Here is a 72089-nt window from a genome sequence, read left to right as displayed (position 1 = left end):
ATACCTTCATAACAAAGCTGCTTTATTAGACACGGGGGGCGAGTGTTAACTTACTCCCTTTTTATTTATATAAACAACTAGGTCTAACAAAACTTGACCAACCAAAATGACTTTTGCAGGTTAGCCGTCGTTCTATTAAGTATCCCGAGGGTGTAGTTGAAAATATTCTCGTTAAAGTTAAGGTTTTTACTATCCGGCCGACTTTGTTATTCTTGACGCGAAGTTGCTCATGATTCCATTCCATCATCTTAGGGATCCTTTCTTGGCAACCCCGATGCCCAAATCAATTGTCGGGATGGCTCGATGACTCTTTCTTTTGGAAATCTTTACGTAGAAGTTAACATGTTTAGACAAAAAGCGGGGACAACTAGGTTTGCCTGTAGAAGGGAAGTGAAGTCCATTGAGGTTTTGTACCTCACATTAGTCGCGGTGACACTTTAGTCCCCACACTAGTAGATACCCCTCTTATGGAATAAAGACAAGGGATCCACGATTTCTACTCCACAGGCGTAGATAACATCAAGGAGGATTTCAGCCGACTCTTTTGTAATCCCTTCTTCGAAGCCTCGCGGGGTTCTCTCCTATTGACATCCATTCATCTCTTGACACCATGGCGGAAGAAGAATTTTTTCGCCCTCTATCGGTGATTCTTCTTACCTATTGAGGAATGTCTTGCATATCTCAAGGCCTCGATGATATAGACCTAAGAACACTAGTTGAACACCATTCACCCACCTCCACATCCTCTCATGTCACTCATTTCACCTTCCTTCATGAATGTTCCTCACCTTCTACCTTTTCAAAGAACCATTGAGTTTGTACTTGACCTTGGCGTTTCTCACATGCTTCATAACTATCTAAAACCAAACTGGTGAAGAAGTAACACCAAGGGACAAACCACGACACTTTTTTTCATTTTTTTCCATTTTTCCTTCTCAAAATTATCCACATCCTCATGTATCTTCCACAACCATCAATTTTCTCCGTTCATTTTACTTGGCATCCCCGCCGTAGGAGGGAAAAAGAAAATCTTTCGATTAGGTTTTAGATCTATAAGGCTTTGCTCTTATTCCACTAAGCTACATCATAGGAAATTTTGGTGCTTAATTTTGTTTGATGGTGTATTCTATGTTAATTATTTGTGGAAAGACCCTGACTTTTTAGATTATTGATATATGGGAAACATCATGTAAATACATATATATCACTTTAAGTACAGGAAATCGACTTTAAAAACCGTTTTAAAACAAATTTTTACAAACTGTTTTTCAAAAAATTTGTTTTGGGGTCAAAGTGTTTAGTTTTCCATGCTTGATCACTAAACTTCCTATTCTTATCCACTTCGCTCCCTTTAAGAGTAGCTAGATTTCTCCTTGTTTTTGTTTTGATGTTGTTTTGTATTATTTTTAGTAGATAGGATGTTCACGTTGTTAAATTCCGTAGTTAACTTTGAATTTGGTAGTTAAATGTTGTTTGAATTTCAATTTTAATATAATGTTGTTCTTTTCAAATTGTGCATGGATTTTATTGTTACTCCACCTTCGAATTGTTTTGGGGGTGGTATTATTTATTCTATCATGATTTGTAGAAGATCCTCCATTTTAAGTTTGTTTTGGAGTGAAGGTTGAGAATATTGTTGTAATTGGCATACCTATGATTAGATGTTGTGGTAGGATGAAATCTAAGAGAGTTTAGAAGTTACTATTCTAAATCCATTATAAAAGATACATTTGGGGTTGTTATAAAATAAAAATATGGTTTGTTTCGTTTTCGGTTTTGGAAATTTTTTATTTCAGGAAATTCACTTTAAAAACAATTTGGAAACTTGCCGATTTTGTTTGGGGCTTCGAGAACCTATTTAAACTTCCTTCATGGAAAAATCACAACCCACACTACATGATAGCATTTTAAATGTATAGTTTTCTGAAATGAGCGATGAATTCAATCGTGAAGTAAACTAAAACTGGACTTTCACGAAGTCACCGATTATCAAAGTTTCTACTCTCGTCACGAATTGCACTAAGTGGAGGTGGGAAGTTAGATTCCACTCCTAGTTCCCTAGCATGGATTGTTTTCTAAGTCTAAGAAATGAGTCTTAAGTCGATGAGAGCTTTCACGAGAGGGAATTATACTCTGATGCAATATGAAATTGATTATTTGAATTTAAACTCACGAATGCTATGGAAATATGATTGTTTGAATCTAGATAAAAAATTAGAGGGGTTGATCCGCCGACTCCAACTTAATAACCTAGTAGAATGTTATATCTAAAGATTCTCATGTTCTTCTTTGCGAGAATTTCAAGTTCTAATCCCTAGTGTTCATGGCATCCCTACGGATACTAACTAGCATGTGAAATTAGATTCCCACCCCGTTCTCGTGGCGAAACCCGACCTTCTAGAGTGGAATAGATTCTATAACCAATTCTATACTAAACAACTAAGTCTTCATCAAGGCCGTCAACCCCTCTGGTAATGGAGGTTTTAGCATGAGTCATCAAAACATCATTTCCATATTATTATAACTAAACATACTATCAAGATTGAAATTTGCCAATTTAAACAATAATAAAATCTAATTTAATGACTAAAATAAAATAAGGGCGAGGAATTGAAATTAGATCTAAATTGAAATGACAAAATCGAAATTGATAAAGAATACTACTTTATTTATCTAATCAAATTGAAGAGCAAGATTCAAAGGTTTAATCTAATACAATAATTTAAATGGAACTAAACTTAATTAAAACAATTAAATCTAGATCTAGAAGCTATTCTAATGGCTACTTTCTATATAAGCTATCTACCTAATTCTCTACTAAATAATCCTACCCATTAACAATGAGCTTCCTAACCTAACTGCCATTAACAATGAGTCAAGCTTTTGTTTTATACATCCAGATCCAAAATCGTGCATGGGCTTAGAGCCATGTTTTGGACAAAGAGAATGGGGGACCCAAAACCGGTTCTTTCGGTCAAAAGGCCTCTTGACTAGATTCGGCTTCAACAGACTTTTCGTCCACTTCTGCTCCTCTGATTGGGTCAAGGCTTGGGACCATTGCAAAGCTCTTTTTGAGCGGTCGTTTTGGCATAAGGTAGGCCCAATTCCGAGTCCAAATATATGGCATTCGGAAGTTACTGCTGAATTTTGCTCCTTTATCTCTAGCTAAAGTGGCACATTTCTGCACATAATGCTTTGAAGCACGGAAATGTATAAAACCGTAATCAGTATTAACTCTTACTTATTATTCACATGAATTGGTCTAACAGTATGATTATTAAGGGGTTAAAACTACAGTTTTGGGCTCTTATCAACCCACCCCCAAGCGGCATTTTCTTTGTCGCCAGCAAAGATGAGAATTAGAATAAGTGACCAAAATGGAGTTCTTCTCTCGTTTGAGTCACGATTGCATTGACCATATGCAACAAGGCCTTAAACCACTAGGAATTCCCTAGTGGACGAGTTATAACCTCGTGAGAGTTTTCAGTGAAGGTACTCACAAACTTCATCTATCTTACTGGCGACTAAGAAAAAAAACTATTGTTTCACTTATTCATACTTTCGACTATCTATACATCTCTAGCAATTGAATAAGAATAACCGAGTCGAAACCTAAGTTAATATATGCATAATAATCTATCATCCCAATAAACATATATACCTGATAGGTAGTCTTATAAAATGTTTAGCGAGGTTTGTTTACGAGAACTTCGGAATAAGCGTCCTTAGTAGGTTCTGCACAATAATAGTCAAGAAACAACACTCTGATTTTTTTCCACTCAAGTTTAGCTACTCCGGTGTCTGATGGGCACACTTTACCTTACAATCTCATGACAAATCTTCTTTGTTATCTAAAGATGAAGAGACATCTTTAATAAAGGGTGATTAGGGAACATCGGGTGCGATTGGTTGGTCCTTAGTCGACATTAAGGGCATCGACCCTATATGCGCACTCATAAATATCCATTTGGAGGATAACGCGAAGACTTCTCGCTGAACCTCGGTACGTCAAAGCAGGAACCCGCCATGAAAGAGGTGGTTAGGGAAGAAGTCTTATCGCTGGATCGCGGGTATTATATACCTAATCTCCGATGGCGAATGGGTAAAGTCCCATTCATGTAGTTCCTAAGAAATTCGGGAATTACCATGGTGCGTAGCGGGAAGGGTGACTATGTTGTCACTCGAGGTCCTATGAAATGGAGAATCTGTATTGATTACGGCGTTTAAATGCTATGACACGAAAGGATCACTTTCCCTTACCATTTATAGATCGGATGCTAGAGCGTCTGGCTGGTCATGCCTTTTATTGTTTCTGGATGGCTACTCGGCTATTTTCAGATTATTATTGATATTGATGACCAAGAAAAGACAACTTTCACATGTCCCGGAACATATGCCTATAAGCGAATGCCTTTTGGCCTTTGTAATGCTCTGGAACCTTCAGTGATTGTATGCTTCATATATTTAGTGACATGGTAGAAGCTTTATGGGATTTTCATGGATGATTTTTCTATCTATGGAGACTCCTTCCTGTTGTTTTGTCCTAACCTTTGTCTAAGGTTTTGACGCGGTGTGAAAGAAAAGAGCCTCGTTTTAAATTGGGAAAAGTGTCATTTCATGGTCAAAAAGGGCATAGTCCTAGGTCATATTGTATCTAGTGATGGCATCAAGTAGATAAAGCCAAACTAGATAAGATAGCGACCCTACCTAAACCACGGATTTGTCAGGTGAGATTAGAACCTTTCTAGGCCATGCGAGGGGTTTTATAGGCGTTTCATCAAAGATTTTTCGAAAATAGCTAGGCCTTTAACTAACCTCCTTTTTGAAAGATGCAATCTTTGATTTTAATTTTAACTGTAAACAGGCTTTTTGAAACCTTAAAGCTAACCCCTTACCTATTATACTGACCTCTGATTGGTCTAAACCATTCGAACTCATGTGTGATGCTAGTGACTATCGCAGTTAGTCTTTAACATCTAGGACAGAAACTAGATAATAAGTCAAAACATTATTTATTATGCTAGTAAAACTTTAAAAGCGATGCTCAACGGAATTATACAACTACTGAAAAAAATTCTTAGAACGTCATTTATGCTTTTAGATAAATTTCGTCCTTATTTGGTTGGTTCTAAAACTTTTAGTTTACACGGACCATATAGACCATAGGTACCTTCTTGCAAAGAAGGATGCTAGAGATTAATCGATGGATTCTTCTCCGCAAGAGTTCACATTAGAAATAAAAGGACAAAGAGGGTCAGCGTAGTTGCCGACCCTTATCTAGACTTACAAATGGCGATAGTAGTGATTACGAGTCCATACGACTCTTTCACGATGAGCATCGTATGCTATTTTTTTCATCACCATGGTATGCGGACATCGTAAATTATTTAGCGGCTGATGTTATGCCTCATAATTGGTCAAGAAATGAGCGTAAGAAGTTCTTGGCGAGTCAAGTTATACTATTGGGATGAGCCCTACCTTTTTAAGTATTATGCGGATCAGATTATTAGGTCGTTGCATTCCCGGTGGGAATATAATGAAGTCTATCGTTCTGCCATGACAAAGAGTGTGGTGGCCACTTTAAGCGGAATGAAAACAGCCGCTAAAAAGTTCTTCAATAATGGATTTTATTGGCCTACCCTTTTTAAGGATGCCCAAGTGCATTGCAAGGCGTGTATTAGTTGCCAACAACTTGGGCGAATCAAGCGTAATATGATGCCTTTAAATCCAATCTTGATAGTAGAAATTTTTAGATGTTTGGGGTATTGATTTCATGGGCCCCTTCCCTATTTCCCGGTTATATTTATATCCTAGTTGCTTGGTGGACTCGTGTCTAAATGGATAGAGGCCTAAGCTTGTGCGTAGCAATGACCATAAGACCGTTGTATTTTTTATTAAAGAATATATTTTCAGTCGGTTTGGCATTCCTAAAGCCGTCATTAGTGATGGTGGAACACATTTTTTTACCTTGAGTTGTGGCATCCCTAGTTAAAAAGTATGGAGTTACACATAAAATAGCAACTCCTTATCATCCACAAACTAAGCGGACAAGTAGAAGTTTCTAATAGGAAATCAAAAGATTTTAGAAACAACGATAAACCACGATAGGAAACCGTCGAGCGTCTATCGGATGCCTTATGGGCATATAGAACTGCTTTCAAAACTCCTATAGGTATGTCTCCTTTAGACTTGTATTTGGGAAACCATGTCATTTTGCGTCGAATTAGAGCACCGTGCTCGTGGGCTATAAAAGCCTTAATTTTAATATTGATGAGGCGGTGTCAATATGAAGTTACAATTAAATGAGCTTGAAGAAATCCGTGGCGATTCTTACGATCTGCGAAGGATTATAAAACTAACATGAAGCGATGTTCATGATAAGCATATCCTGCGTAAAGAGTTTGTGGTCGGACAAAGGTTTTGCTTTACAACTCCCGTCTACATATTTTCCCGGGAAACTAAAACCCGTTAGTGCGGTCCTTTTCAGTTCTTGAAGTCACCCACTACGGGGCAATTACCTTGGTAAATCAATGACAACAGTACCTTTCAAGTTAATGGTCAGCGGTTAAAACATTTTCCACCGAACTTTTGTCCCACGATGTGGAGGAAGTCCTTTTACGGGACCACATCTCTATGAGGACTGACCTTGTCATTTGGTGTACTTACTTTCATTTCCATTATCTTGATAAGTACACCATTAGGGTAAAAGCCCTCCTTATGGAGTGTGTGGTTTGTAAGTACCCGGATCCTAAGTCCGCGGTTCACATAATTCCGTTTTCCACTTTTGCATGTTTTTTCGATTTTTGAGTCATGTTCCTCTATGGAGTGAATTATGTATTTATTGTTTTTCGTGTTTCTTATAGTAAACAAATAAAAATAAATTAAAATTCATAAAATCATAGACATAGCAATCCAACAAGTCTTGGGAATCGACTTTCGCGATACGTTTGTAAACCCGTTGTAAACAAATTTTGTGGTTAAAAATTTGTTTGGGGGTGGAAATCGATCTTTCCATCCGGTTGCTCGAACTTTCTAGTTGTGTTGTGATGGTCCATTAGTATAGTTCATTTTGGGTTGGCGTTATCAAATTTAGTGTTCATTCGTTAGCATAACTTCGTCATGCACGCACTTCACTGAGGCGTTTTCCACTATCTTATTCGTCACCCCGGTTGGAATCGAGTGTTTTATGGATCATTGGATTGGAAATTCTCTCCTGATCATTTCCATATCTCATTTGCAAGAATCGGACCGGACGAAGCGGAAATCTAGTTTGAAATTCGCATTTAAAATCGACAAAAGTCGAAAAATACGAATTGGGCTTGGGGCTTCTCGCTATACTGGCGCCAGCGCCCAATCATAAGCGACGACCGCTCAAACTCTGTAAGTCAAAATCCAAAGAGCGACTTCGCGCTCTATCAGCAGCGCCAGCGCCCTTTCAAAACCGGTCGCGATCTTCTTCTTCTCCGGCCGGCTTGACACAAAGTATAAATCAAACCCTAGCAACCTAAAAATAAAAAAAAAAATAATAATAATAATAAATAATAGAATATATCAAATAGAAACACCACCCCGCCCATAATAGAAACTTCAACACCAATCTTCCACAATCTCCAACCGATCCCACCATCGAAACCACCAACCAATTCGAGTTTGAACCTGCCGCGAACCTACCATAACCACCACCTGTTGGTTTGGTTAGTTTTCATCAAACTTCGCATCCACCCCATCTACAAACCCCAAATCAGTAAATAACTTCAATGAAGCGGCGGCGTAGAATTACTGCCGGAAAAGCAGCGTTTGTTTAAAGCCAGTTTAGCGCCATTTTATGGCGCTGGAGATGTTAAAGAGACATTGGAGCGGTTGTGGTATTAAATGAGGATTTCTATCACTATGAATTGGTAGAACAGTTTTATAAGAAGCGAAGTGGAGGGAAATAGGATTTTCATCGGGATAGCGAGGAGCGGAGGAGATTCACGAGGCCGGTTGTTGGCTGAGCTATTAGGAATCACCCACAGTAACCAACCTAGATCGACCATTCGGGAATCCAAGAATACTGCAGTTCTGTTTTGATGAAAGATACGGTCATAGAGGGTGAATACAATCACGATATCTCATTGCGTTAAGCGGGCGACGACGAGAACCAATCGGGCTGTCGCTTTCGATGGATTGGTAAGAACGATCCTCGGGGAAAGACAAAGTCGGCGACATCGGACCGATTAATGTACGACGTTCTCTGGAATTTGCAAGCGAAGGATTATAATTTCTGCATCCTTGATTTAATTTTGAATGTGATTAGAGGAGTGGGAAAGAGCCTGGCGCCTCTTCCGTATTGATCACTAAGATTATGCTCTCATTTAGAGCCGTCGTAAGCTAGTCTGCTCCTATTAAGATCAAATTGCCTTCTAATGCAAGTATTTATAAAGAATGCATTCAAAAGACTTGGCGTTGTCTGCGAGAGAAGGAAGTTGAGTCGGATAATGAAGGGGAAGATATGACATGGTTGGTTGAGGATAATTTTGATAGTCATACTTCTAATTTAGAAGCGAATGATAATGCTGCAAAGCTGGTTTCGCGATGCAGTTATAATATCTGTGAAGATATGAGACATAGACAAATTGCGCCATAATAAGCAAAGCGGACCTTCGGGCGGCCGGTTGAAATGCTCGTAAAGGGTTGACAAGATATAATGTTTAACTTGGAGGTTATCCACAAGAATCACCAAGCCCGATTATCACGATGCCAAAAGGCTGAGATGGAAGCCGCGGCTTGTTCGGGATAGAGATGCTACGACTGGCAGCATGCCACTCATTGATGAGTCTGTCTCCGTTAGTCGAGAGGCATGGCGTCGTCGCCCATGAACCAGATGGCTCAAAGCCATTCGACACCCTGAGCCGATCTCCATCGGGGACCATCTTCTTCACCGCGCCTAGGTGTGCACCATCGATTGTGTCCTTTTATTTCATTGTTTTATTGTTTTGTTAGTGGAATTTTATTTCAGTAGTTAGATTTGAATATTAAGTTGTTTGTTTTAGATTATTTGGATTCCATATTATTTTAATATAATTTATTTTGATCATCTTTCGAAAGGTTGTCTTGGAGTAAAAGTTGAAATTAGGCCCGATATCGGCATCTCTATGATTTTTGTAGTGGTAGCATGATATATATAGGAGAGTTTAGAAGTTACTATTCTAAACCAAGTTTAAAAGATACCAGGGTTGTTAGGAAACCAAAGCTATGGATAGTTTCCGTTTCGGGTTTGGCGCTTTTCCTATTTCCGAAATGGCCTTAAAACAATTTGGCAACTTGCCGATTCGTTTTGGAAACCCGGAACCTATTTAAACTTCCATCATACTACACTCACAACCCACACTACACCCCACAATCATCTTTCACTTTTCCTCCAGCCCCTTTTTCTTGTTTTTCTTAGAAACTCAATTTTGCTTTTTCGAGGCAGCCAGCGCTCAAAGGCTGAAAGCGACTTCCTACTCTTTTGTAAACTGAAAAATCACTAGAAGGCCGCGCCCGACGTAAACGCGACCAGCTCAAAACGGAAACCGAAAATTTAACAGAGCGCGCCGCTCCCAAGCCGAAGCGACCGCTAAAAACACTATAATTCAAAACCAAAAGCTGGCGCCAAGATAAAGATAAGCGCGGCGCCCTGCTCTCCGATAAACACAGGGAATTTTAGATTTTGTGAGGTTCTTCAGGTTTTCGCAGCTATTCTACAAAGTAGTGTTGAGATGACACCACCTATAGTCATTCTGAACAGTCTTTTGAAGACTTGATGGGAACTTATACCTATGGAGCATCGTTCGCGGCCGGATCTTGCAATTAGGATGGCGACATCTTACGGTGAGTGATGGCGATTCTTTTTTCACCTAAGCTAACGGAATTCTTCTATAATAATATTACTTTCTTTTGTACCCAAGAAGGAGAACAAAAATTTTCCCTTACTATTGATGAATGCGACTATGGAATTCAATAAACACTTGATAGCTTTGGTTTGAGATTGCCATTACGACCTATGCACACGTGGGGATATATGACGGATAACTTCATACCTATATGAATATGCCTATTTCCATGAGTATTATGGGGGGAGGGTATTTCATTATCATGGACCAAGACCAATATAACGCATACGAGTAGCCTATCACTGAATGTAAAGCCTGACCATGTTGTTCATCATGATGAACATTCTAGGGAACGGCGGTTTATACGCCAATAATACCGTGGTGGCGTTTTCCTTGCTTTAGGCGAGGGGCGTCGTAGGTATGACATTCGAGTTTTAGTTGCTACTCTGAAGGCGAGCCCATACCTTGAGGCATAAGTACCTTCTTATGTCTGTCTTGGTTTGCCGCCTTATCGCGGCTTGCCTACCCGTGATACGTACACACGATTACCGCAGTTAGGAAAAGGGTCGAAATCATGAGACCCACCAATCGGTAATGGTAAGATCATTCAGAGCCATGACTTGGCGGGATGGCAGGTGCAACCACATTTGGTTGCCCTTACACCCATCAGACCAAATAACACTAGAAAGGTTAGCACTAGTTGTTGATGATGATACGGCGGCGTGGCAAGTTGTTATGGCATGGGCGGGATCGCGAAAGAACCTCTTATAGAAGAGGAGGATGGCGAGTAAATGCTGAAGTGCAGGTAAGTTTTAGTTAAGGTTAGTGTCGCTTATGTCCCAAGCAATTTAAGTCTATTAACCCCATAATGGGTGGAACTCTTATAGTGTTGCGTCAGTTTTTATTTCCTATATTAGTACGTTCTAACATTGTTTTGCAGATGTTTCTGAATTTCACGCGTTTCCATGGTATTGTTCTACCCTATTTATTTAAATGCTTTGAGGACAAAGCATGCTTTTTGTTTGGGGGGGGGGGCATAGAAACTCGTGTAATTAAGGCATCTGTTAGGATATAGATAGATATAATATGCTTTCAAAAATTTAAAAATATAAATAAATAAGTCCATGCTATACACTTAGGAATATTGGTATTGTTTTCTTTCTCCATGCTCTTAACAATCTAGAAGTCTCATAGCTTTTGCATCAGAATAATAGTTAGAAACTTAGGTTAATATGTAGGTAATAATCTTTGCATCTATCTATAAATATATTACATGAGTATCTCTATGATTGTTTGGCGATAAGTTTCGAAATCTAGGCTAGAGTACTTATGCTACAAATCCTGTGAGAATATAGCCTAAAGCCTTATATGAGTGAAACATTTGAGAAATGACACAAGGAGAAGTAAAATCGGATAGAGAAATCACCGTCCACTTGCTTGATCACTTCGCCATATCTAAAAGCGAGAATTTAGGCGCTCTTTGGATCGATATAGCCAGAAATTCAAACCTATGAATTATTTTCCGCTAGTCGCCACTCTGAGCCCTTTCTTTAGCCTTCCATAAACCACAATTCCTTTACCCTGTTACAAAAACAAAACAAAATAAAAAAAATCAACCTACCCAATTTAGAATAAGTCTGAGAGTAGAATGAGGAAGAAAGAAGAAGAGAAAAACCTGTGTAAACAAAAATTAGTTAGTTGCTTCAGAAAATAAAGAAAAGAAGTTTCCATCCAAAGAAAAAAGAAAAAAAAAAAAAAAAAAAAAAAGAAATAAATAAAAAAACTCCAAAAAAAAAAAAAGAATAAAAGGGAGTCAAAGGCCAAAGAAAAAAAAAAATATGGCTAAGGATGGAAACAAAGTGTAGAAGCAAAAGTAAATAACAAGGTTTTCTCTAGTTACATAATATGAAGACTCTATTATCTCGGACTTGTTCTCTAGAATATCCATTTCCTTCCTTCTTAAACCATCTCCTAATCCCATGACACCTAATAAAGACCTCTAGCTCAATTAGGAATAGGTTAGTGTGATAGTAAGTGGCAGATGTGTTTGATCGACCCGGCTTCCTTGTTGTCATTGAGATTGTAAGGTAAAGTGTGCCCACTGCTTAATCGGAGTAAATGAAACTTGAGTGGAAAAATCAGAGAGGTTTTGTCTTGACATTTATGTGAGGACCTACTTAAGGGCTATTATTAGAGTTCGAAACAAAACCTGCTAAACATTTCATAGTATTACTCATTGTTATATGTTTATTGTAGATGATTGATTATTATGCATATATTAACTTAGGGTTTTCTTGTTATTCTTATGTAATTGCTAGTGAGATGTATAGATGGTTGAGACATGAAGGAGAAAACAATAGTTTTATTTCTTAGTCGTTGTAGTATAGATGAAGTTTGTGAGTACCTTCATTTGGAAAACTCTCACGAGGCTATAACTTCGTCCACTAGGAATTCCTAGTGGTTTAAGGCCCTGTTGCATATGGTCAATGCAATCGCACTCAGCTAAAGCGAGATTAGGTAGAACTCCATTTTTGGTCACTTATTCTAATTTCTCATATTTGCTTGAGGACAAGCAAAATCTTTGTTTGGGGGTGGTTTGATAAGAGCCCAAAACTGTAGTTTTAACCCTTAATAATCATCTTGTTAGACCAATTATGTGAATAATAAGTAAGAGTTAATACGATTACGTGTTTTATGCATTTCAGGGCTTCAAAGTCCATTATGTGAGAAATGTGCCACTTTAAGCGAGATAAAGGAGCAAAAGTCAGTGAGAACTTCGAATGCCATATCTTTGGACTCAGACCTCGGATTGAGGCCTACCTTATGTCAAAACGACCGGCTCGGAAAGAGCTTTGCAATGGTCCAAGCCTTGACCCAATCAGAGGAGCAGAAGTGGACGAAAAGTCTGTGGAAGCTAACTGCAGCTGAAAGAGGCCTTTTTGAATTTGAAAAGAATTGGGTTTTGGGCCTGATTCTCTGGCCCAACCCATGGCTCCAAGCCCATGCACGAATTTTGGATCTGGATGTATAAAAACAAAAGCTTAGCTCTTTGTTAATGGTAGCTAGTTAGACCTAAATTAAGATATAGAATTCTAGATCTAGTTTTATTAATTAAATTAAGTTTTAGTTCCATTTAAATTCTTGTTTTAGATTAAATCTTGAATCATTGTTCTTGATTGATTAGATAAATAAAGTAGTATTTTTTATCAAGTTGAATTTGTCATTTCCATTAGATCTAAATTCAATTCTTGTCATTGTTTTATTCCAGTCATTAAATTAGATTCATTATTGCTAAATTAAGTAATTCTCAATTTCTCACATTATGTTTAGTTTAGATTCAATGGTAAATGTTAGATTGATGACTCAAGGCTAAACCTCCATTAGAGGGGTTGATGAAGCCTTGATGAAACCTTAGTTGTTTAGTATAGAAAGCGTTGTAGCATCTATTCCACTCTAGAAGGTCGCGTTTAAGCCATGAGAATGGGTGGGCTGACCTCACATGCTAGTTAGTACTTGGTAGAAATGCCATGAACACTAGGGATTAGACTCGGAATTCTTGCCGTGAAAGCGTAAGAATCGAGATACCACAATCTGTACTAGGTCATTAAGTTGGATTCGAGGTGGATTCAATTCCCCTCTAATTCCTTTATCTAGAGTCAAACAATAGTATTTCCATAGCATTTGTAGTTAATTTCTAGTAATCATCTTAATTAAGTATCGTTAGTATAATATTTAAGTAAAGCTCTCATTGACTTAAGAGTGACTAGTTAGACTTAGAAAACAATCCATGCTAGGGAACTAGGAGTGGAGCGAACCATTACTCCATTTAGTGCAATTCGCATTGAGAGTAGAAGCTTTGATAATACACTCGTAAAAGAATAGTTCTAGTTTACTTACGTTTTGGATTCGTAGTTCATTTCGTAGGTAGACTATTCAATTTACATTATTCAATGTTATCATCGGGTCAAAATTTTGGCCCAAGTACAAATGAATTACAGAAATTCCTCTTATGTCCCGAAATGTTCTGAAATTTCAAATGTGGAAATTCGATTCGTTTCAACTCCAAATTGAACGGATGAGATATCGAAACGATCAGTATTAAAAATGCCATCCACTAGAATATGAAAAATCACATTCAAACATCATTATTATTATTTTTTTTTTTATTTATTTTTTTTTTATATACAAATGTACAAGTCGAGAAGAACGTGTCAACAACACCGGAAATCCAAATAAAACAACACATCACAACAAAACTTAACTTCGGGCAACTTTCATGTCGGCTCAGGCTTAACCAATCCGCCAGGCGTGGCTTATCCTTTATGTTTTGGGGGGCTAGGGTTCGGGGCGGTACCATCCTTGACCAATGTGCAATGGTCTAATAATAATATTACCCTTAGTACATATGGTATAGCCTTCAAACCGCCCGAAACGATCCACATAGAAAACTGAACGGGGTTGGCCTGGTGGAATCCATTGCCCGTACGAACTAGGAAATGTCCGATGGTGCATATCACGACTCTCTTTGGGCACCATCTGGGTGCTAATAAAACAAAACGAGTATATACATGTTGAGTCTTTTAACGCCGATCCTCAAGAACCGAATGTGAGTCTTTTAACGTCAGATCCTCAAGACGAATGTGAGTCTTTTAACGTCAGATCCTCAAGACGAATCCCAACCTGTGGGAGCAACGGGACGACGACGAAGTTTATCCTGTTGAGCTGGTGTCAGACAATAATATACCTTATACCGGCTCATCTCGGATAAAAGATCAAGACCTGGACAGAAAGGAGTTTGACAGTTCATACACCACCCCATCCTTTTCGCTCGTCGCTTTCGAGCAAAAGTACTACGACCATTACCAATTCGAGATGGGTGAGATTTGGACCAAATGATGAGTTGGAGTTCGCGAGGAAGAGAATAGAAAAGGGAGGAGAAAGAAGGAGTTGAAATTTTTGGTACCCATTGTTTTCCTGGAGGCACGTTTGCTCGATTATCAGAAGACATTTATATTCAGTTCTGAAGTAGAGTTTTTGTGGACTAAGGTTCCGGCGCTTGCAACCACACACTCTAGGGATTTTTAGAAAAGAAAATAGAAGAGGGCCCGGCTACCTTAATGGCATACTTTTCCTGTTTAAATACATGGAAAGAAGTACACCAACGAATCTATTAGTCTGTGTAGACTGGATCATTTAGAAGAGTCTCTTCGACATCTGGAGAGTGCAATTCATGGTAATGTTTAAGGTGCTAGCCATTTACTTGAAATTCGCTACCATCATTTACGTTTTTCACAGAGATAGCCCCATAAGGGGGTGGTGAGAGACGATGAAAGGACCAGACCATCGAGTTTTTAATTTTCCTGGAAAAATGTGTAATCTTGAGTTGTACATCAAAACTTTTTGACCGACTTTGAACTCTTTTCGCAATATGTGCTTGTCATGCACTCTTTTCATGTTGGCTTTATTGGATTTCGAGAGATCATAGGCATCACTCCGAATATCCTCAAGCTCATTTAAGCGCAATTTTCTCTTTTCTGCCCGTTAGTGTTATAATTGAGGCTTTTGATGGCCCATAGAGCCGCGGTGCTCAAGTTCAACCGGCAGATGACAAGGTTTTCCAAAAGCGAGGCGATATGGAGACATCCCTATAGTTGTCTTAAAAGTCGCTCGTATGCCCACAAGGCATCGGATAATCGTAGAAGACGATCTTTCCTAGATGGATTGACAGTTTTTCCAAAATGGATTTTATTTCTCGATTAGAGACTTCTACTTGACCACCGGTTTGAGGATGATACGGAGTTGCCACTTTGTCGCGTGACTCCATATTTCTTTACTAATGATTCAAAATTTTATTGCAGAAATGTTTTCCCCATCACTAATTATAGCTTTTGGAACACCAAATCGAGAGAAAATATTTTCTTTTACAAACAAAGCGACCGTTTATGATCGTTAGCCACGACATGCCAATGCCTCAATCCATTTTGACACATAGTCAACTGCTACAAGTATGTATAGGAAGCCATGAGAATTTGGAAATGGACCCATGAAGTCGATGCCCCATACATCAAAGATTTCCACAATTAGAATGGGATTTAAGGGCATCATATTGCGTTGAGTAATGCGACCTAGCTGGCGGCAGCGATTGCATGCTTTGCAATGCTCATGTGCATCTCTAAACAGTGTTGGCCAATAAAAACCACATTGTAGAACCTTGGCGCAGTTTTTCTTACCACTAAATTGACCACCACAAGATTGTTCATGGCGGAAGGATAACACATCGTTGTGTTCCCGGTCGGGAATGCAACGGCGGATTAGTTGGTCCGAACAATACTTGAAGAGGTAGGGATCATCCGAAATAGAATTTCACAGTGGATAAAACTTTTTCCGGTCATTCTGAGACCAAGATAAAGGAACTTCCTCGGTAACTAAGTAATTTACTATGTCTGCGTACCAAGGGGCCGAAAAATAGAGTACAAGTGTTCATCCGGAAAGGAATCACGGATAGGTTCGATATCGATATCAACATCAGCGACAAGTCTTGACAAATGGTGCGCAACCACATTTTCGCTACCTTTTTATCTCTAATTTTGAGAGTAAACTCTTGCAAAAGAAGAATCCATTGGATCAACCTTTGTTTTGCATCTTTTTCGCTAATAGATAGCGAAGTGCGCATGATCGGTGTAGACAATAGTTGGAGAACCCACTAGGTAAGGACGAAACTTATCTAGCATATATCTCTGGCGAGAAACTCTTTCGGTGGTGGTATAGTTACGTTGAGCTTCATTAAGGGTTTTACTCGCATAGTAAATGATAACCGGCTTATCTTTCGGCGTTGCCCTAGTACAGCTCAATAAAATAATAATTTCGCGTCACACATTAATTCAAAAGGTTTAGACCAATCAGGTGGTTGAATTATGGGGGCGGTAGTTAATGCGGTTTTAATACCTCAAAGGCTTGTTTGCAACTGGAAACTGAAATAAAAAGCGGCATCTTTAAGCGGGGAGATTGGTTAAAGGTCTAGCAACCTTTGAGAAATCTTGAATAAATCTCTATAGAAACCCTGCGTGTCCTAAGAATGCGCGAATGTCTCGAACTGTTTTTGGTATAGGAAGTGAAACAATTTTTTCTATCTTAGCTTTGTCGACTTCGATTCCGTCCTTTGAAACGATATGTCCTAAAACTATTCCTTTAGTAACCATGAAATGACATTTTTCCCAATTAAGAACAAGGTTTTCTCTTCACTGGCGTGTAAAGACCTTTTCAAGATTTGATAGACAGCTATCGAAAGAATCTCCATAAATTGAGAAGTCGTCCATGAATACTTCCATAAACCGTTCAACCATATCACTGAAAATATGAAGCATGCAGCGTTGAAAAGTACCAGGTGCATTGCAAAGGCCAAAAGGCATTCGTCTATATGCAAATGTACCAAATGGACAGGTGAACGTTGTCTTTTCTTGATCAGCAGGGTCGATGACTATCTGAAAATAACCTGAATAACCATCAAGAAAGCAAGTAATAGGCATGACCGCTAAAGCGTTCGGCATTCGATCGATGAATGGAAGTGGAAAGTGATCCTACGAGTGGCGGCATTAAGTTTGCGATAGTCAATGCAAATTAAGCCATTTCTTTGGGATCTGGCGGAAATGCATTCATCTTTATCATTTCGCTGGCTGTAATGCAGATTTCTTTGGAACCATGTGTACGGGACTCACCCAAACACTATCGGAGATAGGGTAAATAATACCGCATCTAGTAATTTTAACACTTCCTCTCGGACCACGTCTTTCATGGTAAGGTTTAGGCGTATTTGTGGTTCACGCGACGTCTTAGCATTTTCTTCGGTGTATCGCGATGGGTGCACACATTAGGTTCAATGCCTTTAATGCCATCGAGGGACCATCCAATAGCGAGCGATGTTGTTGAATGACATTAATTAAGCGAGCTTCACGATCGTCGGTTAATTGTGAAGAAATAATAAGCGGGTGGCGACCATGACATCAAAGGTATGCGATTATTTTAATTCGAAGGAAGTGGTTTTAATTCAGGGGGGGGAGTGGGTATTAAAGATTCTTGAGGAAGGTCATCATCCATGTAGTAAAACAGCAGTTGATGATCATCAAGTTACTTGATATCATTTGTTGTAGGGTCAAATAATGGAATCGACTCTAATAACTCATTTACTTCTTATGTGTAATCATCGTCCTCAAATTCAGATTCGCTAAAGGAAAGAAATTGGTACACTTCATCTTCAGGAAAAGAGTTAGTGAAATACTCTTGCGGAATGCTGTCAATCCTGTTGACCTCACCATCAATGTCAGGCTTTGGAAGTTGTTTCATCAACTTGAACACATTCACCTCGACCGAAAGATTTCTGAAGGACATGGTCATGGAACCATCTCTACAGTTAATAAGAGCATTAACAGTGGCGAGGAACGGACGTCCTAAGATGATAGGAATGGAATCACATGCAACTTCTGTATCTAAAATAACAAAGTCTACAGGATAGAAGAAATCTTGGACTTTTACAAGGACGTTTTCCACAATTCCTTTTGGATACTTTATGGAACGATCGGCTAACTGTAGAGTCATGGTGGTAGGTTTGAGCTCATGAAGACCTAGTTGTTTAAATAAATAATATGGAAGTAAGTTCACACTAGCTCCTAGGTCTAGTAGTGCGATGGAGCCGTGTATTTGTCACCTAAGGTGCATGGAACCGTTGGTCTACCGGGGGTCCTTGTATTTTACTATACCATTGTGTTCGGTGATGGAGGAAACTGTTCAGGTTGAGGAACGCTTGTTGAGGAACATTAGTTCTCTTTTTGTGGTGCACATATCTTTCAGAAATTTTGCATGTTTTGGTAATAGTTTTAAGGCATCGAGAAAAGGTAAGTTGATTGTTAAATTTTGAAAAGTCTCGAATTTACGCAAAATTGTCATCGGGTTTATTCTTTGCCAAGCGTCGCGAGGAAATGGTGCCTTTAGGGCAGAATTTGGCAAAGGGTCTACTTGCTTGTTTCCTACATTGGAGGTGTTGACTTTGTTGTATCGGGGAATCTTCCGTAGGTTCATTATTAGAACTAGATTCCTTGGAACCCTCTTTTCCTTTGGTTGATTATCCGGCATCGATTATCGATTGTCTCTGAGTTTTTCGGATCGTAGAGTAGTGATTGCATGCACCTCACCTTGGTTGGGGGTGCTTGTACCCGAGGGCATTGGTGAGTTCAAAGGTTGTGTTTCTTTGGTTTAGGGTTTGGAAATGCTTGTGCAGGAAAACGCCTTTTCGACTCTTTTTCTTGCCAATCGCTGAAGTGATTGTTGGATAGGCGTTAAAATTTGAGGCTGTTGGTTCATGTAAGCCAAGAAAGTCTCATTTGTCCTATCCGTAATGGTTGGTATGAGTTGTGCAAACGGTAGTAGTTCTCGATTATTGCTTAGAAGTTGTTGATTATAGTTGGGATTTGGATTAGCTGGAACAAGGCTGCGGTTGGTCTGATAATTAGCATTGGAATTATTTTGAAATTGACCTTGTTGGTATTGTTGATTATTTCCTTGGCGGTATGGAATAAAATTATTGGTAGGTCGAACAGGTGGATTAGCGAAACCAGGAGGAGCCCCCATTTGTTGGTTATTTTGACGCCAAACAAAATTCGGATGTTGTCTCCACGGTGCATTAGGAATGTTGAATGCACATGCCTCCTCCGCTTGTTGAGTAGGGGAAGCATATAACAAGGGACAATATGCATCAGGATGATCAGGACTAAGACAAAGGACACAAGGAGCGGTGTCAACGTTCATGACTGGTTTTGGTAGTTGATCATTTACTTGAACTTCAAAGGCATCTACTTTTTTAGTTAGGGATTCTATCAAATTTTTTATTTCAGGATCGGGTTTTACCTCAAAAATAGATGTGGCTTTTGTAACAGTATCCTTTGATGATCTAGACGACTCGGTGTTACCCGGTGTGTACCTTTTTTCACTTGTTTTCAAGAAAAGTATAAGCCCGGTAGCTCCTTTGTCCATGAAGCAACCTCCGTTCATTATATCAAGAGTTTCTTTTTGATGATCGATTGAGACCATTAAAGAATGAGCGAACAAGGACAACTTTTTCTAGTTGGTGGTGAGGACATTCTAGAGTAAGATCGATAAAAGCGACTCCATGCTTCCGTAAAAGGATTCATGAGGATTTTGACGAAAGAATTGAATTTTCTGAAGCATTTCAGTTGTTTTTTTCTGAGTGTAAAATTGAAGCATGAAAGCTTGAACTAGTTTATTCCATGTGTCTATGGATTGTGATTGTTGTCCTGCTAGCCAGATTGACGCTTTTTCCGCTAAAGTGAATGGAAACAGTCGAAGCAAGAGTTGTTCCTTAGAGACTGTTGGATGATGAAATGTTGTTGCCACTTGTTGAAGTCTACGAAGATGATTGTACGGTTTTTCGTGCTCCAAACCATGATATATTGGTAACAAACTGAAAACGTTTGGTGGGATCACGAAAATCACCGACAATGTCCTCAAGTTTGATGCAGGAAGAAGGTCCTTCCTATAATGCAGTATAGAAGTCCGAGAGGGGCTTCTCTGCTGGTGTAGGATCGTCGGCCATAATGACAGAAGTTGATGGCGACGAAGGATTGTGATGAAGGTAATTAGCAGAAGAAGAACAATTTTTATGTGAGAACTTACGCAATTGCTTATCGTATTTTTTTTGACGATAGGTATGTTCAATTTCTTTAGTGGAACCAGACCTTAATCTCATGCAAACATAAAATTAAACCTAACTTACAGAAGGAATTATGAGGACTCGAATTTTATTATTATCTTAAGCATTAGGGTTGAACAACATATGCCTAAGTTGCTGCTAACGTAGCAGGGAAGCTAGGAATACGTGTGCATAAACCAACAGCCAGGTCACAAGAGAGATATGAGGGAGGATTTCCGTGCAAGCACGGTTCTAATTAAGTAACCTCAATCTTTCAAGTTTCCTAGACACCATTGGAATATGATTAAGATTTATGGAATTAAAATTTATGCAAAGGTGGTATTAAATTAATTTTAATTTAATTTAATTTAATTTAATTTTTTTTTTAAAAGATTTATGCAAGGTTTAAAATACAAACATACAAATACGATCTACTCATACAATACTAGGTGCAGTAGCATGTGAAGGTACTCTACTAAATCATTATAGCTATACTGAATAGGCAAGCTTGTGTCATCGATAAATATTTCCATACGATGAGGGCAAATATACATCGATTAATAATTATATATACGCTAATTTGTAAATCGATATTACGTAAATGTATATCAACGATGAATGTGCAAATTTGAATCACTCATAACATTATCTAAATACATTAGCATCTGAATACGATATACATCTGTGAGAATAGATGACAAAACTAAACATGCAAAGTATTATACCTAAACTAAAATCGACTCTTGTATTGCATAATAAATCGATTTCGACAATACTCATTGAGATTGCGAATGTCCTATAGAAGCAGCTTTACCCCCGTAGGTTTTTAGAAACAACTTACCCAACTCAGATTTTAACCCTCGTTAGAATGTTCTCCTCTTTCTTGACAAAATCGACATATTAGACAATACCGGTAATGCATTATCGAGAAATATCAAACATTTAACAAGCAACATTTATACGTAGAAAGACATATACCCATGCAAAATAGTACCATTAATATGTAAATATACATTCATATGCAAATCATGTCCGAGTAATCGTATATAAATATTTACCGGTATACAAACTTGATTCATGCATAATTCGAGGCTAAAACTTAAATAATAATCCATAAATTTATCCTAATACTATATACATGGCATACATGCAGAAAAACATAATAATAATAATAAAAATAAATTACAATAATACTGAAAATTGGAACCTGTAGCTTCCCGCGTTTTCGCCCTTGAACTGAAACAAACGTTTCAATTTGTCGACGCGATAAATCCCAAAGGATTATCGAATTTTTCAGGTACAGGGCCAGATATTTAGGCCTGGAAATGGATCAAGGTGGATCTGTAGATGCTGGAGGTTGAACAGGAGAAGAAATTAACAAAAAACACTCGCGGACGGGTCCGGGTCCTTGCAGCGACTCCTACTTTCAGCGCGCGCGTGTTCGATAAATTATAGTATTTCATTTTTTATGGTAGTCTTATAATCTCCTGAGGAGTTGTTTCCCAGTCCTAACTTTGGGTACCTGCAAGTGGAACGAATTTTTTTTTATCGAACAGGTCAATTGTAAGTGAAAAAAAATGAAATTGAACTAAAAAAACACAATGAACGACAAGGAAAGGAATGAAGAGAATGGGGGTTCCCCCTTGATGCAACTTCCGATCTTTAGCACAAGTTCTATGGCTTTAGAACAGCAGCGGCGCCATTTGATATTTGCTTGTTACTACTACTTAGAGTTTTGAACTCTCTAAATTGGTGCAAAAGCAATCAAGGTTCCTTACTCACGATCTTCGTTTCGTAAAGTTGGAATAAAGATTGAACTAAACTAAAGCTTAGAACAACTACAAATTGGAATTTACAATTAAGGGAAACTAAGGAGTAAGGTCATAATATAAATGCTAGATTTTTCTTTCCTACATAAACATTAAGAAAACATTAACGTTGAAAATATTCACTTAATACCGAAATAAAGATTTGAAAGAGAAGGTGGAGAGTTAATCCTCCTCATGTGAAACTATCATTAGTGTTGATTTGAAAAAGGTTTTGATTCTTCCTAGACTCATAGACAAGTCCCTAATGGAAAAATAGATTTGATCCCTAGCATGCATGGCTCACTAAAGAGCTCATACATGCTAGCAAGTGAAACCAAACAATGACTTATCTCTAAGCTCATTGCTTGATTCCTAACTAAACTCTACACCAACTACCATTTTGGGATAGGATGTAGAGTTAGTTGTTCTTCCTAAACCTACCAAACCAACAACAATTTGTTTACCCTCACATGAGTTGGATTAACTCCCCAAAAGGGAAGTTAGCTCATGATCCTTGGGACAAGGATTTATGAACTAAGAAAAACACAGAGAGAGAGAGAGAGAGAGAGAGAGAAGAAGAGAAGAAAGATGAAGAACCAAACAACCAAACTTCTTATTATTTTCTAGAAGAACAAGTGTTCCTCCATTAAAACTATTACAAGTTTTTTAATAAAAACTAAAAATCCTTCTCCTTTTCACTAAGGAACCAAAATAATGCCATGTGAGGAAAATAAGTCAAGGGAGTAAATGGAGTGTCCCCCACCCTTGTCTAATTTCTTCTCCATTTGAGAGAAATCTCATTTCCTCCCGTGAATTATCAAACCACATTGATTCATTTTTATCTACCACATTAAAACAAAGTGACACCTTGCCTTTTTTCACTATATTAACTAATCTAATCTAATTTATTACATGCAAGGTGTCAACTTTGCACCAATAATTTGTTATCTTTGTCTTGACATGCTCCATGATCGATGACTCATCCAATCTTGTGGGCCCACATAGTGGGTCCATATGCGATCGATGGCGGTCCGGTATTTTTTGGGCGTGTGTTACAATTTCCGCCTATCGTAGAGTTCATCATACGATTATGCGAGCATCTCTGGTGTATTCGATTCGAGTCTGGTTCGAGAGGTAGGAGCTTTGGAAGTTTGATGCTTCTGTGTGGATTTGGGAGAATTCGTATATATGCCGTTCTTCGTGCTTTATTTCAGGTTTAACCAATATTTCCATGTTTACTGCAAATACCTGCAAAAGTATGAAAACATATTTATTTCATGATTATTAAACACATAATTAACCAAATTTATATGTCTCAATGGGGTTTCATAATACACTTTTGGGTGCTTATCACATTACCCCCAAACAACACTTTACTTGTCCTCAAGCAAAGAAGAGACACTAAAATAGATAAGTAGCCAAAATATGTGTAGTCCAAAACTAATTCTCGTTTCGCAGAGTGCAGTTGCATTGACCATATGCAACAAGGCCTTAAACCACTAGGAATTCCCTAGTGGACGAGTTATAGCTTTGTGAGAGTTTTCCAGAAAAGATACTCACAAACTTCATTTATACTACAACGACTCAGTGACAGAAACTCGTTTCCTAAATTAATCTAAGATATCCATACATCTCCTTAGCAGGGAATGAGGATTTATTTCTTTGAAACTCAAGTTAATATGTATTCAATAATTAAAACATCTACATATGATTATTCATGCAGTGAACTTTTCATTGAAATATACTAGCAGAGTTTTTTCTGGATCCCTTGGAGAGCGTACCTAAATGGGTTCTCACAGGTATGTGTCGAAACACAAATTCACTCAAAATTTTTCCACTCAGGTTTTGTTAACTCTAGTGTGCAGTGGGCACACGTTTCCTTACATCTCAATGACAGTCAGAGGAGCCGATGTCGATCAATCACGTTTACTACTTATTTTCACACCACCCTACTCCTAATTGAGCTAGAGGTCTTTATTAGGTATTGTGGGGATTAGGTGATAGTGTACAAGAAAATGGAAATGGATAATCAAAATTTACGAGTATGAGAGAATAGGGTCTTCATATATTTACACTAGAGAAATCCTTGTTTCCTTTCCTTCTTCTAAGCGAGTTTTTCCAACCTTGTTCTTAAGTCTTCGGATACTAATTTTTTTTTTTTTTTTTTTGATGGCTTAAAACATGATTCTATTTTTTCTTTCTTTTGAAGCAAGTATGGCTGACTTATATTTAGGACAAGTCTTTCTCTTTATTCTTTCCACATTTCATCCTATTTCTCATACTCATCACTTAGGTAGGTTCTTTCATTTGGTTTAATAAATGGGTAAGGAATTTTTGTGAAAGTGAAAGGTTTGATGAACGGTTCGATTGGGTGACTAGCGGTAATATTTGTAACAGGTATGAATTTTTAGCTATGTCGATCCAAAGAAGGCCTAAATTCTCGCCTAGGGTTCGGGTGGTGATCAAGTAAGTAGATGCGTAATTTCCTCTAATCGGAAAAACTACTCCTCTGTGTCATCACACACAAATCACTCATATCAAGGCTTTTGGTTAGATTCTCACAGGATTTATAGTTTAAGTAACTAACCGTTGGTTCCAGAAACTTACTGCTATGTACCATCAATGATACTCAGTACATGAATATTCATGAAAAGATGTATAAACTATTGCATATGTATTATCTAAAGTTTCTTAAAAACAAATCCTAATTCGGATACTAATGTGAGATTTCTAGACAATTTTCATCATTGAAAAGGAAACAAGACTTTGTCACTAAGTACAATTATTAATATGAAAATAAAAACTATATATAGGCTACAAGATGCCTAATTTTTGCTCTGAGGTTTAAAGCACCCCCAAGCGAGAATGATGCTTAGTCCTCGAAGGATCAATAATAAAAAGAGAAAGTACACGAGAACCGTGAGCAAAATTAGGGCTAGATTCTTTGGAGCAGAGAGGTTGAAGATCATAATATATTATTCAGAAAAGAACAAGAAAATGTTCAATAGCACACTAAACATAGCACCGCGAAATAATGAACCATAGCATACTGAAACATGAAAAACCATAGCACACCAAACGAAGGTTTAGCTAGATATATGTACAATGGCAAACTCAATTTTACCATCCGGCGGGGCGTGAAGGTCTGGCGTCCTCTTTAAGGAAATGCATTTCCTTAGCATCGCGCCAATAGATAGATAATAGTCCGCCAAATTTCGCCCATTCTTTGTCTCGGATTCCCTCAAATTGGTCTTCATCTTTTAGCGTCCTTTGGGTAACATCGAACATGCTTGGTATCGGCGGGGCTTCCATTAATGAAACCTCAATGGCGAATGATTCGTTTCTTTGGGCACATGGAATCTACCTTAACCCGATCATGAAAAGTGGGCAAACCGTGGGAAATGTGTCTTCATGATCCGCAAGCGGTGGTGGTAAAAGTATATATCGATCTGAAAAGTGCGAGAGCTCGTTTTGGGCTGGAGATAACACAACCTAAAATGTTAAAATAATGCATGATCCTGAGCTAGTGCAATTGAAATAAATAAGCGACCTCATTGGCGGTAGAAAAATGCCAATCTCCCATAATGTTTAGGAGTAAAATAACATGGCAGTCCCCATGTTCATGGTCATGCTTGCTAATGGAATGGTGATGTTCGCCATGGCACATGGCCATCTCCTTCTCGTTTGATCTCAAGACCATCACCATAAGAGTCGCGAAAACGCTTGCCCCTTTGAAAGGAAGCGGTAAGAATTATGATAGATGTCTTTGCCAAGATCTGGCGGGTTCGTGGTATGGAAGGTCCAAAGATAGAGCAAGTTGTTGTTGAGAAAAGATATGAGGTGTGTCACCAACTTTCGGATTGTGAACCCGTCTAAGTAGAAACCATCGCATGGTTGAATCTTGGTGTGTCATCCATATTAGCATAAAAGTATGCAGCCAAACTTGGAGAATAAGTTTGGTCAGGTTGAAGAATTAGGGAAGACCACCCAATGTTTGTGATGTAATCATGGAAGAGATGGCCATAGGCATTGGAATCCATCATAGACTGAAAGGATTGCTCAGGAATGAGTTTGGGAGGTACCATGGATGATGAAGATGCAATGTTTGATGAAGATGCCATGGTGGATAAAGTAAAGAAATGGGTAACGATACAGGCAAACTGGATGGAAAAATGAGTATGTAAGAAAATAGACCCTCCTGTAGCACATGTTAAAATTATATTAGTCACAATGGAAATGATGACAATCCTATTAAGCATTGCATACAAAAGAAGACAAAAAGATAAGACAAGATACATAGTAAGACAAAAAAAACGTAATAACATAGATGATTATATACTCATTGACTTAGTAATATCATGGATTTTTATATTGCTCTTGGAGATGCATATTTTGCACCAAACTATTTAGGTCTTCTATTTGTTGGCCGAGCTGCATCTGAATGTCCCCTTGGCTAGCAGAGAGTACAGTTTGATTTTCCATTAGGAGAGCGTGATTTTGCAAGAATTGAGAATGATTTTCCAAAATCTCCTCCTGTTCAACATCATGCGTTGCTTGACGATCTTGGAAATCCTGAAGAGTTGTGATGATGCTATTCTGACGGCGTGTAGTTCCCTCAACCCCGATGAAGAAGTTTAATGCCTTCCATGGGATTAATAATATTCAGCATGGCATTTTCATCAAATAAATGGTCAGAATTTGAGCTTGGGGTGTTCTGCTCATCTATCAGAGTATCAGGGGTCCAAAAACCAACGGAGTAGTCTGTTTGAAGTACCTTTATATATGCTCTTTGAAAGGGTGTCTCTGGAGAAATTATTGGATAACCCCAACGCATCATAATCTGTGTAACCAAAGTGGGTAGAACTCCTGACCTTCTTGTTTTCTTGGTGATTACGTTCCAGAGGTGTTGGATCAGACAAAAATCATCTCTTTGAGTTTGCAAAATCCAAAGTAGGTGAAGTTGAGGCTTTGTGACTTCAGATTGGTGTGATGTACCTACCACATTATGTCCCAACCAGTGGAGCACAACACGTTGATTCTGTTTCAAAGAGCGTTGAAGAACCATGTGATGTGTATTTTCGACGTCGCCATGAGATACGGTAGCTCGCAGTAAAGTTTTTGCGGAATCGAATGATGACTCTTGAACAAGGAGATCATTTCCTTATTCAATTCCAATCGTTGTCCATAGGCATTGAAGTAGAATTTTCCATCTTCATATCCGCTAAATTGGTAGAACATCAAAACCAATTCTCGGGAATAACTAGCTGTTGAATGATATAGAAGAGGCGTCCATCCGCGACGTATGATTTGGTGTCAAAATAAGGAGAAAACCGGCCTTCTTGAAAGTTTTTAGGTAGTCTTTTCTGCCGTTATTTTTTCTTGGTTGAGCCATTCTTGAGGAAGGATAGTGAAAATTGTATGAATAAGAATGGCTTAAAAGAAGAGATTTATAGGCAATATATGAGGCTATACCAATCGGAGTCCAAGTGTATTTAATGACCCATGTGATTATGAGCAGCATCATAGGGGATCCCTGATAAGTCTTTGTCATGTCGGATATCCAAATACAATTAATGAGATGGTTTAATGTTTAGAAAATCACGGAGGAAAGTTTCACGGGGTAGTTAAACTTTACGCGTAATTTCAGAAATTATGATCATAACTTCGGTAATAGAATATGGATAGAATAATCGGTGCATGTGTGACAAGTGTTATGTGTACCTTGTAGCGTCTTGCGATTTTCTCTGAACACTATGTGTATCCATTAATTATTTTGGTGAGTTTTGGATGGCCTTTCTTTGTTATGGTTTGTTTATTTATTTACTTTATTATTATTATTATTATTATTTTATTATTATATATATATTATATATATATATAGATATATATATATATATATATATATATATATATTTTATTTTATTTTATAGAGAGGAAAAGACAACTAATATACACATTAATCATTATTCTCTTGTCACTCATGCATAACATGATCCGAACATCTAGATCTATGTAACCGTTTTTCTTTTTTCTGATTTTCATTTTGTATATTAATATGGTGTGTTAAATAATTCTCACACATTTGTACGGGTTACGTATTAAATGGAGAAGTTCCGTATTAAATATTTGTGTATATTAGTTGTCTTTTCCTCTCTAAAAAATAAATAATAATAAATAAATATATATATATATATATATATATATATATATATATATATATAATAAAAATAATAATAATTAAATAAATAAACAAACCATAACAAAGAAAGGCCATCCCAAACTCACCAAAATAATTAATGGATACACATGGTGTTCAGAGAAAATCGTGCACGCTACAAGGTACACAACATTTGTCACACATGCAGCTCGATTATTCTATCCATATTCTATTATCGAAGTTATGATCATCATTTCAAATTACGTAAGTCTAACTACCCTGCGGAAACTTTCCTCCGTATTTTCTAATATTAAACCATCTCATTAATTGTATTTGGATATCTGACATGACAAAGACTTACTGTGGATCCCCTATGATGTTGTTCATAATCACATGGGTCATTAACTACACTTGGACTCAGATTGGTATAGACTCATAGATTGGCTATAAATCTCTTCTTTTTCAGCCATTCTTATTCAAACAATTTTCACTATCCTTCCCTCAATAATGGCTCAACCAAGAAAAAAAATAACGGCAGAGAAAGACTACTGAAAACTTTCAAGAGGGCGGTTTTTCTCCTTATTTTGACAATCAAATCATACGTAGAGGATGGACGCTTCTTCTATATCATTCAAGACTGGTTATTCCCAGAATTGGTTTTGATGTTCTACCAATTTAGCGGATATGAAGATGGAAAATTCTACTTCAATGCCTATGGACAACGATTGAATTGAATATGGAAATGATTTCGACATACTTCAAATCCCAATACATACCGGGGAGTCCCTTATTCAAGAGTCATCATTTGATTCTGCAAAAAAACTTTTCATGAAGCTACAGTATCTCATGGCGACGTCGAAATACACACACATCACATTGTTCTTCAACGCTCTTTGAAACAGAATCAACGTGTTGTGCTCCACTGGTTGGGACATAATGTGGTAGGTACATCACACCAATCAGAAGTCACAAAGCCTCAACTTCACCTACTTTGGATTTTGCAAACTCAAAGAGATGACTTTTTGTCCGATCCAACACCTGCGAACGTAATCACCAAGAAAACAAGAAGGTCAGCACCCCTACCCACTTTAGTAACGCAGATTATGATGCGTTGGGGTTATCCAATAATTTCTCCAGAGACACCCCTTCAAAGAGCATATATAAAGGTACTCCAAACAGACTACTCCATTGGTTTTGGACCCGATACTCGATGGATAGATAAGCGAGAACACCCCAAGCTCAAATTCGACCATTTATTTGATGAAAATGCCATCTTTGAATATTATTAATCCCATGGAAGGCATTAAACTTCTTCATCGGGTTTGAGGGAACTACACGCTTCGTCGGAATATCATCATCACAACTCTTCGGGATTTCCAAGATCGTCAAGCAACCCATGATGTTGAACAGGAGGAGATCTTGGAAAATCATTCTCAATCCTTGCAAAATCACGCCTCTCTAATGGAAAATCAAAACTGCTCTCCACCTAAGGGGACATCGGATCATTTCGGCCAACAAATAGAAGACCCTAAATGCGGTGCAAAATATGCATCTCCAATATCAATATAAGAATCCATGATATTACTAAGTCAATAAGTATATAATCATATATGTTATTATGTTTTTCCGTCGTACTATGTATTTTGTCTTATCTTTTTGTCTTCTTTTGTATACAATGCTTAGTAGGATTGTCATCATTTCCGTTGTGACTAATATCAATTTTAACATGTGCTACAGGAGGGTCTATTTTCTTACATACTCATTTTTCCATACAGTTGCCGGTATCATTACACATTTCTTTACTTCACCCACCATGGCATCTTCATCAAACATTGCATCTTCATCATCTATGGTACCTCCCAAACTCATTCCTGAGCAATCCATTCAGTCTATGATGGATTCCAATGCCTATGGCCATCTCTTCTATGATTACATCACAAACATTGGGTGGTCTTCCCTAATTCTTCAACCTGACCAAACTTATTCTCCGAGTTTGGCTGCATACTTTTATGCTAATATGGAAGACACACCAGCATTCAACCATGCTCATGGTTTCTACTTAGACGGGTTCACAATCCGAGTTGGTGACACACCTCATATCTTTTCTGAACAACAACTTGCCCCTAACTTTGGACCTTCCTTCCATACCACGAATCTGCGTGATCTTGGCATTACATCTATCATAATTCTTACCGTTCCTTTCAGTGGCAAGCGTTTCGTGACTCTTATGGTGATGGTCTTGAGATCAAACGAGAAGGCAATGGCCATGTGCCATGGCGCAACATCACCATTCCATTAGCAAGCATGACCATGAACATGGGGACTGCAATGTTATTTGTACTCCTGAACATTATGGGAGATTGGCATTTTCTACCGCCAATGAGGTCGCTGCGTCGTTATTCATTACTAGCTTCGGGGTCATGCATTATTTAACATTTTAGGTTGTGTTGTCTCCAACCTGAAACGAGCTTGCACTTTTCAGGATCAGTATATACTTTTACCAGTCACCGCTTGTCGGATCATGAAGACACATTTCCCACAGTTTGTAGCTACTTTTCATGACTGGGTCAAGGTGGATTCCATGTGCCCAGCAAACAGAATCATTCGCTCATTGAGGTTTCGTCAATGGAAGCGTCCCGCTCGATACCTGAGGCATGTTCGATGTTACCCAAAGGACGAAAAGATGAAGACCAATTTGAGGGAATCCGGAGACAAAGAACGGGCCGAAATTTGGCAGACTATTATCTATTGGCGCGATGCTAAGGAAATGCATTTCCTTAAATAGGACGCCAGACCTTCACATCCTGCTGGATGGTAAACTTGAGTTTGCCATTGTACATATATCTAGCTAAACCTTATGCTTGGTGTGATATTGTTTTTCATGTTTCGTATGCTATTGTTTTTTATTTCGTGTGCTATGTTTAGTGTGCTATTGAACATTTTCTTGTTCTTTCTGAATAATATATTATGCTCTCCAACCTTTCTGTTCCAGCAATCTAGTCCTAATTTTGCTCACGGTTCTCAGGTACTTTCTCTCTTTAATTATTGATACTTCGAGGACTAAGCATCATTTTGTTTGGGGGTGCTTTAAACCTGTAGCAAAAATTAGGCATCTTGTAACCTGTATATAGTTTTTATTTTCATATTAATAATTGTACTTAGTGACAAAGTCTTGTTTACTTTTCAATGATGAAAATTGTCTAGAAATCTCACATTAGTATCCGAATTAGGATTTGTTTTTAAGAAACTTTAGATAATACGTATGCAATAGTTTATACATCTTTTCATGAATATTCATGTATTGAGTATCATCAATTGTACATAGCAGTAAGTTTCTGGAACCAACGGTTAGTTACTTAAACTATAAATCCTGTGAGAATCTAACCAAAAGCCTTGACATGAGTGATTTGTGTGTGATGACAGGAGGAGTAGTTTTTCGATTAGAGGAAATCACGATCTACTTACTTGATCACCACCGGAACCCTAGGAGAGAATTTAGGCCTTCTTTGGATCGACATAGCTAAAAATTCTTACTGTTACAAATATTACCGCTAGTCACTCCGAATCTTTCATCAAACCTTTCGCTTTCACCACAAAAATTCCTTACCCATCTATTAAACCAAATAAAAGAACCTACCTAAGTGATGAGTATGAGAAATAGGATGAAATGTGGAAGAATAAAGAGAAAGACTTGTCCTAAATATAAGTCGGTTACTTGCTTCGAGGGAAAGAAAAATAGAATCATGTTCTTAAAGCATATATATATATATATATATATATATATATATATATATATATATTATAGGGTTATATTTTTAGGGTTTAGGGTTTAGGGTTTTTAGGATATATATATATATATATAAATCATCAGTATCCAGAGGCTTAAGAACAAGGTTATAAAAATCAGTTAGAAGAAGGAAAGAAAACAAGGATTTCTCTAGTGTAAATATATGAAGACCCTAGTCTCTCATACTCGTAAATTTTGATTATCCATTTCCATTTTCTTGTACACTATCCACCTAAGCCCCACAATACCTAATAAAGACCTCTAGCTCAATTAGGAGTAGGGTGGTGTGATAATAAGTAGTAGGCGTGATTGATCGACATCGCTCCTCCCTCATTTGTCATTGAGATGTAAGGAAAAGTGTGCCCACCGCTTTGGAGTTAACAAAACCTGAGTGGAAAATTTTTGGGTGAAATTGTGTTTCAACACATACCTGTGAGAACCCATTTAGGTATGCTCTCCAAAGGATCCAGAAACAACCCTGCTAGTATATTTCAATGAAAAGTTCACTGCATGAATAATCATATGTAGATTTTTTAATTATTGAATACATATTAACTTGAGTTTCAAAGAAATCAATCCTCGTTCACTGCTAAGGAGATGTATGGATATCTGAGATTAATTTAGGAAACGAAGTTTACATCCTTCGAAGTCGTTGTAGTATAAATGAGGTTTGTGAGTATCTTTTCTGGAAAACTCTCACGAGGCTATAACTCATCCACTAGGAAATTCCTAGTGGTTTAAGGCCTTGTTGTATATGGTCAATGCAACCGCACTCTGCGAAACGAGAATTAGTTTAGGACTACACATTTTTGGCCACTTATCTATTTTAGTGTCTCTTCTTTGCTTGAGGACAAGCAAAGTGCTATTTGGGGGTAGTGTGATAAGCACACAAAATTGTATTATGAAACCCCATTGAGACATATGAATTTGGTTAATTATGTGTTTAATAATCATGAAATAAATATGTTTTCATACTTTTGCAGGTATTTGCAGTAAACATGGAAATATTGGTTAAAACTGTGATAAAAAGCGAGGAAGCAGATATATATGAATTCTTCCAAATCCGTAGAGAAGCATCAAACTTCCAAAGCTCCTACCTCTCGAACCAGGACTCCGAATGCGACAAGAGAGCTGCTCAGACAATCAGGGCGATGAACTCTACGCATAGGTGGGAAGTTGTAAAACTGCCTAAAATACCGGACCGCCACTGGACTGCATATGGACCCACTATGTGGGGCCACAAGATGGATGAGTCATCAATCATGGAGCATGTCAAGACAAAAATAACAAATTATTGGTGCAAAGTTGATACCTTGCATGTAATAAATTAGATTAGGTGTTAATAGTGAAAAAAAAAGGCAAGGTGTCACTTTGTTTTAATGTGGTGGATAAAAATGAATTAATGTGGTTTGATGATTCACGTGGGAGGAAATGAGATTTCTCTCAAATGGAGAAGAAATTAGACAAGGGTGGGGGACACTCCATTTACTCCCTTGACTTATTTTCCTTACATGACATTATTTTAGTTCCTTAGTGAAAAAAATCATAGTTGAGTTTTTAGTTTTTATAAGAAAAGCTTGTAATAGTTTTAATGGAGGAAACACTTGTTTTCTTCTAGAAAATAAATAGAAGTGAGTTTGATTGTTTAGCTTTCTCCTCTCTCTCTCTCTTTTTTTTTTTTTAGTTTATAAATCCTTGTCCCAAGGATCATGAGCTAACTTCCCTTTTGGGGAGTTAATCCAACTCATGTGAGGGTAAATCTATTTTTGTTGGTTTGGTAGGTTGTTAGAAAGAACAACTAGCTCTACACCCTATCCCAAAATGATAGTTGGTGTAGTGTCTAGTTAGGAATCAAAGCAATGAGCTTAGAGATAAGTCATTGCTTAGTTCCACTTGCTAGCATGTGTGAGCTCTTAAGTGAGCCATACATGCTAGGGATAAAATCTTTTCTTCCATTAGGGGCTTGTCTATGAGTCTAGGAAGGATCAAATAACCTTTTTCAAATCAACAACTAATGATAGTTTCACATGAGTAGGATTAACTCTCCACCTTTTCTTTCAAATCTCTATTTTGGTATTAAGTGCATGTTTTCAAACTTTAATGTCTTTCTTAATGTTTGTGTAGGAAGGAAAACCTAGCATCAATATTATAACCTTACTCCTTAGTTCTCTTTATTGTAACATCCAATTTGTAGTTGTTCTAAACTTTAGGTTAGTTCGAATCCTTATTCCAACTCTACGAAACGAAGATCGTGAGTAAGAAACTTTGAGTGCTTTTGCATCAATTTAGAGAGTTCAAACCTCTAAGTAGTAGTAAACAAGCATATATCAGTAGGAGCAAAGAAAACAAAGGGTAGTGCTACCACACACAGTGTCGTTATAAGAGAAGAAGAGCACGAGATGCCTAAAGGGGAGAATGTTGGTCACCATGATGCGAGTAATCCCCTCCAAGGACCAGTGACCAGCACCGATAGACTAGTTGCTCCCGGTGCAGGCCCTAGGAATGGTGCTAAAAAGGAGCGTCAAAATGGTGAGAATGCAGTTCTCACCAACCCAGAGTTTGTTCAGGCGGTACAGGCTTTGGAACAACAAAGAAGCAACCTTGAGCAAAAGGTACAGCTGTTGAGGCATTTGTATCAATCTGACATAGGGAAGGAGCCACTTATCAATTTTGATGATGACGGCCTTCCAGAAGGCGGTCGTGCTAGGAACCCAAGGCGTGGGGACCCAGTTCGACGCAAACCATCAGAGTCAGAATACAATAACTAGGATGAGGATTCAGATACAACATTAGACCCATAGTCAACTGACCAGGATCGTGATGTCGACCCCCGACACCGAAAAAGAACCCAGAACAAGAAACTTTCTACCAAAGAAAGTGCATGGGAAACTGAGAAGAACGACCTGATCCGTCAGATGCATCGGATGATAGGCAAGGGAAGAAAAATGAAAGACTCCCTCGTTTAATCTGCCATAATAAGGGTAGGCAAATCTCCTTTCATGTCATGAGTAATGAGAAAGCCATATCCTTGCGGTTACAGACAACCAAAGTTCAGTATCTTCAGTGGCAAGTCAGATCCGTTGGATCATGTGTTCAGATATCGTGTCACTATGGGACAATATGAAAGGTATGACCACGTCATGTGTCAAGAGTTTAAAGCTTCCCTATCTGGATCTACGCTCTAGTGGTACCACAGGTTACCTGAGCTGCAGATCAGGTCCTCAGAAGAAATGTTCAGGACCTTCATAGACAGTACTTGTGCAACAAGCACCAACTAAAATGGATCGATGTGCTATTCAATATCAAGAAAAAGGATGGAGAGTCGTTGAGGTCCTACATGCAACGATTCATGGAAATTTCCATCCAGATAGAGTCTTGTAATGAACAGACTGCTATAATAGCTTTCAAATAAGGGTTGGATGAAAACAACACCTTATTTGGATCTCTCTCCAGGAAACCACCCCGTGATTTGGAGGAACTCCTAGACAGGGTTGAAACTCATGTGGGGTGGGAGGATGATGTCTTGAACCAACGTTAGGAAGCAAAGAAGACAAATTGGACAACTCCTGTGGCCCCTCAAGAGGGGAACAAGAACTCTTCCCCTCAAAAGCCAAAAAAAGACCGTCATCTTTGTCGCCAAAGTGCTGAATGCCCATCAAATTAAAGGGACGAATGCCCAGAGGGAAGTACCAAAATGTAGCCAGTAGTGCAGATGGAAAACCACAAAAAAAGCTACGGATGGAAAGAGCTGAAGAAGCTCTGCCCTCGATGGACAGTAACTTCGCCCCTTTGAACAAAATGGCAGATGAGGTCTTGGACTGGATCAAGAACCAGAGTTACCTCAAATGGCCAGCTCGCTCAAACCAGGCTCCTTGGGTACCAGAGACCAGAGGACCTACTGCAAGTTCCATAAGAGTAAGGGTCACAGTACCAGAGCCTACAGGACCCTGAAAAATGAACTATATGATATGATTGAAAGGGGGTATTTAAAGCAGTTCATAGCACATGAAAAGGCGAATGCTATACAACCTTGGGAGATCAGCACGTTAGTTCAGGATCCCCCAGGTACTGGACCACTCAATGGCCGGCTCTAGATAAACATGATTTCAGGAAAGGCAAGCAAACGCAGTGGCCAGGTTATAGAAAAGGGGCGTAATACCAAATGTGCATCGCCATGCCAATGAGGATCATGAACAGTGAAGTGACCATGAATTAATGCTCAAGTCGACGCATCATCTTATAAAGATCTACCCATTCTTTTCATTGAGGCTGACTGTTTCAGCATCCAGAGTCCACATGAGGATACACTGGTTTTTACACTCTCTTTTGGAAATTATGATTTGCATCGTATATTTGTTGACCCAGAAAATTTAATAGATGTGTTATACTTAGGGCTGTCAATAGATCGGTTTGGGTCGGGTTCTGGAAAATCCAAACCCGAACCGATAAGAAAATTAGGAACCCAAAACCAAACTGAACCGATAAGAAATATTGCAAACCGAACCCGAACAGACCCGAACCGAAAACTATAAAATCAATTAAATCTTAAATTAAATCAATTAATTTCAATCACATAATTGATAAACATATACAAAATTAATCATAAATATTACTAAAATGTCATCTTATCGGTTCGGTGGAGGGCAAACCCGAAACCAAACCAATATCTTATTGGTTCGGTTCGGTTTCAAGTTGGTAGAAAATAAATCAAATTATCCCAACCCAAACCATTTTTTATCGGTTTGCAGGTTCGGATCGGTTATCGGGTTATCGAAACCTATTGACAGCCCTAGTTATACTATGATGCATTCAAAAAATTGTAGATTCCTGATTCGGAGATGGTCGCTACCAACTCCAACCTGTATGGATTCAGCGAGGGCAAAGCTTTAATAGTTGGGGAAAGCTAGCTACCCATAGCTACGGGTCCGGTAACTCTCATCATAAATTTTGTTGTGGTAAAAGTTAACACACCTTATCACATGATCTTAGGTAGGACCTAGCTACACATACTCCATGCTGTTCCCAACACCTATCACCAATGTCTAAAGTTCCCATATAAAGGAAAAATTGAGACAATCAGAGGAGATCAGGTGGCTGCCAAAATACGCTTTGCTCTGGCGACAAAGCAGTCCCCACTCCCTTTTAAACCAATAGAGGTGGGGCAACCCACCAAATAGCAATTATACTTGGATCCCCCTCTCCCAAACCTAGTCCCAAGAGAGAGGGCGGATCCCCCCTCACTGGAGCCGTTAGAGGAATTGGAAATTGTGGGAGGTAGCTCGCTAAAAACAACTTTTATCGGCACCTTGTTGAGTTCTGAAGAGCGCCAGGCTCTAATACACTTCCTCCGAGAACACAAAGATGAGTTTGTTTGGTCATTCGAAGAAATGCCAGAAATTGATCCCCATGTGGCATGCCACCGGCTCAATGTCCGCAGTAATGCAGTAGTAGTCAAGCAGAAACCGAGAAAGATTGGTGCTGACAGATCCAAAGTGGTAAAAGCCAAAGTTGAAAAGCTAAAGGCAGCTAATTTTGTCAGGGAAATCAATTTCCCCACCTGGATTTCTAATATTGTCCCAGTATGTAAGAAGAATGGGTCATGGAGAATCTATATTGACTTCATGGATCTGATTCGCGCCTGTCCAAAAGACAGTTACCCTCTGCCATATATTGACAAATTGGTAGATGCAACGGCTATACATGAACTGTTATCTTTCACAGATGGGTCGTCTGGCTACAACCAGATCCCATTGCATGAAGAAGACCACAAGCATGCTAGTTTCACAACCGAGGATGGCTTGTACTATTATCAGGTCATGCCATTCGGACTAAAAAATGCGGGAGCCACGTACCAACGTTTGGTAAACAAAATGTGTGAAGGATTGATAGTGTAGGAACTGTTATTCAGAATGACTATTTCTACAAACTGCGAACACCACGCGTAGTGTAATTAATGGGTTCTCACGATTTGGATAGAGAACATACCTTTTAGATCTGGTTTTGATAACTCTGAGAATCCAAGCTTTATGAATCCGAATCAACAATCAACCTCTTGATCTTCTGTTGTATTCCTTTAAAACAGATTAGACGTTGTGTGGGCAACGATTTACCAATCCCCTTTATTCTCTCAAGATCAGAAACGAATTCAGATATACTTTTCTTGCCGCTTTTTCAGAACAATGAAGAGTGAATTTTGGCCAGAGAGAGAGTATTAATTCTATTTATAGGCTACAACAGGGACTATGAGGATAAATTAGGGTTGGGCCTCCTGACGGGCTTGGGCTTCCCATGTTCGCCCCGAACACACAGCCCAAGTCCATCAACAAATGGCTTATTCCACTAAAGGACATTGTTGCACTACTACCCTAATCCCAAATTATGTGTCAACGTTTATGGGATCCATATTATATGCTCGTTGATCTCCCCGTGTTTAAGATATCGAATATCCATTGATTAAGTCAAGTTACTGACAACTACATTAATCAACTTCTTATGTCCTTGAGTAGTACCACTCAACCTCATTGTCATGTCGGAATAAATTCACCTGCAGGGTTTACTTGACAATCTTTTTGAGCTCCTCAAGGGGACATCATCAACCCGACTTCTTGCGGGACACATATTCCTTCTATAATCAACAGCACACCTTACATACAATGTCATTATCCAATCCATCGAGTTTGTTGATTCACAAATGAATCTTACTCATTGATGATTTAAAGCAATGTACAATGCATGTAAGTGCCCGTTATTATATCCGGATTAGGAGGATAAACATCCATAATAACAGAGGCGTTTGTTCTCTTATATAGTCAGTATAAGGAGAAACAACCTCACTTGGTCCTGTTCAATACACACAAAGTGTACTAGTGTAATCCTATAGTCAAGATAGACTAATACCAGATTATACTACAACCGTATTAATGGTTTGTCCAAATCCATCTAGGTTGTAAACGATTACTTATACTTTATAAGGTACTGATGATATGATCTTTTGTGTGTTCACACCATATCATCTACAATATAAAGTATTAGACACATGCATATAACTAATAACATATATAATATGCATAACATTTGCCCATATGATTCTCATTCAAAATATAAAGAATTAGAGTTAATACAAAAGTAATGCTTTTAGTATATAACCCTATCAGATAGGTAAAATTGTGGAGGTGTATGTAGACGACCTCTTAATCAAAAGCCTAAGATGAGGATATAATCTCTCCCACTTGAAGTGTGCATTTGACATTCTCTGAGAGTATCGCATGAAGCTCAACCATGCAAAATATGCTTTTCGCTGTCTCATCAAGGAAGTTTTTTGGGTATCTAGTTACTAAGAAAGGAATCGAGGCAAACCCAGATCAGATCCGGGCACTCATAGAAATGCCTTCACCTAAAAACATGAAAGTGGTTCAAAAAGTTGCAGGCAGGTTAGCAGCTATGAACAAGTTCATCTCAAAGAGTTCAGATAAGTTTAAACCTCTGTTTCAGTTACTGCGAAAGAATACATCATTTGTATGGACGGATGAATGCCAAAAAGCATTCGATCAACTCAAAACATACCTGGGGGCACCACCAATCCTTTCCAAACCAGTTGACGGAGAAGTTTTGGGCCTTTATCTCTGTTCATCTGACTACGGTGTCAGTTCTATACTAATATGTGTGGATGAAAAGAAGGTTGAAAAACCGGTCTATTTCTTGAGCCGAACACTCCTACCAGCAGAAACAAGGTACTCTAAACTGAAAAAGTCGCTTTAGCCCTTGTTTTTGCAACAAAGAAATTACAATCATACTTCCAGTCCCACACTATCAGAGTAATCACAGAGTACCAGTTATGATCAATTCTGGAAAGGCCAAGCAGATCAGGAAGGTTAGCTAAATGGTCCGTGTAACTGTCAGAATATGATATTATTTACGTCCCAAGAATCTTGATCAGAGAAGGGTCAGTTATTAGCATAATTCTTGGGAGATTTCCTAATGACCTAAATAGGGTACGACTCAACAACCCCCAGTTCAGATGATGGCATCCTACCTGAATCCCAAAACACCCGACCAGACCCTTGGGAGTCGAGCTCCAGATGGGTACTATTTATGGATGGATCTTCTAATGATAAAGGCGCAGGGGTTGGAGCTATGTTAGTCACTCCTGATAACATACGGCTGGAGAAATCCATCCGGTTAGGTTGGAATGCCTCTAACAATGAGGCAGAATGTGAGGCGACACTTGCTGGCCTCACAATGGCTCTCGACCTGGGCCTAACACACCTCATAGTTTTTAGTGACTCACAGCTGGTTGTGTTTCAAGTTGATAGAGGATACAAGGCCAGGGATGATCAAATTTCCAAATACCTGGAACTGGTAAGGGGTCTTCAAAGTAAGTTTTAGAATATTCAGTTTTATCAGCTTCCTCGATCAGCAAATTGACAAGCAGATGCTTTGGTATATCTTGCCGCAATGCTGGGTAACAAAGAGTCTCGTTCCATCCATATAGAGTTCTAAGGCAAACCTAGCATCCAAGCACTCGATATTATGACAGTTTGTGTTATTCTAACAACCACACCAAACTGGATGGATCCATATAAGTCTTACCTCAAAGACGGAACACTCCCAGAGGATAAGAACACAGCAAGGCGTCTGCTTGCAAAGGTACCAAGATTCACCCTCATTGAAGATGATCTCTACAAGAGATGTGTCCCCCTAGATCTTGCTGAACAGGTCATGCGAGAGCTTCACAAAGGAATTTGTGGGAACCACGATGGGGGCAGAACATTAGCCCTCAAGATCCTAAGGCAATGGTACTTTTGGCCTTATATGTAAAAGGATGCACAAGTTTTTGCCCGCAAATGTGAAAAGTGTCAACGAGATGCTCCATTTATCCATGCTCCAGCAACAGAGCTGCACTCGTTGGCTAGCCCATGACCATTTGCACAGTGGAGAACTGACATTGTGGGACCCTTGCCACCAACTCCCGACAATGTCAGATTTTTACTAGTCGCGACAGATTACTTCACCAAGTGGATAGAAGTAGTTCCCCTTGTCTTTATTCGGGAATAGGATGTCAAAAAGTTCATTTGGAACAATATTATCTGTAGGTTTGGCATACCCAAAGTTGTTATATTATATAATGGGCAATAGTTTGCTGGCGGATTGGTCGCTGAACTCTGTGAAGAGTTTCACATTACCTACCTGTTCTTAACTCTAAGGTATCCACAAGGTAATGGCCAGGCTGAAGCCTCCAATAGGATTATTTTGGATAACATGAAGTGCAAATTAGATTAAGCAAAGGGCTTATAGGTCGAGGAACTACCTAAGGTCCCATGGGCATACTGAACTACGCCCAAACGATCGACTGGTGAGTCCCTATTTTCACTGACCTATGGAACTGAATCTGTCATACCTCCCAAACTGGTTGCTCCCACTCAGAAGTCAGACGTTGTGCACACCCTGGATAATGAGGAATTATTATGCAGAGAAATGGATCTACTAGATGAAAAGAGGGAAGGCACTGCACTGTGCTTGGCTACTAACTAGCAGATTCTGAAAATATCATACGACAAGAGAGTCTGAATTCGAGCTTTCAAATATGGCGATCTGGTTCTGCATGAGATCCCAGAGCATAATGGAAAGCTTGGGCCCAACTGGGAAGGACCATACATCATCAACAAGGTTGGCCGAATTGGTTTTTACTACCTACGTATTATTGAAAGGAATGTTCTTGTCAAACCATGGAGTGCCCAGCACCTTCGCAAGTACTATCAGTAAATTATTATTTCATGCTCCTTTATACATTGTTTCTTCTATCCAGCCATCAATAAAGTTCCTCACCTTGCAATAGAATATATTCCTTGCATCATATCTTTATTTATTATCCACAATGGACTAAGCCTTTAGGGAATTATCTTCTCACTATTTGTTCAAGAATATTGTATGCCAATTTGCTTTAGAACTAGTGATACTGAGTTTGGGGAAGTTGAACTGTATGCCAGTTTTTTTCTCATCCCCATGCAGCCTAAACTGTACGCCAGTTCTTTTAGACTGCGATTATCCTCAATGAGTTAAGCCTTTAAGGAATCTAACCACACTAACTGTTCAGTAAATTGTATGCTAGTTTGACTTGGAACAAGAGATAGTGTTCTTGTGAGCCCAAACTGTATGCCAGTTCCTGAAGTTCTCATAACATCAAACATGGGGGTTGCTGGGAAGATCTGGGTTGGAACCAGATCCTAGCATGCAATCATTGGCCTGGAATCATATCAGCATGATGGCGCTGAGGAAAACTCCCCTACTGTTGTTTTGGCGATAACCTATTTATTTTTAAAATAAATAGGACCTATCGTTACTAAACACAGTGTTGTGCTCAAGGCACCAAGTTACTTTCGCAAAGACACATGGCTCCTCTGGGCACTATGTCTCTATTATAATCGAACTTTCAGTTACAGTTAACTTGAATGGCTCCCATGATATCTTGATCAGATTCTGGTTATGCCTCATTTTAACCTATTTAGCCTACTAGGGTCACCTATTATTGTTCCAAATGAACTTTGGGGACATCAGGGGTAGAATATGCATAGTTGTACATGTCATTATATGCTATATAACATAAAATGTTTTAAGTGCATGCATAAAATAGAAGAGCTATAAAGCTCAGTAAGTAAATAGTATGTGAGCTACATAGCTCAACATTAATGACCCATAGAATAATTGTTTCAAAATAATTGTTTTCTAAATCATAAACTGAATAGCTAAGTCTTTACTTACCCTGATGAGCAGAGGTAGAATCAAACTTCTGTTCAGCATCAGTACTTGCTGCCGCACCATCATCAAGAACTACTGGACCACTCTCAAGAACTGACTGTGTGGTAGGACTGGCTAGAACGGTTGAAGGCTAAACAGAACACTCACCTGAAACTGGCACAGGCAAAAAAGGAAGCTGAACTTGAGACATGTCATCATCGGTGTCTTCTTCAGAAGAGGAGGAGGCATCAGGCATAAGTTCATTCTGAATTGTGGAGATATTGGTGTTCAGATCAGGAAATAAGATGAAAGGGTTGGTCACCCGCCCATGATCATCCAACTGAGAAACATACCCAGTAGTGTCAATAGCATCCTCAAACTTAGCTTGTTTTGCTGCATTGAAGGACTCTTCAGAAACATCAAGTACTCTTATAGCAAAACGAATGGCATTTTTAGCTCATCTCTTCTTCACTTCCTCCACCACTTTGGAGTAGAATTCAGAGGTCTCTGCCAAGACATAACCAACTTTCTTATCAGAACGTAGACGATTCTCTTTGAAAGCCCTCTCATAATCTGACATGACTTCATTTGCATGGGTAATGGCATGGCCAAGAGTTCTCATCTCGGTATTCTTACGGTGAAGTTCTCTTTGAACTTGGTCATGCTTTGCTTATAGGGTGGTCAAGTGGGAGCGCAGTTCCAAGAACTTCACTTTCTAGGAGGCAACATCAGCAACTCCTTTTTAGGCTTTGTCTAGAGAGTTGCGGAGGTTGGAGATAGTATCCCTCATGTTCTTGAAGCCAGTATCATATTTTTTCTCTTTTGCCAAAAGCTGATCCACCAGGATCTGCACCTCCTCAGCTCTTTTCTCAGCAACCTCTTTCGCCCAGATCAGCTCACCAGTAGCTATGTCATCAGTGGCTGTATCGGTTGAGGCCGCAAAGATGGGTTCTTTCATGGCCAAAAAGTTATTCACTAACTAGAAAATGATATAGAATGTGTAAGTAACACAATGAGAGAAACAAAATATTGAATAGAGAAGAAAGTATTACGTTGGCAAGATAAATGACAGATCGGTGAAAGGAAAAAACCAGACTCCCAGCCATATTGGCTTCCGCTTTGTCAACAGGAAGTCTTGTAGCTTCCAGAACTCTAAGCGCGATATCAACATCATTAACAGAGTGTTTGTTGGTAACAGAAAGTTCATTAGTTTGGCCCCAATGCCTCATCTCTACGATCATCTCCCTTTCAGGAGAATCTGGAGATTGTGGCGAGAAGGGAATGCCATCACTCACCCTCCTCCTATCACCAAATCGAAGAGGAGGGAGAGCAATAGTAACAACAGTTGTCTCGGTAATGCCCTGCCCTTTACGGTTATCAGGGAGGGAAGGGTCAACAGTCAAAGGTACATTGTCATCAGCTTGTTCAGAACCCATAGGAGGATCTGGAACTGTTAGGGGCACAACTACTTTCTCAAAAGACTTACCAGAATGGGGAATACTCGCAAGAACCTTGAAAAGTGTTTATTCATTCATAGTGAGAGGGCAAAATTTCATTTTCTTACCAGAGGGGTCAACATCAGAAGTTAGAGGAGGATCAGCTCTCTTCAGTCTTGAACGGTTGGACGCACGTACTTTCCTTTTAAAGTTACAAGCCATTAGCAGTTCATGAGGCAGTTCAGGGCCTCTCCCGCCAGTGATCACACAATCATCACTGATAGTAGTCTCCTGAACTGAGCCAGACCTTGCAGCATCACCGAAGGTTGCCACATAACTCTTCTCCTTATGGTTTCCTCTTTTTCTAATATTTAAAGAGGATTCATCCTGAATTGGAGGAGGAAGAAGTCCAGCATTCTGATCTACAGGAGGAGGGAGTAATGTGCGCCTACAATTTACAGTGTTTATCCCAAAAGGGGAAAAGCCGGGGGCAAGTTGTACCGGTTCTTCTGTAGGCATGTTGAAATATTCAAAAAGACTGGTGGGATCAGGAACTATCGCCCAAGGCATCTGATAAGCACGTATATGTTACAATATTTACACCTAATTTTATATTAGTTAGTTCATTTAATTAATTAGTTTGATTTAGTTAGTGTGTTTTTGGTAATTTTGCAGTAATTGGAGTTAATTGATTAAAAGTGATGAAACTCCAGAGATTTGCGATATCAGTGCGTTCATTGATTTTACAGTTTAGCAGAGGTGCCTAGCATTGGTAAATTCACTATTTGCATTTGGATATGGCTTGGTTTATTTGATGGGCCTTATTAGTTGTGATGTTGAGCCCAACTAAAGAAAAGAAGACAAAAAAGGAATTAAAAGGGCAATGGGCTTTTGGGCTTAAGTGGAGCACGTGATCATCACCTTAGATGAAGGCTTAAGCTTTTGTTTTGATCCACCACTCCTTAAGTTACACTAGAACCGGACCATTGGATCAAAACATTAGTTTCCTTCTCCATTTCTCACGAACAGGAAACCTTCCCTCAAATTCCGGCGACCAAATCGAATGAATCAACCAAACCAATCAAATCCCGCACCATCATAAGCCATCGATCATTCCTTCCATACAACCTAAACCACCATATCATATAAACCTTACCTTATTCCATATATGTTTGATTCTTGCAAACAGAAACGATCTGAAGGTCCGAATTATTCGATCGAACACCGACAACCTTTTCAATTCAAATATTTCCTTTAATAAATTAAAACCCCTAAACCAAACCATATATATACAAGGGGAAACAAAGAGAAAGGGGCGGTGGAGAATATCCAGAACACAGAACACAACAACCTCCATAACCAAGCCAGAGAACAGGAAGTAAGAAAGGGAGGATAGATTGGAGACGCGTAGAAGCCGAACTTGTTGTCGACATGAGTTTTTCTACACTTCAATTTAATTTAATTTCAATCATTATGTGTAACTAAACTCTGTCTAGGACTCTAATGAAACTTTAGATTACTGTTTGTGTATTGGGATTGATTTTGATGATTTCCAGTTGGTTTAATATCGTTATATTTGTCTAAGTTCGCAATTTGATAGCAAGAATTTATCTTTCATATAGTATGTCACGCATGCGATATAGTTCGATATTCGTCGCTATTGATTAAGCCTGTTTTAACTGTTTGTATCAAGTTTAGATATTACTCGTGCCGTAAAAAGACGAGTAATCTTTTGAGTTTGATCATTAGTGCTGAACTTTTAAAAGATACATGTTTAGTTAAGAGTTATCACGATCATATCATCGAGAAAGCAATTGATTCTCATCGATAATGCAACTCATATAAAATATGGAATATTGAAATTGATTATATAAATACAAACTGGGGTCTAAGGCGGATTCAACAGTCCTAGTATTCTCTTCCCATTTGATAAAACCCAATTATTTAGTTTATAGTTTTCATAGTTTAAATAGTTTAGTGAGTAGTTAATTCCAACTTTTTCTAAGACACCATTGTTCGCATTATGATAAATAATAAGTTAGTACTCAGTTGTTCTAAGTAGCAGTTCCTGTGGGATCGACCTCGTTCTTGCACACCTATTACAATAGACCTCGTGCGCTTGCGAGTATTAGTATAATTATAATAGGATTTAATTAGTCTATTTATATAGGCTGGTTAATTGCCTATCAAGTTTTTGGCGCCGCTGCCGGGGATTTTAGTGGTACAATTGAGTGTTAAATTTTTATTTATCGTGATTCGTAGTTTAAGTTTAGTTGTAGTTTTATTATTTCTTAGTTTCCGCGACTAATTGTTATTTGCGCAGGTAGTAAGCAAAGAATTTTTCTTACAAAGCTGATAGTCGTGACTTTCTTGTGGATTTTTGGGAAGTTGCTTGTTTGTCATCAGCAGGCGTCGCAAGTAGCCCTCGAAGGCTCACGTCGGAGGTACGTCTCTTTCCTTTGTGGGCTTGGACTTTGTTTGTTTGTGTGTTTTGCTTGATTTTATTGTTTCTTGCATTTAGGAAGGTTAATTCACATTTGACCAGCCTTAGGCATCTTGTATTAGGACAGGTTTAGCCTACTCACTTGGAAAGCCATTTTGACACGTGGATTGAGTGACTGTGCTTTTGCACAAGAACTAGGAATCGTGTTATTTATGTTTAGGAGCAAATATATTAAACAAGTTTTAAAATTCAATCTGGGTTGAAATTTTTGTTTGATATTGTTTGTGTGTGAATCGTCTGCATTTTTTATTAGAGTCTTAGGTTTTAGAAGTAGTTTATGGTAGTAACTCGGTCTGATAACACACCTGTTGTACCGTTTGATCCTAAGATTGAATGCACTCTCCTTAGGAGAAATAGACACCCCGAGTTAGAGGTACCCGTAACTGTTGTTGGCAATACACCAATTTTTGCTGACATGGAGGGTAATAACAATAACATGGTTGCCTAAGTACCTAGATCTATTAAGGAATGTATATATCCTACTATGACAACCCAACCATCTTGCATCGTTCCCTGTCACACCCTAAATTTCCAAAAAATCTACAATAGGAAATTTCCAGGATATAAATATCTCAATCGTCACCCTATTCAATCATCTGAAAACTCAGGATGAAACGAAACCCTAATAACCCATTTATTTTTTTTCAAAATTAACTCTCAATATAAAAACCACTTACATTCCACTTATTAAATACACATATGATCACTTATTTAAATATGAGTTTTATACACTTTACCTTTAAGCCAGCACGCCGTCTTGGGGTAGGATATTTACGTCCCTGCATACAAGACTAACGGATCCTACCCCTCTGCAAAAACAGAGTTAGACATCACAATAAAAGGATTTAACTTAACTAGTCAAATTTCCATTTATAATCAAAACCTCATTTAAGACATTGAAGTTTAATTGATACCACATAGTTATCACTAAAACTAAAATATAATATGTAATATAGTGGCTGCACTTTTGCTCAAAGATGCCTATGTATCCAAATCTTTCAAGATTGGAATCAAGCCTTCGTAGTTCTTAGTCTTATTTGTCTTGCATAAATATCATATATCCCTCTTGTAAACTCGTACTTGTGAGTCACAACCATCTATGGACTTTTAACGCTCATAAAACCAAGCCTCTTATTGCATAAAACTTAGGTCATTCATGGCACATTCGATGAATACCTTAGGTCATTCCCTCCACATTCAAGGAAACATATCATATCACTAACGGGCCATTCATGACACATTCAATGAATACCCGGTTCATTCATGACACAGTCAATGAATACCCCTTTATAAAGCTAACAGGTCATTTATGGCACATTCAATAAATGCCTACATAGCATATGACATAATCAGTCATAAAATCTCATTTCCAAAACTTGAGGCGTGGAGAGATTCAAAAAGGGGTGGTAAATTTGTTTACACATTATTGAACTTTATTGCATATATTATTTTAGAGAATATAGGAGTATCTTGTTTCTTGTATTATTGTTTACGCGTTATTAATATATCGATGTCTAAGTGTCATAGCATCGTATATCATAAAAGACTGAAATATCACATAGTAGTTAATACACGTACGCACGTATATATAGAAAGGTTTTAGCCTAAAGCCCAGCACGCTTATAGCCCTAGACCTATCCCAATAGACCTAATCATTTGCCGAGTCAAAGGTCAAACTTGGTCAATTGGTCAAAGTCAACCCTGGTCAACAGTCAAAGTCAACTTGTCATTTCCATGTTCAACAGGTTCATGGTCATAACCATGGTTCATGGCTAAGTTCAAGGTGCATGGCTCATGGACTCATGGTTAAGGTCATGGTTCGGACCCAACTAGAAATATCTAAAAGAAACAGGTCCACTTAAAACAATAATGACCCAGCCCCTAACAAAAATAGAAACCGGCTCAAATCAACTTAAATGAGACAGATCAAATAAATAGAAAAAAAGACCGGCCCAAACAAATGAAATTAGATTAGACTCATAACTTATGACCGTACCAAACCTTTAAACATAAACTCAAGCCCATGCCCAACAGATATCAGGCCCAACTCAACCCGACCCAAGTTCAACAATAAAAGAATTTTGCGGTCATCTTCTTCCTCCCTCACCAGAGCCTCCACCACCACAGCAGCCACCACAACCACCACTTGCCACCACTATTAAACCACTCGGTTTTAACCCTTACAAAAATTGCGATTCCCTCCCTTCTCAAAAATCGCATTTTGGCGGCCATTAATGCTTCTTCAAGCTTCAATCGCCCCCTCTCCAGCACCCATTCAAACATCAAATACCAACCTCAAATTAACACATTTAAAAACCTAACAACAAGAGTTCAAACCAAATTAAACAGGACAGACAACGCCATTAACAGCTTCTTCAAAGCTTCGACAGCCCACATCTCACCGTGATTAGCTCTAACTATCAACTATATATCAGAAAAACCTTCCTTTTCTTGTCTCCATAAAACTATTTTTTTTTCTTTTTCTCTATAAAACTCTCTGTTTTTTTTAAAACTCTGTGTGAACTCTTTTTTTGTTTTGTTTTTCCAAAACCCCCCTAAAACAAGGAAAGAAGGTTTATCTCTTAACCCTACTGGGTTTCCTATCCTTACTAATATCTATCTTATTTTTGTTTTATCTATTATTATTATTATTATGGTACTAGGAAAAGTAAAATTAAAACACGGGGTGTTATTTCCCCCTCCAACCAATGCTAATCACTTTGAGTTGAAGCCCAATCTGCTGGGGCTCCTTCCTAAGTTTAGGGGAACGGAGGAAGAAGATCCATATCTTCATGTAAGGGAATTTGAGGATATTTGTGGGACTATTAAGCTTCAACAGTTTAGTGACGAAGCTATAAAATTAAAATTATTCCCATTTTCTCTTAAAGAAAAAGCTAAGAGTTGGTTTCACACTCTCCCATCAAATTCCATAACGGGATGGGAAAAGTTATGCATTGTGTTTTTAAATAACTTTTTCCCTAATCATAAGGCGACTGCTTTCAAAAAAGACTTGTCATCTTTTTGCCAAACTGATAGAGAGTCATTATGGAAGTGTATGGGGAGGTTTAAGGACATGCTCTTGCAGTGTCCTAACCATGGCCTAGAAAAGGGTAGGTTGGTGCAGATTCTCTATGAGGGTCTTGATTTTAACTTTAAGGCTATGATTGAGACCATGAGTACTGGAGATGTCTGTGATAAAACTATAGATGGAGCGTGGACCTTTTTAGAAGAAGTCTCTGAAAAGGTCCAGCAATGGGAAACTAGGTAGGAGCCTAAGAAGGTGGCTAGTAGTACTACACATAAGGGTTTGTTCCACGTTGACAAGAAATTTGACACGAACGCTAGGATGGCCGCTTTAATTATAAGAGTTGAAGCTGTCGAGCTGGAAAAAGAGGCAAACTCTCTAGCTCCGGTTAATAATGTAGAAGTCCCTGGGTGTCTGTTGTGTGAAAGTCTTGATCACATTATAGATCATTGCCCCTGGCATTAATGCACAAGCCAATGCTTTTAATTTGTACCAAAAGCCAGTTAATAATCCTTATTCTAACACGTATAACCCTAGATGGCGTAACCACCCCAATTTATCTTGGTCTAAAGGTATACATCAGGGAGGGTCCGTGGGTAACTCAAACCCGATGCAACAGTATGCACCCTAACGACCGAAACCTCCACCTTTAGAGGAAACCCTTGCCCAGTTAGCACAATCGTTCACCAAGTTGGAAATTCAAATGGGTCAGATTGCTAGTAATTTAAATGAGAGAGAGAAGGGTAAGTTTCCTAGTCAACCAATAGCTAACCTAAGGGGTCAGTTTGAAATAGGTTCTAAATCGACCCAAGACCATCACCAGGAGCAAGCCAAGTCTATCACTATTCTTAGAAGTGGAAAACATATAGATAATAGGGTTGAGATGCTTAAAAGCACTGAGGTCAAATCTGATCCTATAGAGTGTGAGCAGGAGGAAAGTGATGTGAGTGAATCGGATAGTCATAATACTTCTAAGAAGGGTGTAGAACCTGCTACTGCTGTGGAGGCTAACCCTGTGCCATCTTATATATCTAACGCTCCTTTTTTGGAAAGTTTGCTTCCGGCTAAGAAAGGAACACAATCTGATGAAATTTTGGATGTTTTTAAAAAGGTTCAAATAAATATTCCTTTTCTTGAGGCTATTAAGCAAGTTCCTACCTATGCCAAGTTCTTAAAAGATTTGTGTACTGTGAAACGTATGATGCATGTGTAGAAGAGAGCTTTTCTTACAGAGCAAGTCAGCTCAATCATTCAATACAAAACTCCTCCTAAGTTTAAAGATCCAGGTTGTCCCACCATTTCGTGTGTTATAGGAAGCCATAGGATAGAGCAAGCTTTAGTTGATTTGGGAGCGAGTGTGAATTTACTCCCTTATTCTGTTTATGTGCAATTAGGATTGGGAGAGCTTAAGTCTACTCCAATAACACTACAACTTGCTGATAGATCTATTAAAATCCCTCATGGTGTTATTGAAGATTTTTTGATTCAAGTGGATAAATTCTATTTTCCAGTGGACTTTGTAGTTCTTGATACTCAACCTATCCAAAATTCTAAAGGAAATATTCATATGATTCTTGGTAGGCCATTTTTGGCTACAGCTAATGCCATTATAAACTGTAGGAATGGGGTTATGAAAATTTCTTTTGGTAATATGACAGTCGAGCTTAATGTTTTTGATGTGAGCAAACAACTTGGCGAGTTAGAGAATATATATGAGGTTAATATGGTCGAGACTGCAAGCAAACAATTAAGCACTAATAATGACGCTAGTTCAATTTTGGATGATGATTTTTGGTTGTCTAATAGTGATGATGATGATGTACTAAAAGTGGCGGTGCATACTCTATCTGATGAACTCCCTCTTGATAGTACTCTTGAAGTTAACTCTTCATGTCCTAATTCCATCGTCCCTCTCTCTAGTACTTCCACTCCATGTTTTGACCCTAGCTGTGTTGTTGTAGTGAATGACTTTCATGAGAAATTTCCTAAGGATTATTTTGAGTTGTTAGAGAAAAATAAACAATTACTTGAGGAAAATGAGAAGTTGTCTGATAGGGTGCTATCTCTTGAGAGTGAAAACATTGTTTTGAGTTCTCACGCTAATGAGACGATGTGTGTTGCTAATAAATTAAAAGCAGAAAATGAATCTCTTAGTGATATGAATAAATCTTTGGAAAGTGAGCTTTGCATGATTAAGAAAAGTCAAAAGGATATTGAAATTGTGCTTGATCTTTTAAAGATGAATATGGACCCCAATATGACATTTCCTGATCTTTGTAGTGGTGCTATAAATTTGAATGTTAAGGAGTGTCCACGTGTTTGTGCTAATCTTGCTATGTGTTCTACTTCAGTTGCATCTTCGTTAGAACTAGGGTGTATACCAGCTAATATCCCTTCTACCTCTTATGTTGATCATACTAGGCCACCTATTCTTTGTTATTATTGTGGAGGTGTAGGTCATATTAAGTATCATTGTTATGTTCGGAAAACCAATTTTCAGGTTTGGCGTAAGTCTACTAGTCATGACCACCCGGTATCATTTTTGAACCAGGTTCCACAATCATGTGCTCCATCTCATAACCATGCTAATGATGTTGTTATATCTAGTCTATCTAATAGACCTATGAGATGTGATTATAATTTTCCTAGGAATCATAGTAAGATGATGGGAGTGAAATATAAACATACGCAACCTAGATACCATTTAGCTAAGGTTTGTGCTATTTGGGTAAGGAAAGATGATTTGAAAGTGTTATCTGATTTGCGAAGATCTGATGACATTATTACTATTTCTTAGCTGCCTGGTCTCATGTTTACTTACCGTTCCTTGCATTTGCATATCTTATTAAGTGATACATGGTTGGGTGTGTTTTATTTCAGTTTAGGGGTGGCAATTTCTACATTGCATGATCTTTTGCTTGAGATTGGAATACTTGACTATTATCTGGTTAAAATCTGAGTGGTATCTGCTGAGTTATGACAGGTTTTATATTTATGAAATATTGAAAATACAGAGTAGACTATGTCAAAAAAATTCCAGAAAAGCCACGTGTCATAGCATTTGTCTGAAACCAACAATAGATTTTTCTCTAAATTTTTTTTTGTCACGGAAATAAGCTAGAGCGCGGGTCGCACCTTGGGCAAGGCAAAACCGAGCGCGCCCAGCCCTAATAGTCCTGTAAGTTGGTAAAGGCTAGAGCGCGGGTCACGCCTAATGCAAGACAAAACTGAGCGCGTGCACGCTCAAGCTTCTCGTCAAAAAAAAAAAAAAAAAAAAAAAAAAAAACTGATTTCGTTACTGTTGATGACTCCAACTCATAGCATCGGTCGGTTATTGTGAAGCATTAAATCCCGCTAGAGACGTTAACTGGAGCGCTTGTGGGAGGCAACCCATGTTTTTATTTTTGTTGTGTCTCATGTGCACATATCTTATGCATTCCACTTTAGCACATTTTTCCACCTTTTTGGAGACGTGTAACTCTATGGAATGAGATACGTGATACATTGTAGTCGTCATAGTGCATTGGTTCCTTTTTCTATATTATGACTGTTATATCTTTAGTGAGGTACTAATTTCTAAAGGTGACTCGAGTTTTATTTTTCGTTCATGGAGCTATTGGTAACTTCTTTCCTTATTCTTTTACTTGTCCATGTGTTTAATTTTTGGAATTGAGCATCTATGTCAACATTGAGGACAATGTCTAAAATAAGTTTGGGGGTGGGAACAAAATGTTTTGTTTAGCGAAAAATAAAACTTATTTATATTATGCACTTAGGGGTAGTGGTATTGTTTCCTTTACTATGATGATTATAGTATAGAAATCTTAGTTAGCATTAGAATTAAGAGTAGTTATTAGAAAGTTAGGTTAATATATAGGTAATAGTCTCTGCATCTTTTCATAAATGTCTTGCATGAACATCATGAGTGTAGTTGGCAGTACTTTTCTGAAACCTATATTAGAATGCTTAATTTTACATATCTAGTGAGAATCTAGTCGATAAGCCTCATATGAGTTGATATCTGAGTGATGACACAAGGGAGAAGTTAATTCCGAGTAGAGAAAACACACGTCCACTTACTTGATCACCATACCATATCCTAAAAGAGAATTTAGGCCATCTTTGAATCGATATAGCCAGAAATTCAAACCTAAAGAATATTTTTTCCGCTAGTCGCCCCACTGAGCCTTTCATTAGCTTTTTCATAAACCACACATTCTTTACCCTTTATAAAAACTGAATAAAAATAAAAATAGTCTACCCATTCAGGTAAGTTTGAGAAATAGGATGAAATGAAGAAAAGAAATGAGAAAGACCTGTGGAAAATTAAGAATTTGTTAGTTGCTTCAAAAGAAAAATAAAGAAACGAATGTTTCCATCCAAAGAAAAGAAAAATAAATAGAAATAAAATAAAAAGTTAGAACTCCAAAAATAGAATCAAAGGAGTTAAAAGCCAAAACAAAAGTGCTAAGGATGGAAACAAAGTATAGAAGCAAAGTAAGAACAAGGCTTTCTCTAGTTACATAATTTGAAGACCTTATTTTCTCAGACTTGTCTATTTTGTTTATCCATTCCATTTATTCTTAAACTATCACCTAAGCCATACATAACACCTAATAAAGACCTTTAGCTCAATTAGGAATAGGTTGGTGTGATAGTAAGTGACAGATGTGTTTGATCAACCTCGGCTCCCTTGGAAGTCATTGAGATTGAGAGGAAAAGTGTGCCCACTGCACACTGGAGTGAGCGAAACCTGAGTGGAAAAATCAGAGTATTTTTGTCTTGACATATTTGTGAGGACCTACTTAGGGATGCTATTCCAAAGTTTCAGAAATGGACCTGCCACTGCATTTCATAGTATTGTTCGTTGCATGTATGTTTATTTTTAGATGATTTGATTATTATGCATGTATTAACTTGAGTATTCTTTCTTCCTTGCTAGTGAGATGTATAGACACCTGAGATAAATTAAGGAAACATTACTGTTATTTCTTAGTCGTTATAGTGTAGATGAAGTTTGTGAGTAACTTCTCTAAAAACTCTCACGAGACTAAACTCATCCACTAGGGTAAACCTAGGGGTTTCAAAGGCTTGTTACACATGCTAAGTGTAATCGTGATTCCTATGAAAATGAGTTAAGATTTTTTTTATTAGTTTAGATTTAGTTTTGCTCGACGACTAGCAAAATGTAAGTTTAGGGGTATTTGATAAGCACGTATATGTTACATTATTTACACCTAATTTTATATTAGTTAGTTCGTTTAATTAATTAGTTTGATTTAATTAGTGTGTTTTTGGTAATTTTGCAGTAATTGGAGTTAATTGATTAAAAGTGATGAAACTCCAGAGATTTGAGATATTAGTGCGTTCATTGATTTTACAGTTCAGCAGAGGTGCCTAGCGTTGGTAAATTCACTATTTGCATTTGGATATGGCTTGGTTTATTTGATGGGCCTTATTAGTTGTGATGTTGAGCCCAACTAAAGAAAAGAAGACAAAAAAGGAATTAAAAGGGCAATGGGCTTTTGGGCTTAAGTGGAGCAAGTGATCAACACCTTAGATGAAGGCTTAAGCTTTTGTTTTGATCCACCACTCCTCAAGTTACACTAGAACCGGACCATTGGATCAAAACATTAGTTTCCTTCTCCATTTCTCACGAATAGGAAACCTTCCCTCAAATTCCGGCGACCAAATCGAACGAATCAACCAAACCAATCAAAGCCCGCACCATCATAAGCCATCGATCATTCCTTCCATACAACCTAAACCACCATATCATATAAACCTTACCTTATTCCATGCTTGATTCTCGCAAACAGAAACGATCTGAAGGTCCGAATTATTCGATCGAACACCGACAACCTTTTCAATTCGAATATTTCCTTTAATAAATTAAAAACCCTAAACCAAACCATATATATACAAGGGGAAACAAAGAGAAAGGGGTGGTGGAGAATATCCAAAACACAGAACACAACAGCCTCCATAACCGAGCCAGAGAATAGAAAGTAAGAAAGGGAGGATCGGTTGGAGACGCGCAGAAGCCGAACTTGCTGTCGACATGAGTTTTTCTACACTTCAATTTAATTTAATTTCAATCATTATGTGTAACTAAACTCTGTCTAGGACTCTGATGAAACTTTAGATTACTGTTTGTATATTGGGATTGATTTTGATGATTTCCAGTTGGTTTAATATCGTTCTATTTTTCTAAGTTCGCAATTTGATAGCAAGAATTTATCTTTCATATAGTATGTTACGCATGCGATATAGTTTAATATTCGTCGCTATTGATTAAGACTGTTTTAACTGTTTGTATCAAGTTTAGATATTACTCGTGCCATAAAAAAACAAGTAATCTTTTGAGTTTGATCATTAGTGCTGAACTTTTAGAAGATACATGTTTAGTTAAGAGTTATCACGATCATATCATCGAGAAAGCAATTGATTCTCATCGATAATGCTACTCGTATAAAATTTGGAATATTGAAATTGATTCTATAAATACAAACTGGGGTCTAAGGCGGATTCAACAATCTTAGTATTCTCTTCCCATTTGATAAAACCCAATTATTTAGTTTATAGTTTTCATAGTTTAAATAGTTTAGTGAGTAGTTAATTCCAACTTTTTCTAAGACACCATTGTTCGCATTAGGATAAACAATAAGTTAGTACTCAGTTGTTCTAAGTAGCAGTCCCTGTGGGATCGACCTCATTCTTGGACACCTATTACAATAGACCTCGTGCGCTTGCGAGTATTAGTATAATTATTATATGATTTAATTAGTCTATTTATTTAGGCTGGTTAATTGCCTATCATCATCTTTTGTTCCTTGGGGATCTTCTTAATGAAGTCCAGCGTAGCAACATCAGTTACAATTAGTTCATTCCAGGGGAAAGAGGCATATAAGGAATAATAGCAAAGAAACTCAGTCGAAAGAATCTTATAATGATTATAAAATTAGTGAGAAAAAAAAAGATTTACTGGTTGGAGCATGAGTGTGTTTTCTGGGAACATGAATTCCCACAGGCTCACCATCACCTTTAGAAGGACGAACGTCTTACGCATCACCTAACACATGAAGGTGGTGATCAGCCCAACCCTCATCACTCTACTTTCCTAAAAAAAAGATAATTAGAGAGTTTTTGTCTCTGGTCATGAGGTAGTAGTAAGATTTGTCTCAAATGCGGCGGACCTCATAGAAATATCCAAACACCCAACGATTCAGAACGAAACCATATTTCTTGGCCAATATGGCAGAGTACATGACGGTTCTGTAGAACAATGGTGCTGCTTGACCAAAAGCAAGATTGAAGTGAATCAGACATTCTCTTAACAATGGGTGGAGGGGAAGGGTGAGTCCGACCCTGAGTTGATCGATTGTGATGAGCGCTACTTCCTTGTAGGCCAACTCATCAGACAATCTCCCCCATTCCAGGCCAATATCCTCAGGGATGTGGAATTTCTCTCGGATAAGTTCCATGGAGGAAAGATCTTCAAAGTTTATAAGTGACCAGTTGGGATTCATGATCAGAAAAGAGAGAAAGTTTCAAGTTTTGGTTAAGCCCTAAACTAGAGATCAAAGGGTTCATTATACAAGGAAAATGTAGCGAGAAGAGATAATGAGGGTTCTCTCACCAGATCCTTTATATCCAAATAAGATGGACAGTTACGATTAGCCCAAACATTGCGTCTTTTCGGGATGGAACTGCCATCATTACCTTTTTTGGGAAATGGCGTGTCTGTTCGAACCGTCTTTTCAGAGTCTTAATTAGTTGAGTACGTAATCAGCTCCAACAACTGTTTAGCAAAAAGATTCTCGCGCCAAAAGCAGTGTCGCTCCAAGCGCCCATGTGCTAGATGGCACAAGAGGGGGCATCTATAAGGGGGATTTCCCGTCATTGGATGGATGACACGTGTATGGAAAATAACCCAGGACTATAGATGTCTAGAATGAGACGAGGACCATCGGATCAGTTCAACAAATAAGTGATCTCGTGTTTAGCACGAGTGTTTAGTAGGCATGTGCCAGGTACATGACTGACTGCCTCTAAGCATAACAATTATCCAAGTCGTTAGGAATTGAAATGGACAGTTCCTGAACAGAAAGAAACTAAAGAGGGTGATCTTTGATGATAAGGAAGGAATCGTGATGGCATATCTTTAAGAGTTACCTTTTAGATATAATCCTACCATGTACGATAGGACATTATGATCAATAAGGAAATCTACCTCTTATAAGATATGGTCTAGATTCAGACTTCCATAAGGAGAGGATTCCTAATAGGAAGGTAGAGTCCAAAGATGGAAGGGAACTCACAAGCGGTAAGGACAACCCTAACCCTAGGACTCTCAAAGCTCTTCCTATAAAACCATAGGAATTCGCTTTTAGGAATTACCCAAAATAGGGTTTGATTCTCCAAAATAAACAAGGAGATACGTAGGCATCCGCCAGGCGTTTCAACCCTGAACTCAAAATTATCTCATCCCTTCTTTACCAAGTAACAACTTCTAGATCACAAGGCACAGAGGAAGATCAGGGGATACTCGGAAATTCCCCTACAGAAATAAATCCATCTAGAATTCCAGTAGCATTAGATCCAAAGAAAAATCAGCAACGGTAGTAGTCGATGTACACATAAAACCGTTAGATGATATGTAGCAAAATAGGAACACGTTGTTCAAGCCAAATCTGCAAATGCATCATGGACACTTTATAGTCATTTAATATTCTTGTAAATGAAACAATTATGAAGAAGGATATCCAAAGTTCACAAACTAGTTGTTTGTACTTGAAAAAAGTATGTGCAATTTAGGGAAATGAATTATGTAGACGATACAATATTAAACAACCACATTATATTATACGTAATAACCAAGCTAAACATGCAAAGACAATTTATGTCTTGATTTATAGTTGGACTGAGGGAAAACATGCATGTGTTGATGTAACTAGAGTCTCTCTGTTGGTAGGGCTGGGGAATGAAGTCTTTGAGGTGAGAGAAGTAGCTAATAGAGCAGCACACAACAAGGAATATTGAGAAACACGAGGATGCTTGTAGGGCTAACCAACATTGTTTCATTCTGTTCAGTTTCGACACTTTCGGTTTCTTGGCACAACAGTCTGTTGAGCTCCTTAAGAGGTTGTAGAAAGTTATGAACAGTTATGTACTGACAACTGGTTCTAACGAGTTTGTATTTAGGAGGATAGGATTTGTCATTCAAAAAAGACTTACAGCGCAGCTTGTTACACACCTGTCCTAATCATTTGTAAAACTTACTATCATTATCAATAAAATTTCCACTTTATATTTTACACAAACCTGCAATACGAAACTACGAAGCACTGTTATAAAGGACATCATCATTTACTATTAAGGATTTTTGTGAGAGGCACAAACGACATTCAAAGGGCTAGAGAAATAAATAAGATTTGAATAGAGAAGAAACTTTGTGTTTTTGGACTTTTAGAGACAAAAGTTAGAATGCACAAATATGATGAAATAAGAAATATATGATGCCGTGCTTGGCAACATGTCCACAACTACAACAAGAGTCCTACTGGGCGTATTTTGGCCTACTGGGATCCTTTCCTCACGAGTGTCCATAAAATATCAGAATCAACACAGTTTATTCATTGCAAGGTGCTCTACCTCCCGGAGAACAAGAGTTTTTTTCTTGACAGTGGTGTATGCAAGTAACTCTAGTTCTGAGAGGCTATAGTTATGGCAAGATATCAGGCTCATTTATAACTATATCACTGGCCCATGGTGTGTAGCAGGGGATTTCAACAACATTTTATTTGCGAACGAAAGAGTTGGAGGAGAGCCTATGCACCCTAGGGAAGCTCTGGACTTTAATTTGTGTTTACAAGGGGCAGGTCTCTCTGATCTCAATTACAATGGGTTCTTTTTTACATGGTCAAACAAATCCATTGGTAGTGCTAATATTGTCTAAAATGGATAGATGCCTTGTTAACAATTTATGGCATTCAAGTTTTCCATATACTAATGCTGAATTTTTGTCGCAAGGAGTCTCGGATCACTCTCCCATGTTACTAAAGTGGATCGACTACAACAGTTCTGCAAAGCCATTCAAGTTCTGCAATTTTTAGGCCATCCAAGAAGAATTCCTTGTTATGTTAGAGGATGTCTGGAACACTACCATCTATTCCAATCCTAGGTATGTGTTGATTCAGAAGCTCAAACTACTTAAGGAAAGAGTCAGGCCTTGGGCAAAGCTGCACTTTTCTAATCTGCATGAAAGAGTACTCAATGCAAAGCAGGATCTCCAGGATATTCAAATTCTTCTACAACATAACCTAAATGATGCGATGATTGGTGAACAAGAAAGAGTGGCCTTGAAGAAGTACAAAGACCTTACCTTAGCGGAAGATATTGATTTGTTGCAAAAATGTGATTGTCTTTGGATGAAAGATGGGGATAGAGCTACCACTTACTTCTTTAATTCTCTTAAAGAAAAGAAGGCTAGGCACGGGATCTAGTCTCTCTCCTCTGACCACGGTACTATCTCTGGTCAATATGAAGTGGCTGGCCTCATGGTTGAGTACTATAAAGCACTGCTAGGTTCTGCTGCCGCAGCTGTCAGTGAGGAGAACTTCTTTATGCAACTTCAAGTTAAAGATGTTGTCCCTCGTTCTCTGCAACACCAACTTGAAGGAAACCCAACTGGTATGGAAATCAAACAAGCCCTTTTTGAAATATCGGATAACAAAGTGCCAGGTTCTGACGGTTTTAATCCATTTTTTTTAAGAATTGTTAGAATGTGGTGGGCCTAGACTTTACAAGAGCTGTCCAGAATGTCTTCATAACCAACAAGAATCCCCGAAGAGTTAATGCCACCTTTCTCTGTCTTATTCCTAAAGTGAGCAACCCATCTAAAGTGGAGGATTTCAGACCTATTGCACTTTGTAACAATATTTACAAGTGTGTCTCTAAAGTGCTCACCAACAGATTAAAAATCTTTATAGATTCCCTCATCTTCTCCAATCAGTCGACATTTATCCCTGGTCGATCTATCCAAGATAATATTCTACTCTCACATGAACTCCTTAGAGGCTATGATCGAAAGAGAGGGGCTCCTAGATGCTCTGTCAAGCTTGACATTCGCAAGGCCTATGATATGGTAAGTTGGGACACTGTCTCATTCATGCTAAAAAGATTTCAGGTCCCACCTAAATTCATGTCATGGATATATATGTGCATCTCTTCACCTTCATACTCTGTTCTCGTGAATGGTGTACCTGAGGGTTGTTTCTCTGGGGTTTGAGGACTTAGGCAGGGAGAGCCCATCTCCCCATACATCTTTGTCATGGTAATGGAGATCTTATGTTGTATAATCAAAGAAAAAATCAGTTCCAAATAGTTGAAGTACCACTCAAAATGCAAGAAAACATAAGTTACTCACCTTGCCTTTGCAGATGATGTACTTATTTTTTGCACAGGGGAAGCGCAATCAATTTATGCTCTCAAAGACTGTCTCAAGGAGTTTGGGGATGCTACTGGGCTTCATATTACTTCTCACAAGACAACCATCATGACTGGTTCTTTGAGTCCGTAGGCTGGACTGGATTTGGCAAATATCTTGAACATTGATCTGGTGAAGCCTCCTGTTCGTTATCTGGGTCTACCTCTGTTCTCTGCTTGCTTAGGCATAAGAGAATGTGAACCCCTCATTGAGAGAGTCACTAGTCGTATTGTTGATTGGAAAGCTAGGTTCTTGTCTCATGCAGGTAGATTACAGTTGATTTCTTCTGTGCTTAGCCAATTTCATATTTACTGGTCAAGAACCTTTATTCTACCTATAACTGTGTTGGAACAAGTTGAAAAGATTTGTGCTAATTTTCTCTGGAGTGGTACTGAGTCGAAAAGATGCCTCCATCAAGCAAGTATACATACCATTTGCAAATCAAAAGAGGAAGGAAGGCTGGGTATTATGAATATGAAGATTTGGAATAAAAGTGCTTACTGCGGACTTGTTTTCAAGGTCGCTATAAAAGAAGAGAGTGTTTGGGTTGACTGGATATGGAAGAATCACATCAAGAAAAACTTTTTCTGGACTATGAATATTCCTTCTGACTATGCATGGTCTTGGAGGAGCATACTCAAAAGCAGAATTGATGCAAAAGAGCACATCTTGTACTCCATTGCCAATGGTGAAAATACTCTCATATGGCATGATTTATGGTGTCAGCATAGTCCGTTGCTTTTCCACTCACAGGCGGTTATTGAGCTCCCCTTTCCCCTGGATGCAACTATGAACCAACTCATACAGGATGGAACATGGAGTTCTGTGATCCATAACCTGCAGTGTGTAGAACTACAAGAAGACATCCTCAATGCTACCATTAATGGTCACCTTCCATCGGCAGTGATATGGAAACCACATCACAGTGGTCAATATACCTCTAACAGTGCTTACGTGGCATTGCGTAGACAAGGATCAATGGTGAGATGGCAACGATTTGTGTGGGGAAAATTGGTTATTCCATGACATTCGTTCACTTGTTGGCAACTGTTTTCCAATAGTTTGTCAACCCACGATAGACTGGTCTATAAAAAGATTCTTAATCACTCGTCTTGCTGTCTATGTAGCCAAAGCCGAGAGTATTCTAATCATTTGTTCTTTGAATGCCCTTTCTCTACAACAATCATAACGGGTATTAAAAGCTTGTTGGGGATTGTAACAGATACAAGAAGCTCAAATAGAGAATGGTCCTCCATTTTGCGAATCTGTAAAGGAAGGGAAAATGTTGGGGAGATTTATAAGGTGTACATATGCGCTGCGGTGAATGCCATTTGGAAGGAAAGGAATGCACGAAGATTTTCAAACAGATTTCAGCCAACTGCAGTCATCATTGCTAGAGTCATAAGGCAACTGAAGCCTTATATCCAAGTTCAGGTACCATCCTTGATTGATACTACTGAGTCAAGGTCCTTGTGCCTTGCATTGGGTCTCCAAGTTTCTTTCAAACCTCGAGTAACAAAATGGTGCAATTGGAATCCCCCACCTGCACCAAGAGCAAAATTGAACACTGATGGAAGCTTGAAAGGTTCAAATACATGTCATGAGAGGGGGTGATAAGAGATGGCAATGGGAAGGTTCTGCTAACTTTCACTAGATCAGGTGGTAAACAGTCGGTGCTCTTCCAAGAGTTGAAGGCAATAGAGATTGGCTTGAGTGCATGCGCGAATATGGACATTCAGATGGTGGAAGTGGATGCAGATTCTATGTTTGCGGTGCAGGTTATAACAAAAATTGCTGCCCCCCCTTGGTATTGTATGAACCTAGTGACTCATATCCAGCAACTTAGCACACTTTTTGCCTTTTGTTCCTTCAATCATGTATACAGGGAATCCAATAAACCAACTGATTATTTGGCTGGTTTGGGGTTGGGCCCTATTGAATTTTTATCCTTTATAGATCCTCCCATAGATAGGCAACTATGTATGTTAGTAGAAGAGGATGCTAATGGAACTATGTATGCTAGGCTTACTTGATTAATACAGGTGGGGGTCTGCCTAACCCTATCTTATTCCTAAAAAAAAGGATTTTTGTTGTATCACTATTTCCCCTTTCTCACTTTTCTCTCTTTTTCTCTATGTCTCACCTCCCTTTTTTTTCTTTTTCCTCTCTTTTTTTTTTCTCTATCTCATCTTTCTCTTTATACCCCCTCTCTCTCTTTCTTAGCCATCCACCTGTCTCCTCATCTCTCGGTCTCCCGTCTCCCACATGTGTATTCCAAGTCCTTTGGTTTAGGCATCTGCAGCCATGATACCATACTCCCCGCCTCATTTTCTTGTCTTGCTCCAAGGCCAATCCGCCGTTGAATATTTTGCTTCCATAGATTGGGCCACTACAATTTTTAATGTGCACAATTACATGAAAAATCCAACCATAAAAGGGCCCTTGAATTATGATAATACGATAAAATTGAATATAAATATACTCTGAATAAACGATGAAGAATAAACGGAAGTAAAACTAAAACTTTATATGTATACTATTTATCAAATATTTCTACTCTCGATACTATTGAAGTAGAGTTGGAATAGAAGATTCGTTCTACTCCTAGTTCTTTAGCATTCAAGTTTTCTACGACTATCAATCCTACCAAAGTCAATGAGAGTTTTACGAATTATACTACGATGCAATTTATACTAACAAGATAATGGTATTGTAATGATTCAACTACGGAATACTAAAGTTTGAATCTAGAATAAGAATTAGGGGGGAATTGAATCCACCTTGAATCCAACTTAATAAACTAGCATAGATTGTTGTAATCCAATTCTTACGTTCTTACGGTAAGAATTGGTCGTTCTAATCCCTAATTATATATGGCATCTCTACCAATTCATAACTAGTATGTGAGGAAGTCCAATCCATTCTCATGGCAAATCAACGACCTTCTAGAGTGTAATAGACTCTTACAACGATTCTACACTACACAATCAAGTTTTCATCAAGGTTTCATCAAACCCCTTTAATGGAGGTTTAGCCTTGATTCATCAAACTATCATTTCCATATGATTAAAACTAGACATCATAAAAAGATTGGAACTTTGCTTATTTAAACTCAAATGGAAACTACTCATGCAATAATTGATTTAAACTAATAATGACAAATAAGTAAATCTAGGAATTGAAGCTAATAATTAATGGAAAATGAAAGTAGATTATGAAGAACAAAATATTTTATTGATCTAACAACTAAATAACAATCATTCAATACTGAAATTAAAACAAGAATAATAACTAATTAATTAATTGAAAAACTAGATCTAGAACTAAGCTTTAATGGCTACCCTCTATTCTACCCTAACTGATACTTCAGAGCTAAGTCTTGTTCGTGGAAATGGAGGAGACCAGATCCACATTTTCGTGCATGGGCTGAGGGTCCATGTTTTGGGACGAAAAATCGAGCCCAAAACCCAATTTCTTCAGTCCAAAGGGCCCTTTTCAGCTAGCTTTGACTTCAATAGGATTTTCATCCACTTTTGCTCTTCTAATTGAGCCAAAGTTTGGACCATTGGAAAGCTCTTTTCGAGCCGGTCTTTTTGACATAAGGTACGCCCAATTCCGAGGCCTGAGTCCAAAGATACGGTCTTCGGAAGTTCTGCTAACTTTTTGTTTGTTTACGCGCGTTGACTTAACTTTTCAACTTTTCAGCCGACCGGGCTTTACAAAAGCTTTTTATCCTTGAATCTTGGCCTTTAATCATAGAACTTATTAGCAACCAACCCTTGCTTCTTTATATCGCCAAAGTGGCACATTTATGCACATAATTGACTTTCAATGCCTGAAATACATAAAAACACGTAATTAGCATTAACTCTTATTTATTACTCGCATAATTGGTCTAAAAGTATTATTGTTAAGGGGTTAAAACTACAGTTTTGGGCTCTTATCAAACCACCCCCAAACAACATTTTGCTTGTCCTCAAGCAAATATGAGAAATTAGCATAAGTGACCAAAAATGGAGTTCTAACTAATCTCATTCCGCCGAGTGCGATTGCATTGACCATATTTGATAAGAGCCCAAAACTGTAGTTTTAACCCCTTAACAATCGTACTTTTAGACCAATTATGTGAATAATAAGTAAGAGTTAATACTGATTACGTGTTTTTATGCATTTCAGGCTTCAAAGTCCATTATGTGCATAAATGTGCCACTTTAGCGAGATAAAGGAGCAAAGGTTGGTTGCTAAGGAGTTCTGTGATTAAAGGCCAATTTTCAAGAAGACAAAGCCTCTGTAAAGCCAGGTCAAAAGATGAAAAGTCAAAGTCCACGCGGGCAGAAACAGTGTACAAAGTTAGCATAACTTCCAAAGATCATATCTTTGGACTCAGACCTCGGAATTGGGCCTACCTTATGTCAAAACGACCGGCTCGGAAAGAGCTTTCCAATGGTCTAATCCTTGACCCAATCAGAGGAGTAGAAGTGAACGAAAAGTTTGTCAAAGATAACTCTAGCTGAAGAGGCCATTTTGGACTGAAAGAATTGGGTTTTGGGCCAGAAAACAAAACATGGCTCCAAGCCCATGCACGATTTTGGATCTGAAGCATATAAAAACAAAAGCTTAGCTCTTTGTTAATGGTAGCTAATTAGACCTAAAATATAGATAATTCTAGATCTAGTTTTAGTTGTTTTTAATTAAGTTAGTTTCAATTCAATTCTTGTTTTAGATTAAACTCTTAAATCATCGTTCTTCATCATTAGATTAATAAAATAGTAGATTCTTGTTCATTTCGATTTTTTGTCATTTACAATTATTTAGATCTAAATTCCTTTATTACTTGTTATTCATTTCCTAGTTATTACCTAAGATTTCAATTAATGTTTAGACAAATCGCATAAAGATAGAATTTTTATATGATGTCTAGTTTTAATTCAATGGGAAATGATAGTTGTATGAATCAAGGCTAAACCTCCATTAGAGGGGTTGAAGAAGCCTTGATGAAGCTTGATCTTTGTTAAACTTAGAAATCGTCGTGATAATTATTCCACTCTAGAAACGATTAATTCACCATGAGAATGGGTTTAATCGCTCACATGCTAGTTATGAATTGGTAGAAATGCCATGTATAATTAGGGATTAGAATTACTATTTTGATATGTGAATCATTCAATTTGGATCACGACGAGTCTTTGTTAGTAGGATTAAGTCGAGTTAAGGTGGATTCAATTCCCTTTAATTCTTTATCTAGATTCAAACCCTTAGCATTCTCTCATTTCGTTATTCGTAACTTGTTAATTGAATTCACCTCGTAGTATAGAATTCCCCTAGTAAATCTCTCATTAGACTTATGATTGATTAGTTGACACGAAACCATCGCATGCTAAAGAACTAGGAGTGGAACGAACTTCCTACTTCACTATATCTTAATTTGATTGAGAGTAGAAAACTTTGATAAATTAGATATACGAAAATTCTAAATTTCAGGTGCGCTCGTGGCTTGGCTCTAATTCCAGTAAGGTTACTTAGGCAATTCTAAAAATTCTATAATTTTTACAGGAGTATCTATTCTACATCAGGATCTTGCAGTAAAAATTTGACGAGTTTTTGAATTGTTTTGACCTCCTAAATAGTGGAGTGTTTCTAGTGTGTTTCTGCAGTTTTGCAAACACTTAATTTCTGGAACACCAACTCATAAGGAGAGTTTGTAGAACTCCAATTTCTCTAAAAGTTTTACAGGAACAAGTAGGATCTGTCAGGAGTCTCCAGTAAAATTTTGGCAATTTTTGGCTTTGTTTTGATGGGTTAACTATTCGGTTGTTTGTATTGTGTTCAAAAACTATTTCACAAAGTTTGAAGGGCAGTAGAGGGACTTTCATAGCTCTTATTGATCTGAAATTTTACAGGCTACTTGATAGACGTCTTTGAAAACTACTGTAAAAATTTCAAATTTTTTTGGAGCACGTTAACCTTACTGGAATTAGATCCAAGCCACAAAGGCTTCAAATAGGCTTAAAACTGGCCCAATAGAAGCCTAACAGCAAAGCAAACGCTTAGAACTCGGGCACCTGCACCCAAGCAAACAGAATAACTGCGTGCCCTAAACTGCTGAATTTGCCCGATTTCCTCAGGTTTGTTCCAAATTTTCATTTCTTTAAGTCATTCAGTGTTTCTAACATCATACAAACACCGAGAACGGCGTATACAAGGCTATTATTAAGTAAAAGCGAAGCAAGGAGGCATTCAGGTACTCCTTCTTTCCTCCTCCTTGTTTCTTACGCGGAGGAGTTTTAATTCTAGTATAACCGGGCTTATTTTCTTAAAGCGAAATACCACCGCCTATCTAGAAATGTTTGCTTAGAGTTGTGGTTGCATATTAATTGCCCTATAATATATTTGAAAAACCAATATGGCATATCAATATGTAGACCAACAATCATATGATAATTATGCAAACCCTTCACCATGTTCATGCTGTTGTACTCCTAACCATTGGGCTTTTCAATGCCCATCATATCAAGAGCAATCTTGTAATTATTATGGGAACCCTTCACCATGTTCATGTTGTGGTAGTCCTGATCATTGGGCTTCTCAATGCCCATCATATCAAGAGCAATCTTGTAATTATTATGGGAACCCTTTACCATGTTCATGTTGTGGTAGTCCTGACCATTGGGCTTCTCAATGCCCATCATATCAAGAGTCTGAGCCTACTATAGGATATAATAATAATTATGAGCCTCAATTTTCAAATTTTTATAGTGACCCATACAATCAAGAGTTTTCTAGTCATCCAAACTATTCATGTAATTCCACCAATAACAATCAACCAGCCATTCAGCCTCAACCTAACCCATCACAGTACGACATCAACCAGAGTCATTCAAACGCCAATAACTATGACTATCAAACACCATACCAACCAGACCCACACCACCAATCTTCCCCTCAGCTAACAACATTCGATGAAATAATGGCCCAAAAAAAAAAGAATACTTCAGGAAATAAACCAGAACCTAAAGATACTAGGTTCACCTACGATAGACATTTATACCATGCCAGAGATCGACACTATGCCCATAACTAAACCAGTCAACCTAGTTCACACCTACCCTACATTTCATGAACCATTACCTTCCGAAGACCTTCCCATTAACCATGATATTAACTCCACACCCCACCTGGATGAGAAAATTCTTGTAGACGACTCTTTAGGACTAGTTTCAGATGACCACTTAAACTTGAGCGATATCTCCGAGGAACTTCCCACTGATCCACCTGACGATGAATATAATGATGACACTTTAGAAGATATTTATAAAGGTGTGACGAAGGAAGAATTTGATAACTATTGGCATTCTCGTAATATGGACCCTCTGTTGAGCATGTCCAGGCCTTTGAGTTTGCTAACCGGCACTCGGCTGGATGATGTCTCGACACATTCGAATGAGGCCATTGAGGATACTTGTAGTGTTTTAGAGGAAGAGGGTGAGGACATGGAGATTAACAATTCAAATCTAAGGCATGAACAAGTTAATGTGCAAGAAAACGAGGAAGTTACATTTTTAGAGCAATGTGAATCTCAATTCAGTTTGGCAGCTGAGGAAATAACAAGGAAAGAAATAGAGGAAAATCTTAAAGATAAAGCCACGAACCACAACCTTGTGGATTCAGCTAAGCCAGATGTAGAGTTCTTAAGAGCATGTGAGGATCTACCACCCGATGAACCACCAACCAACCACCATCCACCTGAGTTACCACCTCCTATAATCCAACCATCCACCATAACTAAGCCATCCATTCACCCACCATTTAAAAGGAACCTCGATTTTGCCCTTGAGCCAATTGCCTCAGAGACCATCTACAATTTTTTCAACCCTCACAGTGAAGAGTGTTTGCCTAGCACACAATCCCATGAGTACACCATTCCAGTAATTGAGAGACAAGCTTTGATCGAGTGTAGTAAGAAATCTAGTTTGTCTTATTTTTCCTCATCTGAGCTTTATGAAAGACATCAGGATCCACACTTCATTCCCTTCTCACCTAAAGTATCGCTAATTCATCTTTTTGGTCATTCCAACTATTTAAAACAATTACAACATGATGGTTTGCATATGTTCTTTGATAGGATGCATAAGTTTTCATTCCTTCGCTTACATGTTTGCTTCCAATTATACAACATTATTACGTTTGGGGTGCATTTAGTATCATGTTTTTATGGCTAGACCCCAACTCTTCCGACTATTTGTTTATAGTTGACCACGCATCATCCACTTTGTGCCACCCCAGTTTCATGCTTGTTTGGGGGTGTGCACAGTCTAGGGGAATCTAACGTAAAATGACCCCACATTAAGTCTCGGGAATCTGACTTTAAAAGACCCGTTTTAAAACAAATTTTTACAAACCTGTTTTTCAAAATTTGTTTGGGGGAAATAAGTGTTTGGTCTTTCCATTCTTGATCACTCAAATTCCTATTCTTACCCCCACCTCGCTCCCTTGAAGAGTAACTATATTTCTTCTTGTTTGTTGGTTTGATGTTGTTTTTTATTATTTTTAGTAGATAGGATGTTACGTTGTTAAATTCCATAGTTAACCTTGAATTTGGTAGTTAAATGTTGTTTGAATTTGAATTTGAATATAATGCGGTTCTTTTCAAATTGTGCATGGATTTTATTGTTAATCCCACATTCCCAAATTATTTGGGGGTGGTAGTATTTATTCTATCATGATTTGTAGAAGATCCTCCATTTTAGAGTTTGTTTTGGAGTGAAGGTTGAGAATATTGCCGTAATTGGCATACCTATGATTAGATGTGGTGGTAGGATGAAATCTAAGAGAGTTTAGAACTTACTAGTCTAAATCCAGTATAAAAGATATTAGGGTTGTTATAGAATCAAGAATATGGGTTGTTTCCGTTTCCGGTTTTGGAAATTTCTGTTCTCGGCAATTGCCTTAAAACGTTTTGGAAATTTCCTGATTCATTTTTGGAAACCTAACCCTATATAAACTTCATTCATTCTCCACACACACACATCTCTGACATCCATCCCTCATTTTTCACTCCCAATTTTTGCTTAATTTTCCTTCGCACTTCGGCACTACAACACCCCGAGCGCACCTGTGCCCTAATCACTGTCAGAAATTCTACCCTGAGCACACCTGCGCCCAAGTTGAGCACGGCTCGCGCCCAAAACACTGTAAATCCAAAAACACCCCGAAGCGCTGCGCTTGAACTCGATGAGAGCCTTGAAATTTCCGATTTTTTGCGTGGGTTGTTCCAGGATAGTTGCAGCTGTTCCAGAGAGTAGTTTTGTGATGACATCCTCGCGTATCATACCGGAACAGTCTTTCGAAGACTTGTTCCAAAGTGACACCTATGGTGCTTGGTTTCGCGAAGTAATCATACAAGCAGGATGGCAATCTTTAATGGTAAGTTCTTATGAACTTTACTCCCCTGCACTTGCCTCGTATTTTTATAACCATTGTACATTCTTTTATCGGATGGATGGAGAACAAGTCCATCAACATTGATGACAAAACAATGGAGATAACTAAGTCCCTGTTGGCTTTTGTTATTGAGATTCCTATGCCTGCTAAGATTCAAGACCCATGGGGCTACATAGTTGATAATTTCTCTGCCTACAACTATGAGCTTTTACATGAGAATTATGGGTCCGGCATTTTCCGTGTAGAGGACCAAGGGACATATAACGTAGCCCTTGGTAGCTTGTCCCTTAATGTGATACGGTAATGTTCTTTATCATGCTAAACATATTAGGGGAGTGGCATTTTTCTTCTGCGAATGATGTCACTTGCGATGTTTTCCTTGCTTTAGCTGAGGAACGCTGCTATATGACCTTCCTAAGACCTTAATGTCTAGTTTAGCATGAGCCCATAGCATGAGGCATAAGTATCTTCTTATGCCTATATTAGTTTGCCGTATTATGCTATGTTTCTTCCCTGTTTTTTTGTGCCGTTTTCAATTTGGATTTGGGGGGGGTTGACATTGTGAGACCCACCAATTCTATTATTCGATCTTTCCGTGCAATGACTTGGCAAGGGTGGAGGATACAACCTCATCGGGTTGCACCTTACACCCCATCCGACCAAGTGGCTTTAAGGTTAGCATCCGTAGATGATAAATGCGGCAAGCTTGGCAAATTATAATGGCATGGCGGGGATGCGAAAGAACCTCACTTCTTTATAGAAGAGGAGGATGACAAATGTATTTGGAGTGGAGGTAAGTTTTTTAGTTTAGGTTAGTGTGCGCTTATGTCCCAAGCAATTTAATTCTGTTAACCCCATAATGGGTGGAACTCTTATAGAGTTGCGTCAGTTTTTTTATTTCCTATATTAGTATGTTCTAACCTTGTTTTGCAGATGTTCCAGAATTTCACGTGTTTCCATGGTATTTTTCTACCCTCTTTATTTAAATGCTTTGAGGATAAAGCATGCTTCTTGTTTGGGGGGGGGGGGCATAGAAACACGTGTAATTAAGGCATCTGTTAGGATATAGATATGTATAATATGCATTTGTTTTCAAGTTAAAAATTTCAAAAATATAAATACATAAGTTTATGCTATACACTTAGGAATATTGGTAT

The sequence above is a fragment of the Coptis chinensis genome, chromosome 4, assembly GCF_015680905.1.
Source record: "Coptis chinensis isolate HL-2020 chromosome 4, ASM1568090v1, whole genome shotgun sequence".
NCBI lineage: Eukaryota > Viridiplantae > Streptophyta > Magnoliopsida > Ranunculales > Ranunculaceae > Coptis > Coptis chinensis.
The sequence above is the reverse complement of the archived record's forward strand: the minus strand, read 5'-3'. Positions refer to the sequence as shown.